General features: G+C 46.6%; 2 protein-coding genes across 7 annotated transcripts; one reads left to right on the top strand and one right to left on the bottom strand.

The window, feature by feature from the left end:
* Positions 1-7,791: 7,791 nt before the first annotated feature.
* Positions 7,792-22,142, top strand: LOC121536840 (lysophosphatidic acid phosphatase type 6). Of its 2 annotated transcripts, none has more exons than XM_041844435.2 (11): positions 7,792-8,091; positions 8,522-8,745; positions 9,122-9,250; positions 12,043-12,173; positions 13,235-13,314; positions 13,412-13,499; positions 13,630-13,762; positions 13,957-14,057; positions 14,309-14,401; positions 18,154-18,319; positions 20,693-22,142. In XM_041844435.2, exons 2-11 carry the CDS (start codon positions 8,527-8,529, stop codon positions 20,825-20,827), a joined length of 1,275 nt encoding a protein of 424 aa, XP_041700369.1. In that variant the 5' UTR covers positions 7,792-8,091; positions 8,522-8,526; the 3' UTR covers positions 20,828-22,142. The 2 variants fall into 2 exon arrangements, with proteins under 2 accessions (XP_041700369.1, XP_041700370.1); XM_041844436.2 differs by having other exon boundaries at positions 8,517-8,745.
* A 2,854-nt stretch (positions 22,143-24,996) lies between these two features.
* Positions 24,997-51,462, bottom strand: LOC121536841 (B-cell CLL/lymphoma 9 protein-like). 5 transcript variants are annotated; one of them, XM_045206634.1, is made up of 12 exons: positions 51,289-51,462; positions 49,460-49,645; positions 46,423-46,609; positions 45,847-45,921; positions 32,943-33,356; positions 31,199-31,545; positions 30,671-30,778; positions 30,399-30,585; positions 29,816-29,915; positions 27,526-29,653; positions 26,611-26,892; positions 24,997-26,385 (listed from the first exon to the last, which is right to left on the bottom strand). In XM_045206634.1, the coding sequence occupies exons 5-12, from the start codon at positions 33,239-33,241 to the stop codon at positions 25,307-25,309; spliced, it is 4,530 nt and encodes a 1,509-aa protein (XP_045062569.1). In that variant the 5' UTR covers positions 33,242-33,356; positions 45,847-45,921; positions 46,423-46,609; positions 49,460-49,645; positions 51,289-51,462; the 3' UTR covers positions 24,997-25,306. The 5 variants fall into 5 exon arrangements, with proteins under 5 accessions (XP_045062569.1, XP_045062567.1, XP_045062568.1 ...); XM_045206632.1 differs by lacking the exon at positions 46,423-46,609; XM_045206633.1 differs by lacking the exons at positions 46,423-46,609; positions 51,289-51,462 and adding an exon at positions 51,112-51,278.
* Positions 51,463-57,129: the final 5,667 nt, after the last annotated feature.

The following is a 57,129-nucleotide window of genomic DNA, read 5'->3' as shown; positions in this document are numbered from 1 at the left end:
GTTCAATTGCTGTGAAGAAGGCGTTAGGGCGCCCAAGAAAGTCCAGCAAGCGCCAGGACCGTCTCCTAAAGTTGATTCAGCTACGGGATCGGGGCACCACCAGTGCAGAGCTTGCTCAGGAATGGCAGCAGGCAGGTGTGAGTGCATCTGCACGCACAGTGAGGCGAAGACTTTTGGAGGATGGCGTGGTGTCAAGAAGGGCAGCAAAGAAGTCACTTCTCTCCAGGAAAAACATCAGGGACAGACTGATATTCTGCAAAAGGTACAGGGATTGGACTGCTGAGGACTGGGGTAAAGTCATTTTCTCTGATGAATCCCCTTTCCGATTGTTTGGGGCATCCAGAAAACACCTTGTCCGGAGAAGACAAGGTGAGCGCTACCATCAGTCCTGTGTCATGCTAACAGTAAAGCCTCCTGAGACCATTCATATGTGGGGTTGCTTCTCAACCAAGGGAGTGGGTTCACTCACAATTTTGCCTAAGAACACAGACATGAATAAAGAATGGTACCAACACATCCTCCGAGAGCAACTTCTCCCAACCATCCAAGAACAGTTTGGTGACGAACAATGCCTTTTCCAGCATGATAGAGCACCTTGCCATGAGGCAAAAGTGATAACTAAGTGGCTCGAGGAACAAAACATCAACATTTTGGGTCCATGGCCAGGAAACTCCCCAGACATTAATCCCATTGAGAACTTGTGGTCAATCCTCAAGAGGCGGGTGGACAAAAAAAAACCACAAATTCTGACAAACTCCAAGCATTGATTATGCAAGAATGGGCTGCCATCAGTCAGGATGTGGCCCAGAACTTAATTGACAGCATGCCAGGGCGGATTGCAGAGGTCTTGAAAAAGAAGGGTCAACACTGCAAATGTTGACTCTTTGCATAAACGTAATGTAATTGTCAATAAAAGCCTTTGACACTTATGGAATGGTTGTAATTATACTTCAGTATACCATAGTAACATCTGACAAAAATATCTCATAACACTGAAGCAGCGAACTGTGAAGACCAATACTTGTGTCATTCTCAAAACTTTTGACCACGACTGTACAGTTGAAGTCGTACGTTTACATACACTTAGGTTGGAGTGATTAAAACTTGTTTTTCAACCACTCCACAAATTTCTTGTTAACAAACTATAGTTTTGGCAAGCCGGTTAGGACATCTACATTGTGCATGACATAAGACATTTTTCCAACAATTGTTTACAGACAGATAATTTCACTTTCATTCACTGTATCACAATTCCAGTGGGTCAGAAGTTTACATACACTAAATTGATTGTGCATTTAAACAGGTTGGGAAATTCCAGAAAATGATGTCATGGCTTTAGAAGCTTCTGATAGGCTAATTGACATAATTTGAGTCAATTGGAGGTGTACCTGTGGATGTATTTCAAAGCCTACCTTCAAACTCAGTGCCTTTTTGCTTGACATCATGGGAAAACGAAAAGAAATCAGTCAAGACCTCAGAAAATGAATTGTAGACCTCCACAAGTCTGGTTCATCCTTAGGAGCAATTTCCAAATGCCTGAAGGTACCACGTTCATCTGTACAAACAATAGTACGCAAGTATAAACACCATGGGACCACGCAGCCGTCATACCGCTCAGGAAGGAGACACGTTATGTCTCCTAGAGATGAACGTACTGCGAAAAGTGCAAATCAATCCCAGAACAACAGCAAAGGACCTTGTGAAGGAGGAAACAGGTACAAAAGTATCTATATCCACAGTAAAACGAGTCCTATATCGACATAATCTGAAAGGCCGCTCAGCAAGGAAGAAGCCACTGCTCCAAAACCGCCATAAAAAGCCAGACTACGGTTTGCAACTGCACATGGGGACAAAGATCGTACTTTTTGGAGAAATGTCCTCTGGTCTGATGAAACAAAAATAGAACTGTTTGCCAATAACGACCATCGTTATGTTTGGAGGAAAAAGGGGGTGCTTGCAAGCCGAAGAACACACTCCCACCCGTGAAGCACAGGGTGGCAGCATCATCCTGTGGGGGTGCTTTGCTGCAGGAGGGACTGGTGCACTTCACAAAATAGATGACATCATGAGGAAGGAAAATTATGTGGATATATTAATGCAACATCTCAAGACATCAGTCAGGAAGTTAAAGCTTGGTTGCAAATGGGTCTTCCAAATGGACAATGACCCCAAGCATACTTCCAAAGTTGTGGCAAAATGGCTTAAGGACAACAAAGTCAAGGTATTGGAGTGGCCATCACAAAGCCCTGACCTCAATCCTATTGAACATTTGTGGGCAGAACTGAAAAAGCGTGTGCGAGCGAGGCCTACAAACCTGACTCAGTTACACCAGCTCTGTCAGGAGGAATGGGCCAAAATTCACCCAACTTATTGAGGGAAGCTTGTGGAAGGCTACCCGAAACGTTTGACACAAGTTAAACAATTTAAAGGCATTGCTACCAAATACTAATTGAGTGTATGTAAACTTCTGACCCACTGGGAATGTGATGAAAGAATATAAAAGCTGAAATAAATCATTCCCTCTACTATTATTCTGACATTTCACATTCTTAAAATAAAGTGGTGATCCTAACTGACCTAAGACTGGGAATTTTTACTAGGATTAAATGTCAGGAATTGTGAAAAACCGAGTTTAAATGTATTTGGCTAAGGTTTATGTAAACTTCCGACTTCAACTGTAGGTTCTGGATGGCAGGAAGCTTGGCCCCAGTGATGTGCTGGGCCGTACGCACTACCCTCTGTAGCACCTTACGGTCAGATGCCGAGCAGTTGCCATACCAGGCGGTGATGCAATCGGTCAGGATGCTCTCGATGGTGCAGCTGTAGAACTTTGAGGACCTGGGGACTCATGCCAAATCTTTTCAGTCTCCTGAGGGAGAAAAGGTGTTGTCGTGCCCTGTTCACGACTGGCTTCATGTGTTTGGACCATGATAGTTCATTGGTGATGTGGAAACCAAGGGACTTGAAACTCTCGACCCACTCTATTACAGCCCCATCAATGTTAATGGGAGCCTGTTCAGCCCTCCTTTCCTGTAGTCCACGATCAGCTCCTTTGTCTTGCTGACATTGAGGGAGAGGTTGTTGTCCTGGCACCACACTGCCATGTCTCTGACCTCCTCCCTATAGGCTCTCATCGTTGTCAGTGATCAGGCCTACCACTGTTGTGTCGTCAGCAACCTTAATGAGGGTGTTGGAGTCGTGGTTGGCCACGCAGTCGTGGGTGAACAGGGAGTACAGGAGAGGACTAAGCACACACCCCTGAGGGGCCCCAGTGTTGAGGATCAGTGTGGCAGATATGTTGTTACCTACCCTTACCAACTGGGGGCGGCCTGTCAGGAAGTCCAGGATCAAGTTGCAGAGGGAGGTGTTTAGTCCCAGGGTCCTTAGCTTAGTGATGAGCTTTGTGGGCACTATGGTGTTGAATACTGAGCTGTAGTAAATTAACAGCATTCTCACATAGGTGTTCCATTTGTCCAGGTGGGAAAGGGCAGTGTGGAGTGTGATTGAGATTGCGTCATCTGTGGATCTGTTGGGGCGGTATGTGAATTGGAGTGGGACTAGGGTTTCCGGGATGATGGTGTTGATGTGAGCCATTACCAGCCTTTCAAAGCACTTCATGGCTACCGACGTGAGTGCTACGGGCGGTAATAATTTAGGCAGGTTACCTTCGCCGTCTTGGGCACAGGGACTATGGTGGTCTGCTTGAAATATGTAGGTACTACAGACTCGGTCAGGGAGAGGTTGAAAATGTCAGTGAAGACACTTGCCAGTTGGTCCGCACATGCTTTGAGTACACGTCCTGTTAATCCGTCTGGCCCTGTGGCTTTGTGTATGGCTACGGAGAGCGTGATTACACAGTCATCCGGAACAGCTGGTGCTCTCATGCATGCTTCAGTGTTGCTTGCCTCAAACCGAGCATGAAAGGCATTTAACTCATCTGGTAGGCTCGCGTCACTGGGCAGCTCGCAGCTGGGTTTCCCTTTGTAGTCCGTAATAGTTTGCAAGCCCTGCCACATCCGACGAGCGTCAGAGCCGGTGTAGTAGGATTCAATCTTAGTCCTGTATTGACACTTTGCCTGATTGATGGTTCGTCTGAGGGCATAGCCGGATTTCTTATAAGCATCCGGATTAGTGTCCCGCTCCTTGAAAGCGGCAACTCTAGCCTTTAGCTCGGTGCGGATATTGCCTGTAATCCCGGAATATATTCCAGTCTGTGCTAGCAAAACAGTCCTGTAGCGTAGCATCCGTGTCATCTGACCACTTCCGTATTGAGCAAGTCACTGGTACTTCCTGTTTTAGTTATTTCTTGTAAGCAGGAATAAGGAGGATAGAATTATGATCAGATTTGCCAAATGGAGGGCAAGGGAGAGCTTTGTATGTGTCTCTGTGTGTGGAGTAAAGGTGGTCTAGAGATTTTTTTCCTCTGGTTGCACATGTAAAATGCTGGTAGAAATTAGGTAAAACGGATTTAAGTTTGCCTGCATTAAAGTCCCCAGCCACTACGAGTGCCGCTTCTGGATGAGCATTTTCTTGTTTGCTTATGGCCTTATACAGCTCGTTGAGTGCTGTCTTAGTGCCAGCATCGGTTTGTGGTGGTAAATAAACGGCTACAAATAATATACAGTTGGGAAAAAAAGTATTTAGTCAGCCACCAATTGTGCAAGTTCTCCCACTTAAAAAGATGAGAGAGGCCTGTAATTTTCATCATAGGTACACGTCAACTATGACAGACAAATTGAGAGAAAAAAATCCAGAAAATCACATTGTAGGATTTTTAATGAATTTATTTGCAAATTATGGTGGAAAATAAGTATTTGGTCACCTACAAACAAGCAAGATTTCTGGCTCTCACAGACCTGTAACTTCTTCTTTAAGAGGCTCCTCTGTCCTCCACTGTTACCTGTATTAATGGCACCTGTTTGAACTTGTTATCAGTATAAAAGACACCTGTCCACAACCTCAAACAGTCACACTCCAAACTCCACTATGGCCAATACCAAAGAGCTGTCAAAGGACACCAGAAACAAAATTGTAGACCTGCACCAGGCTGGGAAGAGTGAATCTGCAATAGGTAAGCAGCTTGGTTTGAAGAAATCAACTGTGGGAGCAATTATTAGGAAATGGAAGACATACAAGACCACTGATAATCTCCCTCGATCTGGGGCTCCACGCAAGATCTCACCCCGTGGGGTCAAAATGATCACAAGAACGGTGAGCAAAAATCCCAGAACCACACGGGGGACCTAGTGAATGACCTGCAGAGAGCTGGGACCAAAGTAACAAAGCCTACCATCAGTAACACACTACGCCGCCAGGGACTCAAATCCTGCAGTGCCAGACGTGTCCCCCTGCTTAAGCCAGTACATGTCCAGGCCCGTCTGAAGTTTGCTAGAGTGCATTTGGATGATCCAGAAGAGGATTGGGAGAATGTCATATGGTCAGATGAAACCAAAATAGAACTTTTTGGTAAAAACTCAACTCGTCGTGTTTGGAGGACAAAGAATGCTGAGTTGCATCCAAAGAACACCATACCTACTGTGAAGCACGGGGGTGGAAACATCATGCTTTGGGCTGTTTTTCTGCAAAGGGACCAGGACGACTGATCCGTGTAAAGGAAAGAATGAATGGGGCCATGTATCGTGAAATTTTGAGTGAAAACCTCCTTCCATCAGCAAGGGCATTGAAGATGAAACGTGGCTGGGTCTTTCAGCATGACAATGATCCCAAACACACCGCCCGGGCAACGAAGGAGTAGCTTCGTAAGAAGCATTTCAAGGTCCTGGAGTGGCCTAGCCAGTCTCCAGATCTCAACCCCATAGAAAATCTTTGGAGGGAGTTGAAAGTCTGTGTTGCCCAGCGACAGCCCCAAAACATCACTGCTCTAGAGGAGATCTGCATGGAGGAATGGGCCAAAATACCAGCAACAGTGTGTGAAAACCTTGTGAAGACTTACAGAAAACGTTTGACCTGTGTCATTGCCAACAAAGGGTATATAACAAAGTAATACTTATTTTCCACCATAATTTGCAAATAAATTCATTAAAAATCCTACAATGTGATTTTCAGGATTTTTTTTCTTCTCATTTTGTCTGTCATAGTTGACGTGTACCTATGATGAAAATTACAGGCCTCTCTTATCTTTTTAAGTGGAAGAACTTGCACAATTGGTGGCTGACTAAATACTTTTTTTCCCCACTGTAGATGAGAACTATCTTGGTAGATAGTGTGGTCTACAGCTTATGATGAGGTACTCTACCTCAGGCGAGCATTACCCCGAGACTTCTTTAATATTAGACATTGTGCACCAGCTGTTATTGACAAATAGACACACACCCCCACCCCTCGTCTTACCAGACGTAGCTGCTCTGTCCTGCCGATGCAAGGAAAACCCAGCCAGCTCTATATTATCCATGTCGTCGTTCAGCCACGACTTTGTGAAACATAAGATATTACAGTTTTTAATGTCCCGTTGGTAGGATAGTCTTAATCGTAGATCATCCAGTTTATTTTCCAATGATTGCACGTTGGCCAATAGTACGGATCGTAGTGGTGGTTTACCCACTTGCCAACTAATTCTCACAAGGCACCCCGACCTCCGCCCCATTTTTCTCCGTATTGTAGCTCAGTCAGGTAAAGCCCTACATTCTTGAACATTGTTTGTATTTTAAAGGTGAAGGCTTACATTTTTATAATTTGCCTTGAGCATCAACCATTTAGTAGTTAACTTGCTATATTTAATATTGTAGCTTTGTGTGGCTTCACTGTGTGCTGTGCTTTGATGTGCCTATTCACTAGAACCTAACTTGAGTGCTGGGGATTTACTAGCTACTGTGTGCTGTGACCTATTCACGTAACTTCTGTGTATTAACTGCTATTACCTGTACTTTAAGAACGCCACTACTTAGTATCTGTTTAGCTCCAGTCCTAAAGAATTTGTGAACTAAAGTTTTTCATCTTACCCCTAGTTTTACCGACAAACGATTAACATGGTAATAACTAATAACAACCTATTTGTATTTTTGTCTTAATCCACCACTTCCCCAGAGAGCTCCAGGGCTGGCTGGCTGTCCTTCTAGGAGACTATTTTTGACAGCAGAGGCAAGTCGAGTTATGAATTCGTGTACTTTTGCATGTTAATTGCCACTAGTGTGTTACCATCCTACCGTGTTTTATCATGAATGTGCTATCTTGCAAGTGAATGTCATTTATGTAACATTATTTCTTGCCCTGCTGCCCAACTCTAAAAAACATTGGCACTTTGGTAAACACTGTTTGTAATTTATTTGACAGACCTGTGTTTAACTTGTCCCGAGGACCTCACTCCTGTATAAAAAGCACAGATAGAACAATGAGACAGATATTTCACTGGATGTATAATTGTGAAGCATCCGCTTGTCGTTTTCACGTCACTACCAAATATGGTAGTGAGAGGAAGCCCAATGGCAGGCAGTGGGAGATGATGAAACCAAATGGATTTTGGCCGACATTCTGCAAATGTTCTCATCGATGAAACATTTGATCTCAATACAGTTTTCTGTTCCCGAAACTAAAATATGTTATGAACAGAGTGGACTAAAATGTGTAGACTTTACCCTTTGCAAAAAAAATCGCGTTGTTTAGGAGTGCAAAGGCGAATTGAGGTATTGTACACGCGCACTTCACATAGTAGGCGTTCTCTAACGGAAATATGCAGATGAGGCTAGAACGCGCCAATAGGATCTCGCTGACTCGTGCTTGGCTCTGCCCCCCTCCTTGTTTGTTCTGCCCACCATGGCTCATTTGTTCCCATTGGAAACGACAGGGTATGGCCTATCTTTGTTAACTTATAAAACATATTTGTAAAAAGTGGCGTAATACAGTTTATGGGGGGAGAGGGAAATGACGCATTTGGGCAGCTTTTTCGGGAAGAGTAGTTTACCGCTACCATTGATTCGCTTTCAAAGCATGGATCATACCAGAAAGGACTACATATTCCAAAAAACCTTTTGTCCTTAACCGGTGCCGTGTTTTCAAAATAGCCGGAGTTAGTCCATAGCGGATTTTTATCTGAAATATTTGTTGGCTAGCAAACTGTTCCAGTGCTTATTAAAAGTAAGTACATTTCAGTTCAAAATCGTGTGCCATTCAAGTAGCTTGAGATGGAATGTTAGGTAACCCCAAATCGATAGAATGACGAATTTCTGACGTTTGACATTTGTTGATCTCTGTAACGTTAGCTAGCTAACCTTCAGTCTGCAGCAAATGCTCGATCTTGACGGCTAGCTAGCTAACAGTCATTAGCTTAGTGGCAGCCAACTTGTTCGTAGCTCCTGCTTCTTAACTTGCTTCCATCGCCACCAAAGTATCAAGTGCCAGGTTCACCCAAACTGCAGTTGTATAACTACCCGGAAAGAAAGTTCGGAATCGCTAACAACATTACAATTTATTAAGTTCATAAACTGGTTCGCTGTAAATGATTGACAGTGTGCTAGCTAAATATGTTTTCAATGTTGTAATTGGGCGGTCTGTCTCGGCAGCACAGTAATCATGAGGATGAGGAACCTCTGGACCAAAGCTGGTGTTCTGGGCTCGGTGTCCATGGCGTTCGGATCCATGCTCTGGTCTCAGAAGAAGACGGAAACTAATCAGACGGGTTCGAACCCCGCATGCACGGAACCACCTTCTCCTTACGAGCTCAAACTCGTGCAAGTCCTGTTCCGCCACGGAGCCCGAACTCCGCTGAAGTCTATACCGGATGTCATGGAGGTGAGGGACCACCGGTGTCAAAGATGGTGAATAAATAAAGATGTCCCACTCAGGCATTTTACCATAGAAAAAAATGGTCAGTTCCGGTCTGCTTAACGGGGTGGTTCTCCCATAGGCACCAATGCATTAGCAGCTGGGTGTGAATGATCTGCTTAGTTAATTGACGGTATATGAACCAGAAAAAATGAGGGAGTGGGATGTCTCGCTTCCTCTTCCGTCTCTGCCTGTGTCATGCAAGAATATATGACTGACCTGATGCCCTGTTTCCCAGGACTAAAGTTGAGGGAAAGCCGTTCATGTTTAGCCTCATTGGCATGCTGAAGGTATGGTCACTAGTATCTGAAAAGCTAAAATACTTCCTTGTCCTGTCTCTCAGGCCCAGTGGGTGCCTAACCTCCTGGAACCCCCAGCACACACACAGATCAACTACGTGGTGACAGACCTGGAAGGAGGTCCACGGCCCTCCTCACCGGTGGAGGACAGCTACCGGGCCAACATATTGACCGTGAGTGTGTGTGTATGAGCGAGCAGAGGAAGTAGTACCTAGAGAGAGAGGGTCAGGGTGAGGAGTAGGCGCTTTGATAAGAATGGTTAGGGCTGTTACGGTGACCGTATTACCGCCACACCGTTGGTCACGAGTCATGATGGCAGTCAAATTCCACGTGACCGTTTAGTCACAGTAATTAGGCTTCTCCTAGCTCTGATGCTGCTGATGGTCATTAGTAGCTTACCAAACTTGCTAACTGCCTGGTACTCAGCACTGTATTGTTCCTCTAATCACTCTGACATCAATGCAAATGTAATTGAAAATCTAATCAAACACTTCATGAGAGCTCATGTTGCGCAACATTTCTATAGGCTATGCAATTGGGTGAGAAAACAGAGTGATGGCCTCTATTTAAAAAGAGGAGTATCCCATCAGCTTTCTATAGACCTACTATATTTATTTCTCAACTTTCCTAATATTAAGCACATTGCTTCTCTTTACAACAGGAGTATAGCCTACCTGGCTGTCATGAAAATGAACCATGGGAAAAGCGTCCTCCATTCGCTATTTAAGTGCATAGATGACATGTATTTTTTTCCCCATTCTAAATCAAAACAAATTTCACACAAATATTATTTAGTATATTTGAAGACAAGATTAAATCAAGAATAGTCTGATGGGTGACAATATTAGCCTATCACTTGTGAATGATATATTATCACTTGTGAATGATGCCCAGTTTGTGTGCAGTAAGGGAAGAAACAGCGAATGCCTTTAAAACAAAAGTTTTCAAATCATAGTCGCAGACCTCATGTAGCCTAGCCCATAGGCCTATATGTTTTAATAAGGTTTGTATCACAACTAAAGTGGCCAAATAAGCAGCGCGTGAGTTTCAAGTTTGGGGAAGATAATTTTCACCATAAAAATGCACCTTTATAATAAAAGCATTACATGCGTAATTGTATTTGCGGTCACTTTTGAGAATGGTGTTTTCCCGTTAATTGATTGCATTTTGGAAAATTCGCACTTGTAGCCTACTGCCGTGTGCGCCTTAATGCGCTTATAATGTAAAGAAATAGCCTAATAGTTTGTCAACATTTTAAGCGAAACGTTCTGATCTGTTGCATCAGCCTCATTGCTTAAAAATGTTTTTTGATGCTAGTGGTTGTATTAATTTGGGATCTATCGCATCCCACAACTATCCCAGACTATGTTTGGAATATTTCTTTATTTGCCTCGATCCTGACTAGTCCCTACCTCTGAAAAACATCCTCACAGCATGATGCTGCCACCACCATGCTACACCGTAGGGATGGTGCCAGGTTTCTTCCAGACGTGATCTTGGCATTCAGGCCAAAGAGTTCAATCTTGGTTTCATCAGACCAGAGAATCTTGTTTCTCATGGTCTGAGAGTCTTTAGGTGCCTTTTGGCAAACTCCAAGCGGGCTGTCATGTGCCTTTTACTGAGGAGTGGCTTCCGTCTGGTCACTCTACCATAAAGGCCTGATTGGTGGAGTGCTGCGGAGATGGTTGTCCTTCTGGAAGGTTCTCCCATCTCCACAGAGGAACTCTGGAGCTCTCTCAGAGTGACCATCGGTTTCTTGGTCACCTCCCTGACCAAGGCCCTTCTCCCCCGATTTCTCAGTTTGGCCGGACAGCCAGCTCTAGGAACAAGCCTGTCTCGGAGCTCTACGAACAATTCCTTCGACCTCAAGGCTTGGTTTTTGCTCTGACATGCACTGTCAACTGTGGGACCATATAGAGACGTGTGTGCCTTTCCAAATCATGTCCAATCAATTGAATTTACCACACGTGGACTCCAATCAAGTTGTAGAATGGATGCACCTGAGCTCAATTTCGAGTCTCCTAGCAAAGGTTCTGAATGCTTATGTAAATAACTTATATTAGTTTTTTATTTTTAATAAATGTGCAAAAATGTCTAAACCTGTTTTCACTTTATCGTTATGGGGTTATTATGTGTAGATTGCTGAGGATTATTATTTTTTAAATCCATTTTAGAATAAGGCTGTAACGTAACAAAATGTGGATAAAGTCAAGGGGTCTGAATAGTTTCCGAAGGCACCTGTATGCCTCCTACCTACACAAATTACTCATCATGCAAAATACATTTGCTAGCCAGCTCCTCTAATTACCTGGCTCCATCTGCAACTTTGTTTAAGAAACTCAATATCTTGTCTATTAACGACATTAACGTACACCAATTATGCACTTTCATCTACAAATACTCATACCTCTCATACAGTTTACCTAAACCCTTCAATGGATTCTTCCAGGTTAGTTCTGAAATCCATAGATCTAACACTGCAATAACCTTCACCATCCCCACTGCAGCACCTCACATAATCAATTCTCTATCAGATACTTAGGTACCATACTCTGGAATTCTTATCTTCACATTGCCAAAACCTCATCATCCCATAATAACTTCAAGCAAAGACTGGGGGTCAGCCTGATGTACCAAACTACCCAATAATCCCCTCCATGTAGCCTAACTCTCACACACACACATGCACACACACACATAATCAAACATGGTTTTTCTTGTATACTGAGTATATCATATACAATTATAATTCATATGCTTTGTTTAACTGATTGAACAAACATTTTTTTTAACGTATATTTGTGGTGTGGTTTTCATATCAGCCCTTTTGGGCTTCCAACCTCACCTGCACACTGTCTTTACCAGTTTTTTTAATCTGTACTGTTTTGTCTTTCACTTATTTTCTTTGGTGCGAATAAATAAAACCTCAAATCTAACCTTTGACCCCTGTCTCTCTCCCCTGCAGGGGGGTACGTACCCAGGTCAGTTGACCACGGTGGGCATGCAGCAGCTGTATGAGCTGGGAGAGAGGCTGAGGAAGAGGTACATCCAGGACACGGCCTTCCTCAACCCCACCTTCAGCCCTACAGAGGTCTAGTAAGTACCACATCCTTCCTCAACCCCACCTTCAGCCCTACAGAGGTCTAGTAAGTACCACATCCTTCCTCAACCCCACCTTCAGCCCTACAGAGGTCTAGTAAGTACCACATCCTTCCTCAACCCCACCTTCAGCCCTACAGAGGTCTAGTAAGTACCACATCCTTCCTCAACCCCACCTTCAGCCCTACAGAGGTCAAGTAAGTACCACAGCCACATGTGCTCTTGACAGTAGCCTGGTAGTCACATTCTGGTAGTCACGTTCTGTAGCCAACTCAGTCATTGTTTGGCTTGACAATGACAAAGAAGTTGGCTATAAAGCAGATCCAGATCTAGGTAACATAAAGGTAACCTAGGTAACATCAGGCTAGCTAACATAAAGGTCACTTAGGCAACAAGAATGGCTTACCAAGAAAAACGTCAAAAATGACTAATTGGAGCACTCAACAAAAAAAGGCATTCCTTTGTTTGCTGAAGCGTAAAGGACCACCTGAACTGTCACCTAGGTAACATCAGGCTACTGTAGGTAACATCAGCCTACTGTAGGTAACATCAGGCTACTGTAGGTAACATCAGGCTACTGTAGGTAACATCAGGCTACTGTAGGTAACATCAGGCTACTGTAGGTAACATCAGGCTACTGTAGGTAACATCAGGCTACTGAAGGTAACATCAGGCTACTGTAGGTAACATCAGGCTACTGTAGGTAACATCAGGCTACTGTAGGTAACATCAGGCTACTGTAGGTAACATCAGGCTACTGTAGGTAACATCAGGCTACTGTAGGTAACTCAGGCTACTGTAGGTAACATCAGGCTACTGAAGGTAACATCAGGCTACTGTAGGTAACATCAGGCTACTGTAGGTAACATCAGGCTACTGAAGGTAACATCAGGCTAGGTAACATCAGGCTAGGTAACATCAGGCTAGGTAACATCAGGCAAGGTAACAGAAGGCTAGGTAACATAAAGGTTGAAGACATAATACCACAGTACATGTACAAGATATTGATATATTATTCTAATGTATAATATATATGCAGTTTCTTCTCTCTCTCCCAGTGTGCGTTCCACTAACATTGTGAGGACAATAGAGTCTGCCAAGTGCCTGGTGGCAGGGCTGTTCCAACAAAGCCAGAGAGGTAGGTGTCACCATTTGTTTGTGTGCAAATGAGGGGTGTGTGTCATAGGCCAGTATTTCCTATCTCCTAATATTGCGCCCCCTCTCTTCTTCTGAAGACATGGTTTCCATTCTGACGACTGAGGCAGAGTCAGAGATCCTGTACCCTAACTACCACGGGTGCAGACTGCTCAAACTCCTCAGCGGGTGAGTGACTGGCTGGGTCCCTTTCTTGTAGATTTTTGTGATTGGCTGGATCTCTCACTTGTTAATGTTTGTGATGGGATGTTTCTCTCTTGTTGATTTTTGTGATTGGCTGTGTCTGTGTGTGTTGTAGTCATCGCTGGGCGGAGTCGTCCACTCTGCCAGACATCGCTGCGGACCTGAGGAGCATCCAGAGTGCTCTGGGCATCGCTGCCCACCAACGGGTTGACTTCATCCTCATCAGGGACGACATGGTGGCCAGAGAGGTGACACAATGCAACAAAGATACAATAGCCATGACTAAAACATAGCCTAGTAAAATATATATATATATTCTTAATTTCAAACCTTTTGTTACCAAAATGTATTATGAGATCCAACGGTATAAAGAGTGATACTGTCATTTCGTTTGTGTTGCATAGAGATTTTAACATTACAACATGTGTGTGTATTCTAATAGACACATGGCCTGCCCTGCCCACCAGCCCTGGACTCCTGGAGGAACACCGTGGAGCAGAGGGCTGTGGAGATGATATGTCACATCTACGAACCCAGCAAGAGGTCAGGGGTCAAAGGGCAGTGGGATGTAAATACAGATCAGCCTGTGTAGAGGGTCGGGGAGTAGAACACAGAGACAATGTAGTTCCCTGTTTCATGAGCATAAGCTGCTTCCTTATTCCACATTCTGAAATCAGACTTAATTAGAGGTGTTTTAGATTATTCTGTCCCAAAAATACTTTATTCTGAAGAAAAAAATTCCCCCAAGACAGTTGTTTTCTTAATCTTATCTGGGGTTTGCTTGTTGTGATCAGGGAGAACCTGCAGCTGTGTGTGGGTCCCCTCTTCCACACCCTGATGGGTAACATAGAAGACCAACTACAGGGCACAACCTCAGAGCCCAACAGGTAAGCTGCTCTTACACTGATTGAATTCATTTTGGAACAGAGCTGCCTCCCGGGTGTGAACCGGGCTCTGGCCGACGACAAAGTGACGTAGATTTTAGCACGTGGATTAATGACTAGGATTCTGTGTTTTCACATGCAAAACTGATTTGCTTTTGATAAAATCGCTTTATCTGCCTTCCCAATGAAAACGAGTTAGAAAATTCAAACATACCAGTCAAGTTTGGACACACCTACAGTTGAAGTCGGAAGTTTACATACACCTTAGTCAAATACATTTAAACTCTGTTTTTCACAATTCCTGACATTTAATCCTAGTAAAAATTCCCTGTTTTAGGTCGGTTAGGATCACCACTTTATTTTAAGAATGTGTAGAGACAATTATTTATTTAAGCTTTTATCACATTCCCAGTGGGTCAGAAGTTTACATACACTAAATTAGTATTTGGTAGCATTGCCTTTAAATTGTTTAACTTGGGTGAAACGTTTCCCATAATAACTTGGGTGAATTTTGGCCCATTCCTCCTGACAGAGTTGGTGTAACTGAGTCAGGTTTGTAGGCCTCCTTGCTCGCACACGCTTTTTCAGTTCTGCCCACAAATTTTCTATAGGATTGAGGTCAGGGCCTTGTGATGGCCACTCCAATACCTTGACTTTGTTGTCCTTAACCCATTTTGCCACAACTTTGGAAGTATGCTTGGGGTCATTGTCCATTTGTAAGACCCATTTGCGACCAAGCTTTAACTTCCTGACTGATGTCTTGAGATGTTGCTTCAATATATCCACATAATTTTCCTTCCTCATGATGCCATCTATTTTGTGAAGTGCACCAGTCCCTCCTGCAGCAAAGCACCCCCACAGCATGATACTGCCACCCCCGTGGTTCACGGTTGGGATGGTGTTCTTTGGCTTGCAAGCCACCCCCTTTTTCCTCCAAACGTAACGATGGTCATTATGGCCAAACAGTTCTATTTTTGTTTCATCAGACCAGAGGACATTTCTCCAAAAAGTACAACCTTTGTACCCATGTGCAGTTGCAAACCGTAGTCTGGCTTTTTTATGGTGGTTTTGGAGCAGTGGCTTCTTCCTTGCTGAGCGGCCTTTCAGGTTATGTCGATATAGGACTCGTTTTACTGTGGATATAGATACTTTTGTACCTGTTTCCTCCAGCATCTTCACAATGTCCTTTGCTGTTGTTCTGGGATTGATTTGCTCTTTTCGCACCAGACAGAACGCGTCTCCTTCCTGAGCGGTATGACGGCTGCGTGGTCCCATGGTGTTTATACTTGCATAATATTGTTTGTACAGATGAATGTGGTACCTTAAGGCATTTGGAAATTGCTCCCAAGGATGAACCAGACTTGTGGAGGTCTACAATTTCTTTTCTGAGGTCTTGGCTGATTTCTTTTGATTTTCCCATGATGTCAAGCAAAGAGGCACTGAGTTTGAAGGTAGGCCTTGAAATACATCCACAGGTACACCTCCAATTGACTCAAATGACGTAAATTAGCCTATCAGAAGCTTCTAAAGCCATGACATCATTTTCTGGAATTTTCCAAGCCGTTTAAAGGCACAGTCAACTTAGTGTATGTAAACTTCTGACCCACTGGAATTGTGATACAGTGAATTATAAGTGAAATAATCTGTCTGTAAACAATTGTTGGAAAAATGACTTGTGTAATGCACAAAGTAGATGTCCTAACCGGCTTGCCAAAACTATAGTTTGTTAACAAGAAATTTGTGGAGTGGTTGAAAAACAAGTTTTTTAATCACTCCAACCTAAGTGTATGTAAACGTACGACTTCAACTGTACTCGTTCAAGGGTTTTTCTTTATTTTTACTATTTTCTACATTGAATAATAGTGAAGACATCAACACTATGAAATAACACATATGGAATCATGTAGTAACCCAAAAAGTGTTGAACAAATCAAAATATATTTTATATTTGAGATTCTTCAAAGTAGCCACCCTTTGCCTTGATGACAGCTTTGCACACTCTTGGCAGTCTCTCAACCAGCTTCATGAGGAATGCCTTTCCAACACTCTTGAAGGAGTTCCCACACATGCTGAGCACTTGTTTGCTGCATTTCCTTCACTCTGCAGTCCACCCATATGTAAAAATGTAAGCACACATGACTGTAAGTCGCTTTGGATAAAAGCGTCTGCTAAATGGCATATTATTATATTATTAGGTCGAGGGATTGTGGAGGCCAGGTCATCTGATACAGCACTCCATCACTCTCCTTGGTCAAATAGCCCTTACACAGCCTGGAGGTGTGTTTTAGGTCATTGTCCTTTTGAAAAACAAATGATAGTCCCACTAAGCGCAAACCAGATGGGATGGCGTATCGCTGCAGAATGCTGTGGTAGCCATGCTGGTTAAGTGTGCCTTGAATTCTGAATAAATCACAGACAGTGTCCCAGCAAAGCACCATCACACCTCCTCCATGCTTCATGGTGGGAACCACACATGCGGAGATCATCCGTCCACCTACTCTGCGTCTCACAAAGACACGGCGGTTGGAACCAAAAATCTCACACAGACCAAAGGACAGATTTCCACCGGTCTAATGTCCATTGCGCGTGTTTCTTGGCCGAAGCAAGTCTCTTCTTCTTATTGGTGTCCTTTAGTAGTGGTTTCTTTGCAGCAATTCGACCACGAAGGCCTGATTTACGCGGTCTCCTCTGAACAGTTGATGTTGAGATGTGTCTGTTACTTGAACTCTGTGAAGCATATATTTGGGCTGCAATCTGAGGTGCAGTTAACTCTAATGAACTTATCCTCTGCAGCAGAGGTAACTCTGGGTCTTCCTTTCCTGTGGCGGTCCTCATGAGAGCCAGTTTCCTCATAGCGCTTGATGGTTTTTGCGACTGCTCTTGAATAAACTTTCAAAGTTATTGAAATGTAATGTCTTAAAGTAATGATGGACTGTCGTTTCTCTTTGCTTACTTGAGCTGTTCTTGCCATAATATGGACTTGGTCTTTTACCAAATAGAGTTATCTTCTGTATACCACCCCTACCTTGTCACAACACAACTGATTGGCTCAAACGCATTAAGAAGGAAAGAAATTCCACAAATGAACTTTTAACAAGGCACACCAGTTAATCGAAATCCATTCCAGGTGACTACCTCATGAAGCTGCTTGAGAGAATACCAAGAGTGTGCAAAGCTGTCATCAAGGCAAATATAAAATATATTTTGATTTGTTTAACACGTTTTTGGTTACTACATGATTCCATATGTGTTATTTCATAGTTTTGATGTCTTCACTATTATTCTACAATGTAGAAAATAGTAAAAAATAAAGAAAAACCCTGGAATGAGTAGGTGTGTCCAAACCTTTGACTGGTACTGTATATTTTATGGAAAAGAGATGCATGTTTCTGAATGATGCATCATGCTGCATTGGTGACAACATGAATGAGCGGTGCAGATTACGGTTCGATTTGAGCAAGGAGCACCTGCAAGGGCTTGATGATTAGTTGACAAGTAGATTCCGGTGTGCTTCTCCGGGGCCACAACAAAAATATGTACTGTTGGGAGGTACTGTTGGGGGTACTGGATGACTGCAATAGAAAACACAGCCAATAAGAGATTTGTTGAACTGCAGATCTCAACCCAACCACTTGATGGTAGCAAATGTCCTTTTCTAAATGGCACAGTCTTCGTTTTTCGTTCGCTACCCCTACTCGTTGCTGAACATCAGAAATGATCTGAGGGCATTTTCACATATGTGTTTTATCTCTCAGGAAGCTGTTCCTGTACTCTGCCCACGACACCACTCTGATGCCCTGTCTCATGGCTCTGGGTGTTTTTGACATGCGATGGCCACCGTACGCCGCTGACATCACCCTGGAGCTGCATCAACACAGGCAGACCAAAGAGGCCTTCATTAAAGTGTCCTACATTGGCAAGGTATGGTCTAGGGCAGGGTTTCCGTTAGCCGGCAATTGCCGGCTTTTGGCCAAAAATAAATAAATAAAAAGCCGATAAATAAAACTGTTGCCGGCCAAAATGACCGGGAGAAAAAATATCCCATTGCACAGGAGGTTGGTGGCACCTTAATTGGGGAGAACGGGCTTGTGGTAATGGCTGGAGTGGAGTTAGTGGAATGGTATCAAATACATCAAACACGTGGTTTCCATGTGTTTGATGCAATTCTATTCGCTCCGTTCCAGCCATTATTAGGAGCCTTCCTCCCCTCAGCAGCCTGGTCTATAGGTTAATTAGCATAATTTAGTGGAATTAAATTGGCCTGTGTGTATCTTATTTATCCAACACAACTATCACACACTCACAGCATACAGAGCCTATTTTGAGCGGGATTTCTCCTGCAGCTCCTCAGCTGGTTGTTGCTGGAGTAAAACCTGCTTTTTTATCAGACCATTCATTGCACAACAATTCTAAATGCAATCCAGTGTTAAAAACAGTTTCAGTGCAGGATTAAAAATATCAACAACAAAAAACTCTCAGCTGGTAATTGAAGCAGGCCTCCCATTCACCATTCAAGTACAGTCAACAGGCTATCAGCACGTCACCCACCGCTTTACAATGTGAGCTGGAGGCAGTATGCATTTTGAAAACATACTTCATTGTTTGAAACCTGAATGTTTTATTACATATTATGAGGCATGTCTTACCTTGCTTCAAAGTAGCCTATAGGCTAAATCCCACCATGGAAACGTGGAGGCAATTATTTTATAAAGACTTCATAGGTGGCGCGTGAGTTTCAAGTTTGGGGAAGCTTACAATTTATCCTACCATGTCTACTGTTCTGCATGCCAGTTATGATTTTCATATGCGCATTTCCGTGGATTAGTTTCATTTAAATAATAACGTTTTTGTTTCTCAATCATTGTCACGTGGTTAATCAGAAGCTGAATTAAAATGATAAAAATCTAAAAGTTTAATGTCAACTAATGTGAGATCACCAGCCTCAGGCTAAATAAATGAGTGCATGGAACTCATAGCCTATAACTTCCATTGCTCTTTCACACCAAGGATTGGTGATTATCGAGGGTGATTGTTGGAAAGATTTTTGTAATGGCTTACTATGAGGAACTATAGTTTTAATATGTTATCATTCGCAATGGATGTAAAAAAAAAAAAAAACACTTTCCTACATTTCTGCGCAGAAGGCCAGGTACTTCTATGCGTGCTCAGGCGCCCTCAACATTATCAGGACAGAGTAACCAGACACATGCTCATTGCTCACATGGAGCACTCCAAACAAAAGACAATGAAAACATTTACAAATCTCTTAAATGATGTAATAAACCAAAACTTGTTTCTCACAAATTTAGCAGGTTGTGAACAGGCAAATTACTAATTAATTGCATTAACAGAAATTAATGTAACCAAATGATGGGATTTTTTTTTTTTATCAAAGGGCAAACAATTAACACAATGAAACAATGAATGCACAAGAATTGTCAGGAGACAGCTGAGCCATTCTGGAGAGACTGGCCTATATCTTCACCACACACCCCTCCCGCCGCCTTCTTGTCTCAACATTTTAAAATGATGCTCAAGACACATTATCTTCACACCTATTTTTGATGTTTTTCACTGACAGCCGCAACTCAATAATCAGCTAGGCCTATTGCCAAGCGCGCTGCCCAAATTGCGGCTTCCAAAATAGGCATCGGCCTACGAGCTTGTGATTTTGAAACAATCCACGTCATATAGCAACCCATCCTAGTTGTTGCATCTTTAGATTCCCCCTCTTTCTAAGTTTCTAACAGAGATGTTCATCTCTGTCACATGGAACCACTATCAGGTGCGCTGTTTAGAATGTTGTTTTCCCAGGTGTGCTCTTTAGAATGGTATGTTCCTGCGAATTGCATTTTGTCAAATGTTTGAATATTACATTTTATTGGCTGCTTCATTACATGAGTTGCATGTTCTGTTAAAATGCATTACCATAATCTAAATGTGATTTCTGTCATTCTGAGCACCGTGGGTGGATTCCCTAATGGGTTATGCACCCAATGCATATGGGTCCGGTAAATTTCTCAAATGGCCGGTAAATTACAATCTTCCCAGTCACATTGTCCAGCGCCATATATTCCGAACGGAAACTCTGGTCTATGGCGCAACCCAAGTGTGCTAGGGAAGAGGCAAGGCTCACAAAAGTGTGCACATATTTAAACACTTTCAGGACTCTCTTTCTCTCTGAGAAAGTTAGTGATCTCTTTTTGTGTGTGTGTCTGTCTTTCTTACATGTTGATAAGAGCGTCTGCTAAATGATGTAAATGTAATGTTCTTTGTTTCTCTGTGTGTCTGTAGGACCAGTTGATTCCAGGCTGTAGTGGAGTCTACTGCCCCCTGCAGGAATTCAAGCAGGCCTTCTCTAACTACTCTCTGACCTCTGAACTCTACGAGTCGCTCTGCAACCGCACAGAGAGCGTGGCCGAACCCTGAGGCTTTTGCACTCTCACTGTTACCAGCCACCGTGTTTACATCCCACCAGACATCCACTCTCCAGCCCTAGTCTAGCATTAGCCAGTGTATTAGAGTATGTAGTATGTTAGGATACCTCACTGTTTAAACCATGGGTGGGCAAACTTTTTGGCTCGAGGGCCATATCGGGATTTCGAAATTCGATGGAGGGCCGCACAGATTATTTTTGGACATTTTTTTAAAATAAATTTGCTGGCCAGAAAAGAAGTCATAATTTTTACATACTTTTTATCTAGTTTTAGACATTCAAGTGTGGCCTGGAGTGTTTTTGATAACCAAAATTATAATTCCCCCCCACATTTATTTTATTATAATTTTTAGCTCCTGCGGGCCGGATTGAATGGTCTCGCGGGCCAGAGTTTGCCCACCCCTGGTATAAATGCACAAAGGTAGCTTCACTGTCAAAGTGTATAGCTGACTTTGAAACCACACCCAGGGCGATAGGCATCCTGTGTGGTACTGCTTCTACTGGTTACTGGTTAAGATGGTCAGTTACGTGTGGCTCAGTTGGTAGAGCATGGTACTTGCAACACCAGGTTTGTGGGTGTGATTCCCATGGGGGACCAGTACGAAAATGTATGCACACTTTGGATAAGAGCGTCTGCTAAATGACTAAAATATGAAGATTAAGAAAGTTTTACTTTACAAAGTAAATCTGAATTATATTGAAATAATCTGGTGATATTATGTCTAAAAAAATAAGTGTATTACCAATTATATTAATAAGTTTCTTTCTGCAACAGTACTATGCACAGATGTGCATTTATGTCCGTAGATACACTGCTTTTACCTGGTTATTACTTTATGCACAGCACCATAAATGACAGGCACCAGATTATAAATACTGTATATTGACTTTCTGAAATGTTCTGGCTTTGTTGTTTTTCAGAGTGAACCAAAATGCTTCATAGCAAACTGCAATCTTCTCCTCAGGGGAAAACCAAGCACTTCATGTACATAGTGTTCATTAACAAAGGGTACCAAAATGTATGGCGTGTATGAGAGTGTGTGTGTTTACCCACTCAGAATCATTCATTTTAGAACCTTTTTAAAAAGGGAATTATTCTGCTTACGATATGTTGTGAGTGAAACAGTAGGTGCCTTCTTTTAGGAATATGTTGATTATATTGAGTGTATAAATTATATGCATGGATATATGAGCAAATATACACTACACATTGGAGTGATTATTTGTTGTAGGTCTCATCATGGGGAGTTGCCCTGAAATTCTTAGACTTTAGAGTGGTGGTCATTAATAAAGAGTTGGTCAATGCTTTGTCTGTCTCTAATGTGCAACACCAGTGGTCATATGGTCAGTTAGTGGTCCTCATAGGGATACCTGAACCACACCTTTCAGTCATGCGTTAGATCATGTATCATAGACGACTGTATGATGCAAGACAAACGGGCGCCAAGACAATAGGTGCGTTCGAGCAGATCAGTTGTGTTAAGTCAAGTTAAAAATAAAAAAATAATTTTAAAAAATGTATGCACGCATGACTGTAAGTCGCTTTGGATAAAAGCGTCTGCTAAATGGCATATTATTATTATTATTAAGTCGGTGAAAATCGTTGGTCACCACTTATCAAAAGGTGTTGCTTTATGGGGATAAAAATTGTCTGACTAGCGCCAACATGTTGACTGCATGAACTTGACAAAAACCATGTGATCAAGGTCATGATGTTTTGACTGCAAGTTTCTGCAGTTTCTCTAGAGACGGAAGAGGAAGCAAGACATCCCACTCCCTAATTATTTCTGGTTCATATATACTGAACAAAAATATAAACGCAACATGCAACAATTTCAATGATGTTACTGAGTTACAGTTCATATAAGGAAATCAGTGAATTGAAATAAATTCATTAGGACCTAATCTGGATTTCACATGACTGGGCAGGGGCACAGTCATGGGTTGGTCTGGGAGGGCATAGGCCCACCCACTGGGGAGCCACCACTGGGGAGCCAGGCCCAGCTTAGCAAAATGAGTTTTTCCCCACAAAAGGGCTTTATTACAGACAGAAATACTCCTCAGCTTCATCAGCTGTCTCACAATCCCGCATGTGAAGCAGCCGGATGTGGATGTCCTGGGCTGGTGTGGTTACGAGTGGTCTGCGGTTGGGAGGCTGGTTGGATGTACTGCCAAATTCTCTAAAATGACGTTGGAGGCGGCTTATGGTAGAGAAATGAACATTAAATTATCTGGCAACAGCCCTGGTGGACATTCCTGCAGTTAGCATGCCAATTGCACGCTCCCTCAAAACCTGAGACATCTGTGGCATTGTGTTGTGTGACAAAAATTTACATTTTAGAGTGGCCTTTTGTCCCCTGCACAAGGTGCACCTGTGTCATGATCATGCTGTTTAATAATCTTCTTGATATGCAACACCTGTCAGATGTATGGATTAATTTGGCAAAAGAGAAATGCTCACTAACAGGGATGTAAACAAATTTGTGCACAACATTTGAGAGAAATAAGCTTTTTGTGCATATGGAACATTTCTGGGATATTTTATTTCAGCTCATGAAACATGGGACCAAAATGTTACACGTTGCATTTATATTTATGTTCAGTATAGATGGGTTTGCTGACAAAGTCACAAAAACAATGTGCACTCTACAATGGGGCAGAAGTCTGGGAGTTGTGATTCCGGATGGCCAGATGCCTAGCAACAATGACAAGAAATTGCAATCTGGGGAATCGCAAGTAGCTTGTTTCAGCCAGTTTCATCTTGTTCCTGATACCATGTTTTGTTTTGAGGTGTTTTGACTGATTTCATGTCAATGCTAATATGGCTACCATTCGCTAGCTAGCTAACCAACAACTAACAATGTATTTATGTTTTCAATAAACATTGGAGACAAAATATCGTTTACAGGTCAACATTCAATGCCAGCCCAGTCTGTTTTGCCCCATAGTTGCGCACGTCGGTTTTGTTGCTTAACAACCAACCCGTCTATACAGTCAACTACGATGACCAGACCCAGCTGCTAATGCATTAGTGCTCATGGGAGAGCCTCCCCATTATTAAGCAGACCGGAACTGACATTTATCCACCATCTTTGGTTGGTTGCTCTTCAATTCGGTTGCATTGTGGGAGGCTCTATTGTCAGCCAATAATTGGGGTGATTTTGTTTGACCAATACAAACATGACCAAAGACGTGACTGAAACAGTGGATATATACAAATTAATGTGATGAGGCTCTGACTTACCAATTGATTGTACAATGTATACACATTTTAGTTTTTGAGTGTGATTTGGGGGTTAGAATCACAGTCAGGAAAAACTCTGGTTGGCGTCTGGCTTTCTTGATACACTGGCTCGATTCAATAAGTATCACCGAAGATCAGCGCTATAGAGCGCTTGAAATGTAAAAGCAATTTCCTATTGAGCCGACGTATACCAGAAAAGAAGAATAGAGCCCTAGCTCACCAGTTCTACTGTCTGGTCCCACTCAGTTCATCTTCTATCAGATTAATGCTGTGGGAATTAAATCCCAGAGTCAACAGAAGGCCAAACAGCAACAGGAATCAGAAATGGAGCACACAGACTGTCTGGTAGAAGAGTTGAAATAGGAGAAAGAAGACACTACAGTTTATCAATGTTTGTGCTTTTTTAATAATACCATTATCTCTATGAGGTCATAGTTTGGTTTGTTATACAATGGATTTAAAGGAAGTTAAAAGACTAAAATTAAAATATCCCACCAATGGTAAACAGTACTGTTCTTTAGAGTGGCGTCCCTCCCCCAATGAAAGGTGGGTAAGAGAGCTTAGAGGTCACTGATAGAATCCCTACACACACACACACACACACACACACACACACACACACACACACACACACACACACACACACACACACACACAAGGACAGAAATAGTCAAAACGATGGAGCTAGAGAGAAGATGGAATTCCATTGAAATCTTCACAAAATACAATTTTATTTTACAAAGTCTTTTTATTCCATTTTTAAGTTCCTTATCCTTTGCTGGGAAAATCCGTTGTTGATTTTTTTACTGATTTGAAAAAGTCAATAGCTAGCTTTCCAGTCCTCAAAGGTGGTTTGTTCACTCCATTCCTCTTCGACACTCAACCCTTATAGTCAGAGATTTAACACAAAAAAACAACAACACTTGAGGAACAGTTTAATTGTGACATTGAAGCACAACAATCCCATACATTCAGACATTTCTGGAGAGACAAAATGAAATGCTCGTGGCAAAAGACAAGTACTGGGCTATGTAGCTCCCACAAGCCATTAACGGCATCACTCCTCTCCCCTTAATGTTCCACGCCAGAGAACCAATCTCTGTCATTCCTTACTTTCTATGTTTTAATCCATCTCTTTCATCCATCTCTTATCTGCTGTGACACATTCCATCCACATACTGTATATGAGCTCACAACATTTGAGGTCCAAGGTTCTATGAGTTGTATGTTAGAACATTCCGGGCCCTGGGCTGAACCCCATGTCCATGTCCATGTCCATGCCACGCGGCCTCATCTGCCCCCCCATCATCATCATCGTCGTCTGCTGGGGGGGGCCGCCCATGCCTTGTAGTGACATCATCATGTTGGGCGACCCCCCAGGCCCAGGGTGGTTGTAGAGCACCCCTCTCTCCTTCACCTGCATCATGCCCCCCGGACCCCCCTGTGACATCATCCGGTGCTGAGGTCCCATCATGCCCTGACCCATGAACCCTGGGGGCCCATGTGGCCGCATAGGATTGTGGGAAGGGTTTCCCATGGGCATGTCCTGGGGGCCCATAGTGCCTCCCGGCCCCCCGGGCATCCCCCCCATCCCCTGCATGGGCATACCCATCCTTGGGGGGCCCTCCCCCATCATCCCCTGCATCATTCCCTGCATGTGTGGAGGTTTCCCCCCTGGGCCGGGGCCGCCATCTCCTCCTCCCCTGGGGAAGTAGGACAGCGTCTGGCTGGGCTTTTCTGATGGGATGATCCTGGACAGGTCAAACTCTGGCATACCGGAAGCTCCGGTTCGCATCACCTCATGCAGGTCTGCATCACTGAACTCGCCGTGCATGTTGAACTGTGGTCCTCCAGGGTTGTTGGGCCTACCTCCGTCGCCTCCACCTCCAGGAGGCATGTTCCCCATCCGACCCCCCATGGGACCCCCTTCTCCCTGGAAGCCCATGGGGTGTCCTGGGAAGCCCTGGGGCCCAGGGCCGTTGTGGGGGGAGTAGGCGCCCTGCTGGGAGGGGGACTGGGGGAGGGGGTAGCCCTGCCCTCGGTGGGGGTAGCCCATGCGGCCCTGGGGCATCAACTGGGGGTTGCCCATGCCTTGATCCTGAGGGTTGGGATGCATCATCATGCCATGAGGCATCATGCCAGGGCCCATGTTGGGGGGGTTTGGGGAGGGCATCTGCTGGGGCATGCCGTGGGAGAGGGGCTGTGAGCCCATGGGGGTCATACCCAGGGGACTGAGGACAGGCATGGGGCCAGAGGAGCCGGGGCCCATCATACGAGGAGGACCTTGGTGGTGGTTCATTCCCATACCTACAGAGGGCCACAGAGAGGGACATTAGTGCACCATACAACATAGAGAGCGTGCTATAATTTCATTCCTCCTCTTCAATCAAATTGAGCAAACCATAAAGTGAAAGCTCTAAGAAAAAGGGTTACAAAATACATACAAAATAAAAATAGCAAAAAAACGTATTTATTTACAAGATACTTGAATGAGGTATAACATGACATCTAAGCATGTCTCCGTCCACTCACCATTGTTGTTCATGGGGGGCAGGTTCGGGGAGCGTGCAGGGGGCGAGTCGTCGTCTGAGCTCGCCACGGTCTTGATGGCGTCATGGTAGAGGGGGGTGGAGCTGGGCATAGCGAACTTGGACATGCGTGACATCATGATGGAGAGGGGGTTCTGGGATAGCGTGGGTTCGGGGGGTAGGGAGTAAGGGCTGCCGGTCGGGGCGCCGCCTGGACCCCCCTGGAGGGGCATGGAGCCAGACTGGGCTCCTGATGAGGGGGGGGCCGAGGGGGGGCCATTACCACCTGGGGAGAGGTGAGAGATATGAAAGTAAACTCTTTACCTGGGTCCTATTCATTAGGTAGCAAAAAATACCCTGGTTACTTTGAAATAGATATAGAAGGGACAATGTGGCAAACACATTTCAGGAGACATACAATACATGTCAATTGTAAATAATGACGTGAATTAATTTAGATACAGTGAAGTTACATAGCCACAAGGGGGTGTGATTTAACTGAAATAGGAAAATGTTTCTGCTTAGGGAAAATGTGTTTACATGGATGAGAATGATGCTTTCAATTGACTTATTGACTTATACATTATTTGATTTGAAGCTGACGGAGACAAATTCTAGCCTGTACTCCCAGATACACAACACAGAGGTCTGTTTAGACTGCCTGGACAACAGACCGAGTGCTGCAGGGGGAGGGACGTTACAAAACAGCCCTCTATTCAAGACATGATGTCATCTTCACCCAATCATACATTTCCATCAGGTACTAAGTATTTAAAAAAATCTCTGAAAATGAATATTATCTCTGTCTTGAACATAACATTAGGAATGTTGTTTATCACAGCAGTTAAGAGAAAGAGAAGTGAGAGCGAGAAGAGAGCAGTGGAGGGAGAAAGAAGAGAAAGCCAGAAAAGTACTGTACCTTGCTCCATATTTCCCATCATGTTAGGTGAGGTCATACTGTGGGGGGTTTTACCCCCTTGCTGCTGGGGGAGTCCTGGGCTGGGCATGGGGGGTTTGGGGGAGGAGGTCCACCCTGGAGAAGGGTTGGGGAGGGACGGGGACCTCATATGTACGGGGGAGGCACCAGCAGACCCCATCATAGAGTGAGGAGACTTCATGGGAGCAGAGTTGGCAGTGTTAGGGGGGCCGTTGGGTCCCGGAGGGCCGGAGAGCATACCAGCCAGCTGGGAGGGGGTCTGGGGGGACTTGAGGTTCCCAGAGGGAGAGCCCATCATGGGAGACTGCACCTGCCTCAGAGGAGGTGACTTGAGGGGGTTGATACTGGGTGAGCTGCCCCCTCCTGGCTGGATGTTCAGCTCTGCAGGCTTACGTCCCCTCTGGCCCTGGAGGGGTCCGGCGGCGGGGGGGTGGTGGTTGAGGCGGCCGTTGCCTCCCATAGGGGTGGTCCTGTGCTCCGGGCCAATGTAGGCCTGCTCTCCATGAGGGCCCCTCATACCTCCAGGACCACCAGGGAAGGGCCGTGCGGGCCCCATGGGGAAGTCCCCTGGCTGGGGCTGGTCAGTGAAGTGGGGCCCCTGCATCTGCCTCCCCTGGGGCCCCATGTTGTCCATTGGATGCCCTCTCATTCTCATCATCTCATCTGGGCTCATGTTCATGCCAAACTCAGGGCCCATGTCCCGGCTCCCCATCACAGCCAATCTGGAAGAGGGGCTCATGGGGCCCTCGCCAGGCATCCTGGGAAACATCATCCCGCCCCCGTTGCCCGGCTCCATGCTGCCTCTTTGGTGTCCCATCATCCTCTGCATCTCCATCATCATCTGTGGAGGAAGACCCGGTCCCTTGTCGCCCCCCATGCCCTGGTGAAACATGGCCTCTTGGACTGACTGGGGGTTGGGGAAGCGCTCTCCCCGCACCCCTGGACCTCCGAACATACCTCCTGGGAACCCCCGGCCATCCCCCATCCTGGGGGGCATGTCATCAGGCCAGCCCATCCCGGGCCTGGGGGGTCCCTCCATGTCAGGGTTCATCATGCCCTGGGGGAACCCAGGCATCCTCTGCATGTGAGGAGGAATCCCTCTGGGGCCCATGGCCATGCGATCCTGGTAGTGCTCTGGTGGCCCTCCCGGCCCCCCTGGACCCCACACCTCTCCGGGGCCCATCTGGTAGGGTGGTGGGGGCCCTCGCATCATGCTGCGCGGCCCGTGGGGGTGCATCATCATGTCGGGAGGAAGTGGCCGTTGATGTATTTCCTGTTTCCTCTTCTTTTCCTCGTAGAACTCCTGCTGCAGCTTCAGCCAGGCCACCTGCTCCGGGGTCATGTGATCTCCATCCACACACCCTCCAGGACCCATCATGTGGCCCAGCTCATCTGGGAAGGGGGGCATGTCTCTGGGGTGACCATGCGGGGGGCCGAATGGGGTTCCCTGGGGTCTGGGCCCTCCCGATCCCCCTGGTGGACCTAGGCTCTGTGATTGGGCCATCATGGCCTGGAGAGGGCCCTGCTCCGGCCTCCTGGGCCCCCCATCGGGCATGCCGTCGTGGGACTGAGGGGGTCCCCCGATAGGACCGGGTGGCGGTGGGGCATCGCGGTCGTCAGGGAAGAGCATGCGCTGGATGTCTCGCAGGGTTTGGAGGGAGCGCTGGCGGTGCTCCAGCTGTTCCTGGGACAGGCCCTCTGTGTTAGCTTCCATGTTGAGAAGTTCCTGGGCCAGCTGCTGCTGCTGCTGCTGGGGGGTCAGACCAGGCTGACCTATCCCCATGGGCCTCAGCCCTCCTCCTTCACCAGGCTGAGTGGGGTTCAGAGGGGGCATGCCCTGCTCAGACTGGGGCTGGCACCCAGGGGTCTGGTCACCTGTACCCATGGTATTACCAGGGCTGCTGCCAGAGAGGTTCTTGGGCTCCATGTCTGCTGAGGAGGCCCCATCCTGGGTGAGTGAACCAGGCTTAACCCCCTGGGGAGGGGGCTGTGGTGGAGCTTGATCAGTCAGGCCAGGTTTAGACCCTGTCTGGTGGTTCTTGTCTGAGGGATGAGATGAGGACTGCTGGGGGGGCTTGGAGTCACCTCGGAGGGGTCCTGCCTGATCGTTCTAAAACAGAGAAAGGAAAAAGACAAAAGGCAGGGGAATAAGAAACAAGGAGGTTTGAGTAAGTCAGGGTTTGTAAATCAAGTCTTTATTAAAGCTGACTGTTCACACAGACTGTATGCCAGGTTTCATGTCTAGTCATCATGGCAGTGTGTGTGTTCTTACCAGGGGTGGGAGGGGGGTCTTGTCCTTGCTGTTGGAGATGTTGTTCATGTGGAAGTTGATGATGTTTTCTGAGTGGCCTGTTAGAACAGCATCAGCAGCCCTAAGGAACAGAGACCAGACAGTCACATCTATCTGTCCATCTGTGTGTGGCAGCAGAATGAGGCCAGTGTCAGCAGAGGGCATGAAGGAAATGCCAAGGTCGACAGACTAAACAAACAATTTCACTTAACATCCAGAACATACATCTCCTATTCCGTACAGAGGACAGTGTTAATCGGAGACAACTGGGGAAACCAACAGAATACTAAAGCTCCACTGACTGAGCCTACCTTTCTCAGGTGTGTGTGTGTGTGTGTGTGTGCGTGTCCGTCCATGACTGTAGTAATACTGCTGTGTTCAGCTCAGAATAACCTGGGTGTGTGGAACACTGAGTTTGCTGAGAGGGAACACGTCACACACTGCAACTACAACTCAATCACTAACACACAGAATAAAGCCCATTGAGTGTAGAACGTTTAGATTCTTCATGGACTATTAGGACCAAGATGGTTCTTTGACATTATTTCCCTGAGATCTCCCTTACTTGTTGGCCATCTCTGTAGTGAAGACGTAAACCACTTTAGACCCGGCCTTCTGACCACCCGCCGACTCCGACGCAGCGCCCTGGCCTCCTAGTGCATTGTGGGAGGGTGTGGAGGAGCGGCTGAGTCCGGCGTTGGAGGGAGGATGGGAGTTGGAGTCCTGGGGCTTCATGTCACTGGAGTTACAGTCTGGGGAGGGACAGAGAGGATAATGGTTACTGTAGTTCACAATAGCAGGTGGAAATGGGGATGACGGAAGGACAGACACACTTACTGAAGAATCCTTTGTCGTCCTCGTCACTCTCTCCTCCAGAACACCAGTCAGCTCCACTGTAGGGCTGCCTCCGCTCAGCCACACACATCCTCTTCACCCTGTTACTGTCTGTACACACACACAGTCAGTCAGTGTGTGTGTGTCGTGTGTACTTATACAGTTACATCTGAGCTCTCTATCGATAATACACAAACACACTCTCCCTCCCTTATCAGAGTGCAGTCCTGTCCACCAGACTCCCAGGAGGAGAGCAGAGAGACAGCAGCATATCAATTCAGAGTGTGACCATAATGACACGCTTTCAGGGGCCTGCTGATGTTTCTACAGCCACAACAACACATGTTCACACAGACAACAACATGGACACATAACACGCCCACTAACTTCAATAGCTATTGTGTCAGAGAGACAGATGTAAGCACTTTAGTTTCATGGGAATGTGAAGAAAAAAAAAAGTGGAACGTAGGTTATGATTAGTAAAAAGTACACTACTTAATACCTCTATTTAGAGTGCAGTGTACTACTCACCCTTGTCGTCACTGGTGGGCGTAGCTGTGCCTGGCTGCTGCTCGTTGTAGGACTCCACTGAGGTGCTCCTCTCCCTCTTCCCCTTGACCTTTGTCCCCTGTTCCCCAGAGGTCAAGCCCTGGCCGTTCTTCAGACCCCCCATACCACCTGGAACCACCCCTAACATGCCTCCTTGCTGGGAGCCCTTAGCACCCACTGTCTTGGGGTCGCATGACGAGACCTGCGATTGACTGCCGGCACTTCCTGGTTTGCTCTGATTGGGCAGTTTGGAGTCCATCTGGGCGGCGCCACCGGAGGGGGACATGACTGGAGGGGAGCGCACCCTGACCTCTGGCTTGGGTTTAGGACTGAGAGAGGGGAGGGAAGAAGTGCTTATCAATGACATTGCCTTGGTGTGCGTGTGTATGTGTGTATGTGTTTATCTATACTTGTGGGACCAGAAGTCCCCACAAGAATAGTAAACAAACAAAAAAATTTACCAACTGGGGAGATTTTGTTAGTCCCGACAAGGTTAAATGCTATTTCTAGGGGGTTTAGGGTTAACGTTAGAATTAGTGTTAGAATTAGGTTTAGAGTTAGTTTTACGGTTAGGGTTAAGGTCAGGGGTTAAGGAAAATAGGATTTTGAATGGGACTGAATTGTGTCCCCACAAGGTTAGTTGTACAAGACTGTGTGTGTGTGTGTCACAACAGGTGTGGCTCCCCCAGTAGTACACACAGTCTCTTTGTCCTCTTACTAACCCCACCATGACACACAGAGGGGGGAACAGGCCGAAGCCTGGGGCTAAAGTTAACGTGTGCCCAGTGAACAGGCTCCCAACTGGGGGAGGCTGAGCTGGAAAAGAGGCCAGAGAGTCAGACGGCTGGCTTGGAGTGAACCAGACTGACCTCTTGTCCCATCAACCCCTCCCAATCTCCCCTCACTCCCCTCTTTCCACTGCCGGGAGGAGAGACTGCCAAAATAGTTAAATCACACACAGTCATTCAGCAGCTCTGTTTGTATGGAGGTGCCCGAATATGAACAGACTAAAACAGTGGGCCTACTGTGTCCAGGATTTACGCTGTGGGAAATCCCCCAGCCTACCACGATCCATCATTATAGCTACTAACCACGGTGCTGTACAGTAAGAGTATAGGTACAGAGGGAAGGGAAACACACACTTTTCTCACTGGCCAATAGCGCTGTAGGAATAATCCCAGCCAGAGTCTTATATTTGGCTCTGATCCGTAGAGGAGAGGCAGAGCAGGGCGTCTGCTTCTGAATGGCCATGAGTAAAGTACAGTTTAGGAGAACAGGAACCGTCCAACTGGCAGAGAGATCACCATACCACACCCTACTGACAGACACATTCAGCCAGAGAGGAGAGAAAGATATGAGAGAGAGAGAGATAGGAGAGAAAGAGAGAGATAGTAGAGAAAGAGATATGAGAGATAGGAGAGAAAGTGTGAGAGAGAAGACTGGCAGGCGTTTGGCAGGGCAGAAGCTGGTTTCCAGTGGCTCCAGAAACATGAGTCAGCAGAGAACATCCAAACAGTATACTCCCTGACTCAAGGACACACATTACTACCACCACCACCACTACTAATACTACCACTATCACCACTAATACTACCACAACTACTACCACCACCACTAATACTACCATAACCACTAATACTACCACAACTCCTACCACCACCACTAATACCAATACTACCACCTAATACTACCACCATACACACATTGTACACTTGCTCTCCCTCACCTCTGTGTGTTGGTGGATGGGGAGTTCTTCAGTCTGTTGGGGTGAATGGAGGGGGCTCCCAGCACCACAGAGCAGGGTGGGGTGATGAGCTGGTGGGGGCTTCCTGTGTGTGTGTGAGGGGCTTTCCCTCTGCCGTTCCCTCGGCCACCCGAACCCGGAGCACTGCTCCCGATATTCCCAAGATTCCCCCGGCCGTCCTTGGCCTCCTCTCGTTCCTTCTTCCCTCGCTCTTTCTTGCTGAAGTGTGTCGCTGCCGTTCCTCCTGCCGCGGCAGGCCTCTCCTCCTGGACCTCCAACATGCTCTGTGTGTGTGTTTGTTTTAATAACAGTGTGCGTGTGTCTGTTTCTGTGTGAGGAAGAGTGTGGGTTTGTGCCGGAAGTTTCCCCAAGGGGCTCTCACAGCCCTTGGGCACTCTGTGGAGAGAAAACATAAGATAATCATTAGACAAAAATGTTAGAGAAACGTGAGAACACCTTTACAACAACTCGTGTTATTGAGGTCTCATGGTCATTGGTTCTAACATGTTTGTAAAGAATTCCGTTGTGTATCATCCTCTCTGGTAGAAGTAGTGGGAGTTCCTGAATCTGGTTGACTGGGGAAACCAACAGAATACTAATAGAAGCTCCACTGACTGAGCTCTCAATTATGACTGGATTCCTATTGACGAGTCCATACAAGTTCTTATTCTGTGTGTGTGTGTTCTCTATGTTGCAGCAGTGTGTATATGTATGTGTGTGTGTTCTCTATGTTGGAGCAGTGTGTGTGTGTGTTCTCTATGTTGCAGCAGTGTGTGTTTTCTCCCCTTCTGGTAATGACATGAGAATCGGCAGTGAGCAGCACAGTCAGATCATACTGTCATCCTGCAAATATTTAGGAACTCCTCCAAAACACTCAAATACTGTAACCGGCCCCAGAGATCCCATGAAGGGATGGAGAAAGAGTGAGAGGGAGCGAGAGAAAGAGTGAGAGGGAGCGAGAGAGCGAGAGAGAAAGAGTGAGGAAGCGAGAGAGAGAGAGGGAGCGAGAGGAGGAGAGAAAGAGTGAGAGGAAGCGAGAGAGAGAAAGAGTGAGAGGGAGCGAGAGAGAGAGAGAGAAAGAGTGAGAGGGAGCGAGAGAGAGAGAGAAAGGGAGCGAGAGCGAGAGAGAGAAAGAGTGAGAGGGAGCGAGAGAGAGATGCTGGGACTGGAACTGACAAACACTCACTGCTAGCTGATCCTACATGGCTAACTATACACACTACTGTACAGGCTTGCACACGCAAATCGACGTGAGACCAGAGTCGAACCCGGCTAAAGGGGGCTTAGCCCCATCAGTTCAAATTTGAGCCCCCCAGTTTTATGTCCCTATATAAAATTAGCAAGAAAGTTAGAACTTTTGAATGACAGGTTGGCTATTGAGTGACAGAGTGACAGTCAGCACAATGGAGAGGGCGCGCCGCGGTGTGTGTAGGGAGGCTATGGAAAGCCACTGGGCGGTTAGGTTTAACTCCTTTGGGTTTCCATAAAAAGCAGGGGGAAAAAAATATTCTCATCCCTGTATTCTAAGCCAAACTGCTATTCAATATTTTTGTTTGCATGCATGAATAACTAGGCTACTACTTTCAGCATTTAGTTTGAATTATTTTGTTAAGATACCCGGGTGTACGGCTGAACTCTCAAAGGGCAATTCACCTATTACAAACAGCCCATCTGGTAACCTATATTCATTATCAACGACCAATCACATTCACCTGAAGAAAACTGAAATCACACCAAACGGCCAATGGATGCCGAGCCCACCCTCGGAAGCCTCGCCTTCTTGGCTATAATACCGGTGCACGCATTCATTTCCTCACTTCAGTACCTTGTATCAGCGAGCCCAAACCCCCTGACGAAGAGGGACAAAATATGTTATACCTTGTTCCCTCCTTCAGGGAACAGTAGTTATATTCATAACTGTACGTTCCCTTTCAGTCGGTCACTCAGTATAACATACTATGGGGACATACAATCACGCCCCAAGCCGGCTCAGAGGGTACCAAACTAGGAAGCCCACGGCAACCCAGGCACACATAGGTTCCACCTGCTCCAAAAAGGAGTTACAGAAGCCACCTTTTTCCCTAATACTTACCCGAGAAGCCTGAACTGTCAGAGCCCCATATAGGGAACCAGAACCTGCTGCAACTTTGCTATGCGCACTGACACGATGCCACTGCATCCCAAGTCCATAGACCCCATGGTTCCAAGAACAATACCTTGTGAGCTTGAAATGTCAGAACTCGTACAAGGAACCGCAAGTCCAAAACAACAGAACACCAGTCTCCACTTTTACACACAAGGGGGTTGAGACCCCGGGGTAGAGCGTTCAATCTCCACTTTTACACGCCAAAATGGCTGCCACATAAACCTTCAATGTGGAAAAAAGGCCCTGCTCAAAAAGCTCTTTCAAGAACATCAAAATGTCCACCAAAGAGGTCTGAAAAGGATAAACTAATTTAACATGACACCAAACCTCAAACCCACGCCACTTATATGTATACAACCCTCACGTAAAAGGCGCATGTGCCGACTGTATAGTCGGAATCACGTTTGAGGGTAAACCCCTAGCCGTCAAATTAAACCTTTCACGGCCAAAGCCATAGATCCCATATCTGCCGTTGTTGGTGCCAAACTGTCTTGTGCGCCTGGGACAATAGATACCCAACAGGCGGATGATCTCCGGGAACCAGGGTTGTCTGGGCCAATGGGGAGCCACCAGAATCAACAACAGACCCTCTCCACGGTGGCCTGAATCCGGTTGATTTTGTCCACCCACACCAGACGTGATCAGGACACGCAGGTTGAAATATCAAAACGAACTGAACCAACTATATTAATTTGGGGACAGGTCAAAAAGCATTAAACATTTATATCAATTTAGCTAGCTAGCTTACTGTTGCTAGCTAATTTGTCCTGGGATATAAACATTGGGTTGTTCTTTTACCTGAAATGCACAAGGTCCTCTACTCCAACAATTAATCCACAGATAAAAGGGTAAACCGAGTTCGTTTCTAGTAATCTCTCCTCCTTCAGGATTCTTCTTCTTCTTCTGACTTTATATGGCGGTTGGCAAACAACTTTAAGGTGCATTACCACCACCAACTGGACTGGAGTGTGGACCTCAGTTAATCTTTCAATCACCCACGTGGGTATATGATCCTAACGACCAATGAGGAGATGGGACTTGCAGCGTGTCATGTGTCACAAATAGAACCAAGTTCTATTTTAGCTCCTGGCTACGCAGACGCTCATGGACGCGCGCGAGCAGTGTGGGTGCAATGATTTAATAACATGTATGTGTACATACATGTTTTCCTGTTGATTAATGGCCTTGTACAACTCATTCAGTGCAATCTTAATGCCAGCATTGGTTTGTGGTGGTAAATAGACAGCTATGAAAAATATAGCTGAAAACTCTCTTGGTAAATAGTGTGGTCTACAGCTTATCATAAGATACTCTACCTCAGGCGAGCAAAACCTCGAGACTTCCTTAGTATTTGATTTTGTACACCAGCTGTTGTTTACAAATATACAGAGACCGCCACCCTTTGTCTTACCGGAGCCAGCCGTTCTGTCCTGCCGATGTAGCGTGTAGCCTGCTAGCTGAATGGTATCATTGTTGTCGTTCAGCCACGACTCCGTGAAACATAAGATATTACAGTTTTTAATGTCCCGTTGGTAGGATAACCGTAATCTTAAATCGTCAATTTTATTCTCAAAAGATTGAACGTTGGCTAATAGTATTGATGGGAGAGGCAGTTTACTCGCTCGCCGTCGGATCTTACAAGGCACCCCGACCTACGTCCACGATATCTCCGTCTCTTCCTCAGGCGAATGACGGGGATCTGGGCCTTGCCGGGTGTCTGTAGAATATCCTTCGCGTCCGACTCGTTGAAGAAAAAGTCTTCGTCCAATGCGAGGTGAGTAATCGCTGTCCTGATATCCAGAAGCTCTTTTTGGTTATAAGAGACGATGGCATAAACATTATGTACAAAATAAATTACAAATAACGCGGAAAAACACACATAATAGTACAATTGGTTAGAGGGCTGTAAAACGGCAGCCATCTTCTCCGGCGCCATCAACTTGAATGAGTTGTACAAGGCCATTAATCAACAGGAAAACGCTCATCCAGATGCAGCGCTCCTAGTGGCCGGGGACTTTAATGCAGGGAAACTTAAATCCGTTCTACCTAATTTCTACCAGCATGTCAAATGTGCAACCAGAGGGAAAAAAACTCTAGACCACCTTTACTCCACACACAGAGACGCATACAAAGCTCTCCCTCGCCCTCCATTTGGCAAATCTGACCATAACTCTATCCTCCTGATTCCTGCTTATAAGCAAAAACTGAAGCAGGAAGCACCAGTGATTCGGTTAATAAAAAAGTGGTCAGATGACGCAGATGCCAAGCTACAGGACTGTTTTGCTAGCACAGACTGGAACATGTTCCGGGATTCTTCAGACAGCATTGAGGAGTACACCACATCAGTCACTGGCTTCATCAATAAGTGCATCGATGATGTCGTCCCCACAGTGACCGTACGTACATACCCCAACCAGAAGCCATGGATTACAGGCAACATCCGCACTGAGCTAAAGGGTAGAGCTGCCGCTTTCAAGGAACGGGACTCTAACCCGGAAGCTTATAAGAAATCCCGCTATGACCTCCGACGAACCATCAAACAGGCAAAGAGTCAATACAGGTCTAAGATTGAATCATACTACACTGGCTCTGACGCTCGTCGGATGTGGCAGGGCTTGAAAACTATTACAGACTACAAAGGGAAGCACAGCCGCGAGCTGCCCAGTGACACAAGCCTACCAGACGAGCTAAACCACTTCTATGCTCGCTTCGAGGCAAGCAACACTGAAGCATGCATGAGAGCACCAGCTGTTCCGGACGACTATGTGATCACGCTCTCCGTAGCCGATGTGAGTAAGACTTTTAAGCAAGTCAACATTCACAAGGCCGCTGGGCCAGACGGATTACCAGGGCGTGTACTCCGAGCATGTGCTGACCAACTGGCAAGTGTCTTCACTGACATTTTCAACATGTCCCTGACCGAGTCTGTAATACCAACATGTTTCAAGCAGACCACCATAGTCCCCGTGCCCAAGAACTCTAAGATAACCTGCCTAAATGACTACCGACCCGTGGCACTGACGTCTGTAGCCATGAAGTGCTTTGAAAGACTGGTCATGGCTCACATCAACAGCATAATCCCAGAAACCCTAGACCCACTCCAATTTGCATACCGCCCCAACAGATCCACAGATGATGCAATCTCTATCGCACTCCACACTGCCCTTTCCCACCTGGACAAGAGGAACACCTACGTGAGAATGCTATTCATTGACTACAGCTCAGCATTCAACACCATAGTGCCCTCTAAGCTCATCACTAAGCTAAGGATCCTGGGACTAAACACCTCCCTCTGCAACTGGATCCTGGACTTCCTGACGGGCCGCCCCCAGGTGGTAAGGGGTAGGTAACAACACATCTGCCACACTGATCCTCAACACGGGGGCCCTCAGGGGTGCGTGCTCAGTCCCCCTCCTGTACTCTCTGTTCACCCATGACTGCATGGCCAGGCACGACTCCAACACCATCATTAAGTTTGCCGACGACACAACAGTGGTAGGCCTGATCACCGACAACGATGAGACAGCCTATAGGGGAGGAGGTCAGAGATCTGGCCGTGTGGTGCCAGGACAACAACCTCTCCCTCAACGTGACCAAGACAAAGGAGATGATTGTGGACTACAGGAAAAAAAAGAGGACTGAGCACGCCCCATTCTCATCGACGGGCTGTAGTGGAACAGGTTGAGAGCTTCAAGTTCCTTGGTGTCCACATCACCAACGAACTATCATGGTCCAAGCACACCAAGACAGTCGTGAAGAGGGCACGACAAAGCCTATTCCCCCTCAGGAGACTAAAAAGATTTGGCATGGGTCCTCAGATCCTCAAAAAATTCTACAGCTGCACCATCGAGAGCATCCTGACTGGTTGCATCACCGCCTGGTATGGCAACTGCTTGGCCTCTGACCGCAAGGCACTACAGAGGGTAGTGCGTACGCCCAGTACATCACTGGGGCAAAGCTCCCTGCCATCCAAGACCTCTATACCAGGCGGTGTCAGAGGAAGGCCCTCAAAATTGTCAAAGACTCCAGCCACCCTAGTCATAGACTGTTCTCTCTGCTACCGCACGGCAAGCGGTACCGGAGTGCCAAGTCTAGGTCCAAAAGACTTCTCAACAGCTTCTACCCACAAGCCATAAGACTCCTGAACAGCTAATCATGGCTACCCGGACTATTTGCACTGCCCCCCACCCCATCCTTTTTACGCTGCTGCTACTCTGTTAAGTATTTATGCATAGTCACTTTAACTCTACCCACATGTACATATTACCTCAACTACCTCAACTAGCCGGTGCCCCCGCACATTGACTCTGCACCGTTACCCCCCTGTATATATAGCCTCCCTACTGTCACTTTATTTTACTTCTGCTCTTTGTTTTTCTCAACACTTTTTTTTTTTGTTGTTGTCTTATTCTTACTTTTTTTGTTTAAAATAAACGCACTGTTGGTTAAGGGCTGTAAGTAAGCATTTCACTGTAATGTCTGCACTTGTTGTATTCGGCGCATGTGACCAATAAAATTTGATTTGATTTGATTTGATTTGATTTGATTTATTTTGCTGTACCAAAGCTCTGCACTTCTGACACGGGGACTACCCAAATAGCCTGCTTTTGAAGGAGAGGGGAAACCTCCTCTCTCAAGACAGGCACTAGGACCTCAGGGAACATTGACGTAATGACTACACGAAAAGGAAGACACCCAGCGAACTGCATACCATACCCCCTCGTCACCGTCCTCATCACCCATAGTGAAACTGCACGCTGCCAGTCTCCTATACATTATGTCCTGAAGGGGCAGAGCGCCACCCTGAGGACTGGGATAAAGAATTGTCATGCTTGTTTCCATATCCACCACTCTTGACAACCGTGTCTCAATGTGGGGAAGGAACTGTGTTTGTTTTGCCCACACCTGAACGATACCACTCTCTCGATAACCCTGAACACTGAGGAACCTTGGGTAGAAACAATGTGCTTTCGTGGTACCACTGTTCTGATACCAGGCCCTCACCGGGTTCGGGGACTTCGGCAACCAGTAACTTTCCCCCATTGACCGAGACACTTAAGAGTACTGTTGCCACAGTAAATGTGTGGGGAGGAGGGCCCCTAGAACACGCCCCCTCCTCCGGCATCCAGCTAGGGTCACAAAGTTGGCTTCTTCCCCCGCACCGCAGAATAATCTGTTTTCACCCTGCTCCTTTGACCCAGCACGGTGTTTGTACCAAGACGTCCGGCGCTGCCCAGAAGCACCAAGACGGTCAAAAACCAATCTCGAAGCCTCCCCCTGGCAACCCACCTCTGGCCTGGACCCTTTCCTTCACGCCTTGGGAACTGCTGAGCCACCCCCGCAAAGGATTTATGGGAAAAGGAACCGTAGAGCTGCGTCCTGTTTTTTTTTCTCCTCGCAACAGGCCTGTAAGGACTCCATAGCCGAGCCAAAACAACCTTGTTGACGAAACTGGCTCATCCAAATACATATGCCTGTCCCTCTCAGGAATCTGGGACAACGTCAACCAGAGGTGGCGCTGAGCCATCACCGTCGCCCTCATACTTTTCCCCACAGTCAGGATAGTACAGCGAGAAAGACATAGCACAAAATCAGCCATAGCACGGATTTCACCGAGAAGCTCTGAAACCGGCTTCCCCGCCTCCACGGTCCTATTCAGCTTCTGCAGAAAATCGATATGATACCTCTGCAGCATCGTGACCACATTCAACGACCAGAACGCCACACCCTCAGCCTGGTACACTTGTACAGCTGATCCGCCGAGAAGCGGCACCGTTTATTCAGAAGCACCGTGCTAGGATTAGCCCCCTTGTTAGCCTCTGGAGGCCAATTCGCACGGCAAGGACAGGAGGTAAATACCTTTCCACAAACCTGGAAGAACTGCTTTTGGAGAAGGCCAATCCACCCCCAGGTGATCTGCTGCCCTACGACACAGCTCCATCAAACGGAGCATTAGCCACCAATGGCTCACTCTCCCCCACCGAATCCAAGGCAGAGGCTCCCCCGGACGGATGCCATCTGATTCACACTCTGAAAACCCTCCAGAGCCAACCAGAGATAGTAAATCATCCCCAGAAACCGGACTCTGAACACTGCCAGAGAAACCGTAATGAGCCTCACTCGGCTGGGATGACACCCCGATCAACTCCGACAACTGCTGCTTTCTCCCGGCCTCAGACAACCCCATCCCAGAGGTCGCTTCACCGGAAGACCCTTCGCCAGCAGCCCAAACCTTTTTCACAAAGTCAGCCCAACGGAAGTTCAACCCAGCCGGAGACAATGCTCACACGAACTGGTCCTAGCCAAAGCCTCCTGAGTGTGTTTCCACCCCAGGCAAATAAGACAGCACTCGTAAGTATCTTTAATATTCATTGTGAAACCACATGCCCTAGGGCACGTCGGAGATTCAAACTCTGCTGGTTAGCCTTTTTGTACTTCCTCTTACCACTGGCCATCTTACTCCAGCAAGGAAGCACTGGCTACACAAGCAGAGCAAAAAGTAGTTCGCTTTTAGCAAACACAAAAACCGATACCAAGACCCAAAAACCGCAACATCTAGGGGGACAGGTAATCTCTTCCCACTAAGACACATAAATCGGAGCCGAATCTCGTAGTTGTCATGTGATTGAAAAGTTTGTAAATTGCGTTACAAGTTCTTTCTTCAGGCGAGCTGAAGAGCGAATAATTTAGGAAATGAATGCGACCCCCGGTATTATTACCAGGAATGCAGGGCTTCTGAGGGCGGGCTCAGCATCCATTGGCCCATTGGGCGTAATTTCAGTTTTCAGGTGAATATGATTGGTCATTGACTCCCCATAGTACATTATACCGAGTGAAAGGGAACCTAGTGTATCGAGTCCTTTACAATCATGCAGTGATGTCTGAGCCCTAGAACAGCAAAACTCACTCTTTGCTTTGCCTGGTGTAGCTAGTTATACTTACATCAGTCTTTCACGAGAGCTGCACAGTGCACACCCATGCTAACAAACACATCAGGACCTGTCAATCACCCTCTCCCTCCAATCACACACTAACGAGACGCTAATTGGGCCGCTTGCTGACACTGCGGTCACACAGAACGCACATGCAGCAGCCACCACACACACAGCAGAAACCACACAAAGAGAGACGCCAGCAAAACACACGCATAGGGAAAAACGGATAATCAGAGGTTTCTCTCCCTCTATTAAACTAGCTGATCAGTCAATCACGCACACCCACACCTCTTAGCCCTGCTAGATGTAAAAGGCCTGCTGATGTTTCAGCCTCATTTATGCAAATCCCATTTCGCAGCTCAGCCACAACAGAGCAGTGAGTAGCTCGCTCTCCCCCCCCCCCCTTTCTTTCTCCCTCTCTGTCCTTCTCCCTCCCACTCTAAATAATTTTTTCCACTATTTGTTTACACTTAAACTCACCCTCACTTTTCTCTCTTCTCTCTGCAAGACAATGACTCACAGACAAACACACACACCCAGCTAAGCCTGTATAACCACTGGCACAGTAGCATAGACACCAATCTTGCACAATCACAGTGAAAACATATATGCAAACACACACGTAGCATGTATCAACTCAGCCTGGATTCCATACAATGTAACATCACTCCACAAGCCAATGTCAACCGTCAGTACCACTAGACTACACCTCTGGTTACTTCAGGTTTAAGGGACGGCTATGTTAGCTCAGCTTCACACACACACACACACACACTCACCTTCTAATCAACAGTCTAAGACAGCAAATCCCTTTGACTGTATACACCCCCAGTCAGACAGACCGACCGACCACAGACTTAGCAGAGAGAGCAGAGGGAACATTCATCTCTATGATGCTTCCTGTTCAGTTCACCGAGTCGTCTAGTCCATCCCACCAACATGTCTGACACAGGGGGATGCCCTGCTATTCCTGCTCTGCTGACAGCCGACACCTGGGAGTTCACCTGTTCACCTCTCTCTCTCCCCCAGTCTCTCGCTCTCTCTCCCCCAGTCTCTCTCTCCCCGAGTCTCTCTCTCTTTCTCCCAGTCTCTCTCTCTCCCCCAGTCTCTCTCGGTCTCTCCCCCAGTCTCTCTCTGTCTCTCTCCCCCAGTCTCTCTCTCTCTCTCTCCCCCAGTCTCTCTCTCTCTCTCTCCCAGTCTCTCTCTCTCTCTCCCAGTCTCTCTCTCTCTCCCAGTCTCTCTCTCTCTCTCTCCAGTCTCTCTCTCCCAGTCTCTCTCTCTCTCTCTCCAGTCTCTCTCTCTCTCTCGCTCTATCTCCAGTCTCTCTCCAGTCTCTCTCTCTCTCTTTCTCCCCCAGTCTCTCTCTCCCCCAGTCTCTCTTTCTCTCTCCCCCAGTCTCTCTCTCTCTCTCCCAGTCTCTCTCTCTCTCTCCCAGTCTCTTGCTCTCCCCCAGTCTCTCCCTCCCTCTCCCCCAGTCTCGCTCTCTCCCCCAGTCTCGCTCTCTCCCTCTCCCCCAGTCTCTCTCTCTCTCCCTCCCTCTCCCCCAGTCTCTCTCTCTCCCTCCCTCCCTCTCCCCCACTCTCTCTCTCTCTCCTCCCTCTCCCCCAGTCTCTCTCTCTCCCCCAGTCTCTCTCTCTCCCTCAGTCTCACTCTCTCTCTCCCTCCCTCTCCCCCACTCTCTCTCTCCCCTCCCTCTCCCCCACTCTCTCTCTCCCTCCCTCTCCCCCACTCTCTCTCTCCCTCACTCTCCCCCAGTCTCTCTCTCTCCCTCTCCCCAAGTCTCTCTCTCCCTCCCTCTCTCACTCACTCTCTCTCTCTCTCCCTCCCTCTCCCCCAGTCTCTCTCTCTCCCTCAGTCTCACTCTCTCTCTCCCTCCCTCTCCCCCACTCTCTCTCCTCCCTCTCCCCCTCCCTCTCCCCCACTCTCTCTCTCCCTCCCTCTCCCCCAGTCTCCCTCTCTCTCCAGTCTCCCCCCAGTATCTCTCTCTCCCCCACTCTCTCTCTCTCTCCCCAGTCTCTCTCTCCCCAGTCTCTCTCTCTCCAGTCTCTCTCCCTCTCCCCCAGTCTCTCTCTCTCCCTCCCTCTCCCTCCCTCTCTCTCTCCCCCAGTCTCCCTCTCTCTCTCTCCAGTCTCCCCCCAGTATCTCTCTCTCCCCACTCTCTCTCTCTCTCCAGTCTCTCTCCCTCTCCCCCAGTCTCTCTCTCCCTCCCTCTCCCTCCCTCCCTCTCCCCCAGTCTCTCTCCCTCAGTCTCTCTCTCCCCCCCAGTCTCCCTCTCTCTCCAGTCTCCCCCCAGTCTCTCTCTCTCTCCCCAGTTTCTCTCCCCCAGTATCTCTCTCTCCCCCACTCTCTCTCCCTCTCCCCCAGTCTCTCTCTCTCCCCCACTCTCTCTCCCTCTCCCCCAGTCTCCCTCTCTCCCTCCCTCTCCCTCCCTCTCCCCCTCTCCCCCCCTCCCTCTCCCCCACTCTCTCTCTCTCCCTCAGTCTCTCTCCCTCCCTCTCCCCCACTCTCTCTCTCCCTCCCTCTCCCCCACTCTCTCTCTCCCCCCCCAGTCTCCCTCTCTCCAGTCTCCCCCCAGTCTCTCTCTCTCTCCCCAGTCTCTCTCCCCCAGTATCTCTCTCTCCCCCACTCTCTCTCTCTCCCCAGTCTCTCTCTCTCCCCCAAGTCTCTCTCTCTCCCCAGTCTCTCTCTCTCCCCCCAGTCTCTCTCCCCCAGTATCTCTCCCTCTCTCCCCCAGTTTCTCTCCCTCCCCCAGTATCTCTCCCTCACCCAGTCTCTGTCTCTCTCTGTCTCTCCCCCAGTCTCTCTCTCTCTCTCTCCCCGAGTCTCCCTCTCCCCAGTCTCTCTCTCTCTCTCCCCCCAGTCTCTCTCTCTCTCCCCAGTCTCTCTCCCCCAGTCTCTCCCTCCCTCCCTCTCCCCCAGTCTCTCTCTCTCCCTCCCAGTTTTCCTCTCCAGTCTCTCTCTCTCTCCCCCAGTCTCTCTCCCCCAGTCTCTCTCCCTCTCTCCCCCAGTCTCTCTCTCTCTCCCCTCCCTCCCTCCCTCTCCCCCCAGTATCTCCCTCCCTCCCAGTCTATCTCCCTCCCTCCCAGTCTCTCTCGCTCCCCCAGTCTCTCTCCCTCTCTCCCCCAGTCTCCCAGTCTCTCTCTCTCCCCCTCCCTCCCTCCCTCTCCCCCAGTATCTCCCTCCCTCCCAGTCTCTCTCGCTCCCCCAGTCTCTCCCTCCCTCCCAGTCTCTCTCTCTCCCCCAGTCTCTCTCTCTCTCCCCCAGTCTCTCTCTCTCCCTCTCCCCAGTCTCTCTCCCCCCAGTCTCTCTCTCTCTCTCTCCCTCCCCAGTATCTCTACCCCAGTCTCTCTCTCTCTCTCTCTCTCTCTCTCTCTCTCTCTCTCTCTCTCTCTCTCTCTCTCTCTCTCTCTCTCTCTCTCTCTCTCTCTCTCTCTCTCTCTCTCTCTCTCTCTCTCTCTCTCTCTCTCTCTCTCTCTCTCTCTCTCTCTCTCTCTCTCTCTCTCTCTCTCTCTCTCTCTCTCTCTCTCTCTCTCTCTCTCTCTCTCTCTCTCTCTCTCTCTCTCTCTCTCTCTCTCTCTCTCTCTCCTCTCTCCCCAGTCTCTCTCCCCCAGTCTCTCTCTCTCTCTCTCTCTCTCCCCAGTCTCTCTCTCTCTCTCTCTCTCCCCCAGTCTCTCTCTCTCTCTCTCTCTCTCTCTCTCTTAGCTAGTATTGGCGTCTTGTAGCCTAAACAAAGACGTACTGTGATGACGCGCACTGACTCTCCTCCCCGCTGCATCATGTTATAATGTCATGTTTAGGCACTCACCATGTCCATCAGGGTCATGATACAGATGTGGCCATCACTGCACCAGGAAGAGAAACGTGTGTGTGACCCCAAAACCTGCAGGCAGGAGAGACAGGGAAAAGGTTACAGGAGACACACAGAGCTGACTCACATCTGCTGTCTGTGCCTCAGCATGCATGGTGCCATGTGTGTTGGCCAGGCGGGCCAGAGCTGGCAGCAAGACTGGCACTCTGCAGCTCAACTGCTGTGCTGATCTTCTCACACACCTCACCACAGATTATCCCTCGCTCTCTACCTTTCTGGCTCACACACACAGAGAGAGAGAAACAGAGAGGTGTGTGTGTTTAAAGATTAGCCTGTGATACTACAAAGCATACACCGTAAGATACAGCAACTCACAGTATCCCTTTCCCTAACACAGACACTTTTATACCGCTCAAATACCAGGACACAAACAGTACAGAAGTTGATAACAGATTGAAGTTAGACCTTAAACCTAAGATTCTTTGTTTATTCGCGGAGTACGTAATATAGGTTGATAAAATCTTAACCTGATGCCTCCAACTCCAGTGCTTTCAACACACTAGGTCCTCTCACCTCCTGCCCTGTCCTCCCCTCTTCCCTCCCTTGGCAGCGTTCTCTCGTTCGTGACTACCTCCCTCCATCCCTCTGGTCGCTCCCACACTCCGGCCACATTCCTCCTTAGCTCACGCTGTGAGGACGTTTCCCTGCGGCTCAAAGCATTGTGAGAAATCCCAACGGCCGGAGGGAGCCTTTGGAGGCCCTGTGCCCCAGAGAGACAACACAACACACACTTCTCTCTACTCCCAAGGAACTGGATAGGCCAGGCTAAATGTAGGCACCATTGAAATAGCACAATGCAAATATTGCCATTTGATGTGTAACAACAAAATAAATGTGTTGGTGTGTAACACACATTGAAACATTCCAGTCAATCATACAAACATTTCTGATGGTCTGTCATACAGCTGGATATGGTGATGTCAAATCTATGTGGTCCATTTCTATACTGTACACCTCCCCTCCCCCCAATCCTGTTCTGGTGAGCAGCAGGAGCGTGTGGTAATTCCTGATGGCGTGAGACCAAGTCATTGATTAGTGATCCTGAGGAATGGGAGGAGCATGGGGACAGAGAGCAGATTTAGCTGAGCTCAGAGTCTGTCTGTCTTGTGTCAGACATACTGTACACACATACACCTCCAATAAGGTCCTATTGACCCAACGTTTACACAAAAGCTGCAGAGGTCATATTTGTGGAAGTCATTCTTATCTTTGATGATTACATCACACACACACACATCCTCCTCTTCTCTCTTGTAGGCCAACATTAGCACTGTGGAGAGAACATGAACCAGGGTATGTCCCTGAATTACCCCACTTTACCCTGGTGTGTCATTTCCATGGAATTTTAAACACACTGGCAAAGACCTGCCCAATTAAAACGCACAGGCAGACACAGAAACACTTACACATATTATACACATGCAGGCCCAAAACCAGACCCATTCACAGACACACATAAGTCACACACAGGCTGGCAGACACACAGTTTGACTGAGACTCAGGACTGGGCAGAAGGATCATCTGGAACCTTAGTGGGGAACAAAGTAATGAGGCGTTCTGCAAATGTTCTGGAACGATAAAAGGATCCCAGGGTTCTGGAACCTTGGAAAAGCACCAGACCAGATGACAAACCTACCAGCTGGAACCTCACCGTCACATTCTGGCCATGCAAAAAGAGAGATGGCGTGCCATCTACCTAACATCATCAATTACCTCAACCTCATCTTTACCCCTTAATTAAGAACAAATCCCTCATGATTTTGCTCATTGTGGTTGCGTTCATTAGGGCAAACCTCAAAACATTTAGCAATGGAAAACAAAAATGAGCGTTTCTCAAAAAAAGTGTACGTTTTCTTTCGTTTGGTGCCTGATGATCACAACCCTGCTGACAATATTGACTGTTTTCTGTGTTCTGGTTGTGTCATCTGCAGACCAACTGCCAGGCTAGTGGCTACCATGGTGCTGGGTACAAGCAGAGACTGTGGTTCTGCCTCCAACTCCCCACCTAGGGCCAGGAGGAGCAGCCTGTACACAGGCCAAACTGTCAATCAACATGGAGGATGAGTGACAGATGGGCAATTCCATCTAAATTGTTAAAAGTTGTGTTTGTGCATAGAGTTGCATTTTAAAGTGAAAAATCTGAGTCTCAGTGTCACTGTGGAATTGCCCAGCTACATCCTTACCGAGACATCCCCCTGAGAATAGCCCAACACACGCACAAACACACCAGCAGCCTGTATTCTGTGGGCCTGTATGACATGCCAGGTTCAATACTGACTGTTTCTAGACCTCAGCTGTTAAATCAGCTATACAGCGTGTAGCTACAGAGAGACAGGGAGAAGAAGCACATGTCAAAAGGGATTGGAGAGTCTAAGAAGTCAGCTGGAGTTTAAAGACAGATTTGGTGGGATGCTGAAGGTTAAACGGAGAGGAATGTTATCTGGGAATGACACAGTGGCTCTCGCCATGCTGGGGAATGGGTTTCTATAGTGAGTCACAGCCAAGGTCTGAAAAGACTGGTTCCTCATGTCGTTTCACTGTTCTGTTTCACCTACCTACCTACAGTGTGTGGGTGTATGTTGGTGTGCCTGGTCTCTCTGGCACCTTGCTGTCAGTCACATGTGTGTGCGCGTGAAGCTAAAGCACATAATGGATCTCTCGCTCTAAACACATCGGGCTGGATTCAAGCCGTATCGCCGAAGTACCGCGGAAGATCAACATTAATTTAAAGGTAATTTTCGATTGAGCCGGCATATGCAGTAGGGCCGGGACGATACCAGTATCGCGATACTCGTTAATATCGTGGCAAGGAAACAAAACATGAAGCAGATTTCACTTTTTGGAAAACTGTTGGAAACAAACATCATTATGTTGTCATCCAGAGTCACATGTATTTATTTTCCAAGCTATAGAACACTATTTTAGACAGCAGATTTTTAAAGGTCAAAAAATAAGTCTGCTTCATGTTTTCATTTGCCATGGAAAACAATATTGCAATAATTGGTATTGTCACAGCCCATTATTGGAAGTCGTGACAATTATGCAGCGTTTACAGTCCCAGCGACTGCGGGAACATTGCCTTTAATTGTCAATCGCGCTATAAAGCAGATCTTCAGCACTACGGATTGAATAGATCCCTCACACACACATTTATCTCGTACTAATCCTTCCATATTGATGTGAGGACAGTTTGACCCCAGGATTTTAATTTGAAAAGCCATGAAGTGAACTAAACAGGAAACATGAGTCAAATTCACTGAGGAGAAAAATAAATTGTCCTTAATATCAATTTCTCCCCTTCCTCGCTGTGGTTTTTGGTTAAGTCTGTGGATTATAGACCAGATAAATAAACAGTGTGGATGGTTTTCTCAGGAAGAACACCCTGACCCTCCTGTGTCTTCACCATGTACAGATCACAGATACCACTGCCAGGCCCAAACAATCCAGGCCAGGGTCATCTCTTCTCCCCTCACAGGCTTGAATGTTCAACAGGCATTGAAGCAGCCAAAGGTAGCGTGTGTCAGACAGACTATAGTGATTGATGGGTTACCTTAGTCGGTCCCCAGCCCTCTCAGCAGGGCCTCATATGGAGATCCAGCCCTTGGGTCCCCAGAGCCACGACCTTTGAACCCTGACTCCTCCCACTCAGACAAAGCCGCCTGAACACAGGAGCTGATCCTTGCTCGGTCACTGGCAACACCCTCACAGACACAGGTCACCGCAGCCAAACACACACCTAAGAGAGACAGAGAGAGTTTTACTCATCCAACAATAGACGTCTGTTGCAAAAAGACTTTACACTGCCACGAACGATACAACAGCGCCAATTCTTCAAATGTAAACTAGTTCAGCCCCTCTTTTGTAGAATACCTTCTCTCTCTGGAACTAGCCTAGCTCAACGGTTAAATGGTATCCAACCCTGGTCCTGGAGACCTAAGGGGTGTTCAGGCTTTTCTTCCAGCCCAGAGCTCTTACAACTCAACTTCACCGATTCAGGTGTATTAGTGCTGGGCTGGAACAAAAGAAGCAATCAGCGTTGGTGGTGAACACCGGACTAGTAGAGATAAGACTTCAGTCCAGAAGGGGCAGTGTCTGTCTACTGGTTCTTATTGTTGCCATCAGAGATATTAGGGTTTAGGGTAACCAGGTGTTTGGACTCTAGCCCATCAATAACATTAATTGATCAATTACGTGCCTGGGAGAAACGAAAATCAGCAGGAATGCTGCCCTTGACACGCAGACATTCAATGCCACTTAATCGTATAGGCCTATCTGGCCTTGGTTAGTTTACATATCGGGCATCCTCAGTGCTATCGCTTGATTTCAAGTGTCCCATTTGCAGAATAGCCTATACAAGAGGCTACAACCAGTACTGTAGGCCTGTAACTCTATAGCTAGTCTACTACCGCATTACATTGCCAGCCATACATACACCGTCAAAACATAACTGTAGGCTAGGTTTACAAACTCCTGAAACAAACGAAAGACCCCGAAACAGTGCCCCCCTGAAATCTCAGTATTTCACTGGCTAGCTTTTGGCGGCCTCAGTATTCTATGGCACTCCAAACTCCAGCAACTTTTTTATCCTAGAAAAAGTTGTTCCTGTTTCGCCAGAGAGCTGGGGGGGAAGGGACTATACATCTCTCTCACACACAGCCCCGGCCAGCGCAAACAAAGTCGGCCCCGAAAGGGGGTCTCTCACGGCTTTTACCACAAGGCATAACCCTGCTTGTCCAAATCAGCGCCCACAAAAAGACAATCATTAAAGGGAAACATTTGACGCTTTGTCTAAGAGAAATATATAGCCACTCCCACGACAAGCAGTGTTACATTTTCAAGTTCAGTACAGTAACAATGTAGCAATGTTGTCGTCAACCAAATTCGCTTGATCTCAATACCACGTAGGATATAGGTTATCTGTGTGGATAGCCTAATAGGGTAGGGGCTACACATTTGTTAGGCCTTTAGAGGACCGAAAATAGCCTACGCCTTTTTAAAGCAAATATAAATTGTATAATGCCTGCGCCGAATTATGTTGAAGAATGTGGCACATGCACGCTGCACCGTATTTTCAGTTTCGCGGAGCATGATCGGTCCTACTCTGGTAAAGCGTAAAAAGCAATATTCCTCCGCGCGTAATATCACATCCTGTCAACGTTCTGTGGAATAATCCGCTGTAATCACAAGAGAAACAAAAATCACCGTTGATGTGAAGAAACGATCACTCCTTGTATCAGACCAGGTACGGTGGGTTTTATGGCCATCCTTCGGGGACAGAGGTAGAGCGGATACCGGACTGAGATGTCCCCGGGAGGAGGACCCGCGTGTAGCCTTGCCAGGAGGCAAGCGGCCACAGCGACACTTTCCCAGAAAACTCACCTGGAATTATTCCTCGGGCCTGCTTCGTTTTGTAGGCTACGTTCTATAGCGTGATTGTAGTGATCAAATAGCAACATTATTCGTCCAACGATATTAAAGAGAAATATGTCTCCCCCCCTTCGCCTGAGCTTCCAGCGGTCCGTCCTACTCATTCGTCCTACTACATTATATCCATAGCCAAGATTTCCTACCGTCTCCCCCGCCCGTCCCAGCGTGTTGGTTTAGTCCGAATTCTAAGTAGCAATTCTAGGTCAGGGCTATGTTCAGTTGTCGAACGTTGCAGATAGAAATGTCACGAATGGCGCCAATGTGAGTCCTTACTCTACGTGTTGGAGGCATGTTTGTTCTACGTAGACTATTTCTATCTGAACGTTCCCGAAACGTTGCGTCCTGCTGAACGCATCCCTATGGTATATTCATTACGCCGATTCTGTTGCAAAACGCTTCTACAACAGAAACCATTTATTCCAAACGGAAAACGTTTTGCAACCAAAACAAGAGTTTCTATTGGACAAATTCAAGTAGCTCCCTTCCCGTTTCGTTTGCTTCCGTTTGGTTCTGAAATGGTAAAAGGTTTCCGTTGCAAGACGTAATGAATACGCCCCTGGTCTGTGTGCCAAGGAGAATGTAACTATCAGACAGAAAACACGGACAAGTAGGCCTTTGAGAAAATTAGAATATTATATTCCACTGGTTTGACATGAAAATAACTATTGAAACCCAGTCATCTGTGTGTACATAGGCTACACAGGGCTTATACCATTACCTGCATAATAACAAACACAGCATACCATTCACTGCATACAGATTACCAATCTACTTTAACCAACTCCCTTGTCTCCCCTCTTCCTCCTCCTCTCCTGCAATGTATTTTCATTTGGATGCTACACACAGTTAGGTAGACACATTGATTAAATTATTAACATTTTACATTTACATTTTAGTCATTTAGCAGACGCTCTTATCCAGAGCGACTTACAGTTAGTGAGTGCATACATTTTCATACTGGTCCCCCGTGGGAATCGAACCCACAACCCTGACATTGCAAACGCCATGCTCTACCAACTGAGCTACACGGGACTATTAACGTGTCAGGAAGTCTGACACAGAGAAGGAAGGTGATATTATAAGATAGGCATATACCAAAAGAGGGAAGAAGGAGATAAGGGTCCGTTTCACCATAATAAATGTAATTGCTTGCACGCACACACGCAAGCGACACACACTCAACCATGTACAAACACATGAATTGATTCAATCCCCAGTAGTCATAATTACACATTTGGATTACATTTGAAATGTATCTTGATTAAATATTGAAGAGGACCACTCTGACTGCTTGTGCTTAATGTTTCTCTTCTCCTCTGAGGCCCCTGCTAGCTCCCAGCCTGCCTCTCTCTCTCTCTCTCTCTCTCTCTCTCTCTCTCTCTCTCTCTCTCTCTCTCTCTCTCTCTCTCTCTCTCTCTCTCTCTCTCTCTCTCTCTCTCTCTCTCTCTCTCTCTCTCTCTCTCTCTCTCTCTGTGTGTATTCTGGTAGACCTGATGATGATTGTCGTGGAGAAAAGTGAGGTCCACAACAGCCCACGGGACACAAGAGATTAAATTATTAAAACAGCCTGTTGTAATTGCTTATTGGAGAATCCACTAAAAATAACAGAGAGAGAGAGTCTCTAGGTACTCTACTTTACTGGAGTGTTCTGTAGGGACTAAAACTGAGAGGATGAGTGAAGAGGGTATTTGTACAGGACAACACAGACTGCAGGACAGGAGTCATGTCTCGTGTCAGGGGTGGGATTCTTTGTTGTGAAGATAGAGATAATGTCATATGGGAGAGGGAGGAGCCGAGGAAGGACAAACGGAATTCTGAAAATAAACTACAGATATTATGTGTTTAACTGACATTCTCAGATCTACTCTCTGTCCTTTTACACACAGATAAGAACAACATAACAACAGAAGCTCTCCTAGGCTTCTCAGACCAGCCCTGCATATTTGTGACTTTTTACTAAGAGGCCATGGTTACATTAGTCATGTTGGTGCATGTTAGTGCCGATCAGTGACAGAGCATAAAACTGTGTACAGATCTCTGTCCCTCTCTCTCTGTGGATTTCAGCGTAGACTGTGCATGTTTGTGTGTGTGTGTATGTGTGTATGTGCGTACGTATGTGTGTGATAAGCCCACTGTGTAGTAACAGTAGACTGGCAGTGTTCCCAGACTGGGGTGCATTAGACATGAACACTAGCAGAGCTTTCCAGGCCGCCGTTCTGACTCTCATGAGTTCCCACTCTCTGGCTGCTTCATTGGCTGGGAAGTTGGAACACAGTGAGGAAACAGAACAACAGGCTCCGCCTCCTCTACTCAACTCAAACAAAATATTCATCATATATTTAGATGTGGGCCTATAATATATGAAACATACGTACATAAGAATTGGTCAAATATTAAGGTGATTCCTTGACTCTGGTTGTGTGAGTGTGAGTGTGTGTGCCTGTGTGTGCATGTGTGTGTTGCTGTATGTGTGTGAGTGTTTTGGTCTGTTATCTATGTGTCTGATCTGTCTCTGTGACCATCTGTATTTGTACAGTGTGTGTGTGTGTGACGTGTGTGTATGTGCTTGTGTTAAAGCAGGACACCAACATTGACTGCTCTCTCACATTACCTTCTGCATTATTTAACGCTTTAGTAAACGCTGCCATCCAGGAAGACACGCTGTAGACACACTGACAGGGGGAAAGGGGGGAGAGAAGGGGCAGAGGGAGAGAGAGAGACAGAGAGAGAAAGTGAGAGACAAAGAGAAAGAGATCCTCCTTTAGCATAAGGTACTCATTCTGCTGCTGATCAGGACGAGATGAGGCCGTACTAATCGATTACCTATTCGCGCCCCAGCCTGCCCAGTGAGAGGTCTTAGAGGAGCTGCATGCATGATGGGAAGAGGGGGTACCCAGTCCTCACAACACTGCTGTTCCTAAAAGAGGCTTGGTCAGCTACTCCACACACACACACTCAGATAAAATGGAGCTTTATGGTCAAAGTAAACTAATTTCAATACCCCTTCAATACAGAAAGACACAGTAGACCCAACAGAGAAACATTTCATCTTTGCTAACAGAAACCCATCTAAAGCCTTGTGCGTATTCTCAGACTAGTCCCTGCTGTTGATGTTTTGGTTCTGTAGGGATTTTTTTTGTTGTTGTGTGAGTTCATTAGCAGATTCTGCAGCGGTGAGAGCAGCCTCACTCGGTAGGGTTATCAAAATACTGAGCCGGTGAGCTCCTCACACACCGATGAGGTCACACACTGGAGCTCTGCTGTTTGACCAATCATCAGGCAGTCTATTATCATGGTATGCTGTGTTGCTATGAGTAACAGTCAAGCACCACTACAGAGATCCTCACTGATGGTTGCTACGGAAACTTCTATTCGATTATATTCTATAATATTATATCCTGGATTCTACAAACACTAGGCTTATAAGACCCAGTCTGTAGAATGTTCTGTTTTATCTCCCTTTTCGGGCATATTAAAAAAATGTAATCTTTCTTTCTCCAACAAGCTAGGTTTCCATACAATTGGCTACAGATTTTAATGCGAATATTCTAAAATCCGCATAAAGAAAATATGGCATTTTCCCACCAGTGGTGTGTTTCCACCAATCGGACTTGTTGCAGATAAAACCGTCCATGATGACCTAGTGCACACAAAATGTACTTTTTCGTTGTAAGTTTTCATGTACCAAATAAACATCTAAAGTTCAATGTGTTCCCATGGCATTTTCAACTCTACCTATAGTTTCGTCACAAAAACTGTTGCGTTAAATAGAAAATGTGCCTGCTCTGATTTTGGCACCTACGCTCTAGCCAACAGCTCCCAGATATAGTGCCATATCATACTAAATGGAGTGTCTCGAATTTAAGTACAGAATAATACGAAATGCTCTGAAACCAGGTTGACAATGCGGGTAGGCTGTGCTGGTAGGCTAGTCTACATGATGAGATGATTATGGATTAGAGCAATAATATTTTTATTTGTCAAACCGCAGTCAAGCATCGATCATCACGTCACCAGAATCAGACCTTCGATATTTACTCGATATTTATTGGAAAGGAGCATCAAGATCACCGTGCACTTTCACCACCCTGTGAAGTTCATCATAAATTATTTAATCTGTAGCCTAATAAACTGCATGGTTTCCCGAGTCGTAGTGGGATGACCACACACCATATCATTACGTGACTCCAAGTTTACTTCGATATGTTGGTTATTATATCAATATTCGCGCATAAAGGCATTTCCACCTTAATTTCTCGCATAATTACTTTTTCTAAAACAAAAACATCCCACCATGTCGAACGAACAAATTATCTGTCGGTATCACCCAGCAGTGTTTCCTAACGGTTCTGTTCCTCTAGGCATGTGAGTGTAAACACACTGGCAAATTGAAACAACGTTAATTTACTGACGGTTGAAGAGCCACATAGCAGACGAAGCCCCCGGAGATGTGAGCAGTCGCCCACCTGTGTTTCAGCATTACACTAACTGGCCTGTTATTGACTAATCGGGGAGTGATTAGAACAGACCATGTGAGCTGGATTTACGATTGAACAGGGCTAAAATACTGACACCATATGAGGCCTAGATATAACACTGGGAGACTGCTGGTAGACAACTGATAGAAATAGAGAGAACTGATAGTTACAGTGTTACAGTCAGCGACTGTGCCAGTACAGTCGTGGTCAAAAGTTTTGAGAATGAAACAAATATTGGTCTTCACAAAGTTTGCTGCTTCAGTGTTTTTAGATATTTTTGTAAGATGTTACTATGGTATACTGAAGTATAATTACAAGCATTCCATAAGTGTCAAAGGCTTTTATTGACAATTACATTACATTTATGCAATATTTGCAGTGTTGACCCTTCTTTTTCAAGACCTCTGCAATCCGCCCTGGCATGCTGTCAATTAACTTCTGGGCCACATCCTGACTGATGGCAGCCCATTCTTGCATAATCAATGCTTGGAGTTTGTCAGAATTTGTGGGTTTTTGTTTGTCCACCCGCCTCTTGAGGATTGACCACAAGTTCTCAATGTGATTAAGGTCTGGGGAGTTTCCTGGCCATGGACCCAAAATGTCGATGTTTTGTTCCCCGAGCCACTTAGTTATCACTTTTGCCTTTTGGCAAGGTGCTCCATCATGCTGGAAAATACATTGTTCGTCACCAAACTGTTCTTGGATGGTTGGGAGAAGTTGCTCTCGGAGGATGTGTTGGTACCATTCTTTATTCATGGCTGTGTTCTTAGGTTAGGCAAAATTGTGAGTGAGCCCACTCCCTTGGCTGAGAAGCAACCCAACACATGAATGGTCTCAGGATGCTTTACTGTTGGCATGACACAGGACTGATGGTAGCGCTCACCTTGTCTTCTCCGGACAAGCTTTTTTCCGGATGCCCCAAACAATCGGAAAAGGGATTCATCAGAGAAAATTACTTTACCCCAGTCCTTAGCAGTCCAATCCCTGTACCTTTTGCAGAATATCAGTCTGTCCCTGATGTTTTTCCTGGAGAGAAGTGGCTTCCTCGCTGCCCTTCTTGACACCAGGCCATCCTCCAAAAGTCTTCGCCTCACTGTGCGTGCAGATGCACTCACACCTGCCTGCTGCCATTCCCGAGCAAGCTCTGCACTGGTGGTGCCCCGATCCCGCAGCTGAATCAACTTTTGGAGACGGTCCTGGCGCTTGCTGGACTTTCTTGGGCGCCCTGAAGCCTTCTTCATAACAATTGAACCTCTCTCCTTGAAGTTCTTGATGATCCGATAAATGGTTGATTTAGGTGCAATCTTACTAGCAG

Source organism: Coregonus clupeaformis, chromosome 23 (assembly GCF_020615455.1).
Source record: "Coregonus clupeaformis isolate EN_2021a chromosome 23, ASM2061545v1, whole genome shotgun sequence".
Classification (NCBI taxonomy): Eukaryota; Metazoa; Chordata; class Actinopteri; order Salmoniformes; family Salmonidae; genus Coregonus; species Coregonus clupeaformis.
This window is presented reverse-complemented; position numbering and strand designations above follow the sequence as displayed.

Coding starts and splice junctions, on each gene's coding strand:
- LOC121536841 (XM_045206634.1), bottom strand. CDS start 33,241: ATGTTGGAGGTCCAGGAGGAGAGGCCTGCCGCGGCAGGAGGAACGGCA. Junction 30,779..31,198: donor GCCCACCAGTGACGACAAGG/GTGAGTAGTACA, acceptor GTGTGTGTACAG/ACAGTAACAGGGTGAAGAGG. Junction 26,386..26,610: donor GCCCCCCATGAACAACAATG/GTGAGTGGACGG, acceptor GGCCCTCTGTAG/GTATGGGAATGAACCACCAC.
- LOC121536840 (XM_041844435.2), top strand. CDS start 8,527: ATGAGGATGAGGAACCTCTGGACCAAAGCTGGTGTTCTGGGCTCGGTG. Junction 13,315..13,411: donor GTTCCAACAAAGCCAGAGAG/GTAGGTGTCACC, acceptor CTTCTTCTGAAG/ACATGGTTTCCATTCTGACG. Junction 18,320..20,692: donor AAGTGTCCTACATTGGCAAG/GTATGGTCTAGG, acceptor GTGTGTCTGTAG/GACCAGTTGATTCCAGGCTG.